At 36.9% G+C, this 72089-nt stretch overlaps 3 protein-coding genes and 1 non-coding gene across 9 annotated transcripts; 2 read left to right on the forward strand and 2 right to left on the reverse strand.

Moving 5' to 3' along the window:
- Positions 1 to 11206: 11206 nt before the first annotated feature.
- On the reverse strand, positions 11207 to 17019 carry LOC130471695 (uncharacterized). The gene is made up of 5 exons (XM_056841960.1): positions 16839 to 17019; positions 16689 to 16747; positions 16322 to 16414; positions 12107 to 12280; positions 11207 to 11713 (listed from the first exon to the last, which is right to left on the reverse strand). Exons 1-5 carry the CDS (start codon positions 17017 to 17019, stop codon positions 11207 to 11209), a joined length of 1014 nt encoding a protein of 337 aa, XP_056697938.1.
- Positions 17020 to 29987: 12968 nt separating this feature from the next.
- On the forward strand, positions 29988 to 34368 carry LOC110801528 (syntaxin-22-like). Of its 6 annotated transcripts, none has more exons than XR_002536941.2 (7): positions 29988 to 30301; positions 30948 to 31065; positions 31240 to 31293; positions 32161 to 32254; positions 32364 to 32503; positions 33687 to 33925; positions 34026 to 34368. XR_002536941.2 is itself a non-coding variant. In XM_022006888.2 (5 exons), exons 2-5 carry the CDS (start codon positions 31013 to 31015, stop codon positions 33727 to 33729), a joined length of 330 nt encoding a protein of 109 aa, XP_021862580.1. In that variant the 5' UTR covers positions 29994 to 30301; positions 30948 to 31012; the 3' UTR covers positions 33730 to 34368. The 6 variants fall into 6 exon arrangements, 1 of the variants encoding a protein (XP_021862580.1); XR_008932859.1 differs by having other exon boundaries at positions 31244 to 31293; XR_002536940.2 differs by lacking the exon at positions 31240 to 31293 and having other exon boundaries at positions 29991 to 30301; positions 30965 to 31065.
- Positions 34369 to 38166: 3798 nt separating this feature from the next.
- LOC130460388 (small nucleolar RNA R71) lies at positions 38167 to 38269 on the reverse strand. The gene has a single exon (XR_008920265.1). It is a non-coding gene; the product is annotated as a small nucleolar RNA R71 (small nucleolar RNA).
- Positions 38270 to 39441: 1172 nt separating this feature from the next.
- Positions 39442 to 40638, forward strand: LOC130471696 (uncharacterized). Its single transcript, XM_056841961.1, has one exon. The coding sequence runs from the start codon at positions 39442 to 39444 to the stop codon at positions 40636 to 40638; it is 1197 nt and encodes a 398-aa protein (XP_056697939.1).
- The last annotated feature ends 31451 nt before the right edge of the window (positions 40639 to 72089 follow it).

Here is a 72089-nt window from a genome sequence, read left to right on the forward strand (position 1 = left end):
TTTTTTTGAATAATAAATAATAAGAAAAATAAAAATGTCAAAAGTATCACTTTAACTTGAATAATAATTTGATTTCGAACTTAAATAAGAAATATCATATACTTTCAAACAAGATAAAAGGAAATCGGCCCCCCAAAAAAAAGTACCAATTTTGAACACTATAATCCGTAGAAGCTCGATTTTTAAGAAATTTATTTTAAATAACTAACTAGTTAGGCGCCTAAAATTTATTAAAATAAAACCTTAGCTTCTAGATACCACTTTGTAACACCCCGACAATTCTCTCTTTTCTAAAATAATCTTTTAATATAAAACGTAGAGAATTATCAAGGCATTATCGCCCGTGTGAAAACGTAACGGCTTATTCAGAATTTTGCAGCGGAAAACATAAAACTAACTTTAGGTTTATAAATAATCGATTACAGGTTTAATCCCCAAAAATCAACCAACGAAAATAAGGAAATATAAATAGTACGACAAGTTTAAAGTCCCAATTAACAAACCCAAGTCAACTTAGCAAATCAAAACTAAATACAAGCTCTCTATTCCCGATCCCAATGATGCAACATCTTCAAACCTGCAGATGGACAATGCTTATTGATCCTTAGAGACTGCTCACCAAAGATTGGGTCATCACAGGATCAATAAGGCATAGCCATGATCAACATGCACAAGCAAAAGCACGTAATCAGCAAAGCTGAGTACTACATACTAAAACAATAATAATCCTAACATAATTCTATTAAACGAACAATCCTAACATGATGCTAATGAAACAAAGGTAAGGGTAAACAATACATTAATTTGAATGCCACACTTGACCAGACTAAGCTAGACTGGACTAGACTTTTATAACAATAGTATTATTTTAATTGAAATAGGCAATGGACTGAGCTGTCTACTAGAAACTTCTTCTTCTTCATTAAGGAAGACGAGGTACGGGCGCGACTCCGTAAACCCCAATGACCTGCGATATCGAGGGACTTTTAAATAAAATAGAACCGGTGATCAATCCGGCCCCAGAAAAAGCCATAGGCGACCCATGACCCCAACTCCTGATTGTCCGTCACTTTAGACGTGCACAGTCTAAAGCTATTGCTACTCAGTTTCACTTTACATGACTTAACTTTTAATACTTGGTTATGACTCATCAAACATAAATATTATATTCAACAAGTAAACACAACTTCTTTTATCTTTGAATTAAGCAAGTGATCACAAAGATGTCACACAAGACTTATTCCAATTAATTCAACCTTTCCTTTAATACTGATCAACCCCTCTATATGGGTATAAAGTTTCAACTTACTAAACAAGGTCCTCGTCCCTTATAAAGTAGTGAAAAGCTAAAAGGGAACAATAAACAATCGATCTGAATCAATATATATAATAATCTAATGTTCCCAACCAACATGTTCGTATCAATCATCCATACTAACATGTTACGATTCTCATAATGCAATATAAGTTCAATATGTCCGTCCAACAGTATTAAACATGCAATTTCAACCTAACCAAGTTCGTCAATAATATCAACATAACTAAGTTCAACAACAATCTCAACACAACCAAGTTCACCAACAAGTTCAACATGGTTTCAACAATTAGCACACATTCCAAGCACACAGGTATGTACGTACCTTGTGTAAACAAATTGATAGGCCACTTTAACGAATTCAAAAGTCGCCCACAAAGAATTCTCCGCCTAAAATAATCAAGAAACGTACCCAAATCAATTCCTAATAATTTACAGCAACACTAACGTATTCTAAATACATCCTAAACCTATTTAGAACATTCCCCAATATCGAAACTTAATTAAATAATCTCCAAGCATAATAACTATTAAACTAATGATCCCAAAACGTTCTAAACTCCAATAAAACATCCCTTTTAAAATTTCCAGCAATATAGAATAATTTCAAACGTCCACAAAACATAATCAACGTTCTTAAAATCGTAAAAATAATAGCTTTAATAATATATAGTCATTCTATTATGATTTAATCATTAAAAACCTTAAAAATTCACACTTTAATAATTAAAAACTCTTACTTCAATTCAATTATGTAATCTGAAAATTAAATTATTAATTAAGCATAGTATATAATCTGAAAATCTAACTTAATCATAAAAGCTTATAATTTATATTCAAGAAACATGAATTAAATTATTAAAACTCCATTAAAACCCTAACTTAACGTAATTAACAAATCTGAAAATAATTAAATTAGTTTCAACAACATATAATCTGAAATTTCATAACTTAATCATAAAAATCATAAATTTAATTCAAGAAACATAAATTAATTTAATAAACAAAATTAAAATAATTAGCTACTTAGGGTTTAAGAAATAACCAAAAAGAGAAGAGAGAGAGAGCTGGCCGGCGGCAGGGGCGGCGGCAGCGAGGGAGTTGAGCGGCGGAGGGAGCTGGGCGGTCGCGGAGCTAGGCGACGCAGCAGGTGGCTGCAGGTGGTCGCGGTGGTGGTTGCACGTGGCTGAGCAAGAAACAGAGAAGCAACAAGTGGAGAGATGAAGGAGGGCGGTGGCTGGTCCTTTCGGCGGCGGCGATACAGAGGGTACTGGTCGACGTCGGCGGCGGAGGTGTTGTTCATGTAACAAGAACACAAGGCTTAAGGAGAAGTGAAAAACAACAAAATAAAGAAAGGAAGAAAGAGCAAGACGGAAGAGAGTACCGACCGGCGAAGGGCGGTGGCGCAGGGGCGGAGGTCCGACGGTGGTTGGCGGCGACGGCTACAAAGAGTACGGTGGTGCGAAATCAAGAGGAGTAGGGTGGTTCACGTGAAGGAGAAGGATGAGGGTTTTTTTTTTTTTTTTTTTCTTTTGTTTTCACGTGAAGTTAAGGAGGAAGGGAGTATGGGGTTTATTGGTTTATATTATTGGGCTTTACCCATTTGGGCTAGACTTAGGATATTAGTTTTAGGATTTGAATCTAAAACCGAATAGGATCGTTTTCTAAATTCAATCGATTTTCGTAATTCGAATTCTTTTCAACTTAAAATTCAAACATCATTTTTGATTGCACAACCCGTTAAAATATTTAGAATATATTTAAATAAAATTAAATATACATTTGATATATAAATATAATAAAGTTCAAAAATCGTTAAATATTTAGAACGTACTTAAAATAAAATAAATATACGTTAATTATATATTTATTACTTAAAATTCATAAATTCTATTTAAATATAAATAATATACGTTAAAATATATTAATAAAATTTATAAATTTACGGGGATTACACCCATTTCCAGCTTGGAATCTCTAAAGGTTGGACCTTTCCTTGAGGTCTCCTGTGCTCTATCTTGACCTTCTGACAAGTCAGACATCTAGCCACAAATTCAGCCACTTCATTCTTCATTCTTGGCCACCAATCGATCTTTTTCAAGTCCTTATACGACTTGTCACCACCTGGGTGCACAGAATATGGCATATTATGCCCTTCCTTCATCAACTTTTCTTTCAATTCTCCACACTTTTGAGGCACGCACCACCTGCCTTTGTACCTCAAACTTCCATCACTTATGGATTCGGAAATCTAACTCCTTGCCTTGCGAAATCTTTTCCTTGATTCGCTCCAACTTTACATCACCAGCTTGATTCTCCCTAATCTCATCAAATATTGACGACTAGATGGTTATGGCATTCATCATTCCCTCAAGGCTTTCACCACTTACTATTTCAAGGTTCAAACGCTGCATGTCCTTACACAACTCGTTAGCAACTACTAACGCATTAACACCATGACTTGATTTCCTACTCAAGGCATCCGCTACTACATTGGCTTTTCCTTCATGGTACTGAATATCAAAATCATAGTCCTTGATTAACTCCAACCACCTTTGTTGGTGCATATTCAGATCCTTCTGTGTGAAGATGTACTTTAAACTCTTATGATCCATAAATATCCTACACTTCACACCATACAGATAGTATCTCCATATCTTCAATGCAAACACTATAGCAGCTAGCTCTAAATCATGGGTAGGGTAATTGGATTCATATGGCTTCGACTGCCTCGACGCATACGCAATAACCTTCCCGTTCTGCATCAATACACACCCTAAACCATTCTTAGAGGCATCACTATACACATCATAGGTACCACTCTCATCTGGCAAGGTTAACACTGGCGCGGTTGTCAATCGCGTCTTCAAGGCTTGGAATGCTTCCTCACACTGGTTATTTCATTCAAACTTTGCTTCCTTTTTCATCAAGGTTGTCACTGGTTTGGGTATCCTAGACAAGTCTTGCACAAAGAGTCTATAATATCCAGCTAACTAAGAAAACTTCAAATTTCAGTGACACTCTGGTGTAGGCCATTCCCTAACAGCTTTAATCTTGCAAGGTTCACTACAACTTCTTCTTTCGACACTACATACCCCAAAATGTGACATTCTCCATCCAGAACTCACACATTGATAATTTGGCATAGAATTGGTCATCCCTAAGTGTACTTAACATAGCCCCAAAATGTTCAACATGCTCTTTATTGCTCTTCGAATACACCAAGATATCATCTATAAAAACACTAAAAACTTATCCATAAATGCATGGAACACTCGATTCTTCAAGTCAATGAATATTGTAGATGCACTGGCCAACCCAAATGGCAAAGCAGTGAACTCGAAATGACTATATCTTGTCCTAAATGCAGTCTTTGGTATATCGTTATCCGCAATTCTCAATTGATGATAACCTGATCACAATTCGATCTTCAAGAAAATTCCTTCTTCTTTAAATTGGTCAAAATAGGTGTCTATCCTAGGCAAAATGGTACTTTTCTCTTAATTATGACCTCATTGGGTTCCTTGTAGTCTATACAGTGTCTCATACTTTTATCCTTCTCTTTCATAAACACAATTGGTACTCCCCGTAGTGATGCACTTGGTCTAATATAAAATTTCTCCAACAAATCTTTCAATTTACCCTTCAACTCACTCACTTCTTCTGGAGTTATTCTATATGGAGCTTTCGAAATAGGTGCATTTTTCAGGTTCTAAGTTTATACTAAAGTCAATAGGTCGATTAGGAGGTATTCCCGGGTTCTCTTCTGGAAGCACATCTAGAAATTCATTCGTAACTGTAATGTTCTCAGGTTTATCCTTAACTTCCTTATCGAGGTTTTTTCACATTGCATAGAATACTGGATTTCCTTTATGGAGTAACTTCACGAGTTCCATTTCCGTGATGGTTCCTATGTTCCTAAGCTTACCAAAACGACGGTAGGATACTAATTTACCTAAGATAGATCTCAAATGAACTTTTTCGCTCCTGACGGTCAGTCTTGGCTTTGAACATGGCCAATCTATCCATCACTAAAATCACCTCCAATCTCCTAATTTAATCTCAATCAGGTTAGGCAGGAAAACGGTTTTGGCTATGGTCAAAGGCACATTCTTATGAATCTTGGTATTTGCTATACAACACGTTGGTATAATTATGGGCACCTCAATGAATCTGGTTTCCAACATCCTTTCTCTTTATGCCAGTTTCACTTTCAATCTTGTTCCTCCTGACTTGTAGTCCATACAGATGAGCAACCTTTCCATATATATAGGGTATCTAGAGAATTAGAGGTCTCTCCAGATAGTAACAACTATAAATCCATTTGACAATCCATTTTCAAACCTTTGAGCCCTAAGGTCCTCCGTTGCCACCACTTCAGGTGCAAATCTAGACAATTCTATCACTTAAAATAGTATTCCGTCATAACCATCCCATCCATCCTTAGCTCAATGTACTCTTGGGCTTTCTGCTTTTTCAAGTACGGTTAGTAAAATTTGGTTCTTAAGGCATCATTGAATGATTCCCATCCAAATCCAGGTGTAGCTCTCAAAGCGTTCTCACACCTTTGCCACCAAAAATCAGTTTCTCCCATAAGGTAATACACAACATTATTAACCCTAAGGTTCTCTGGACAGTTTACAACAACCATCAATTTATCAAACTTTCTAAGCCAGTTCTCCAGTACACTTGAGTCAAACTCCCCTTGGTACAGTGGAATATTACTCTGGACTACCATCTTGAACATTTCCCTAGCAGGGTCATTAATTGAATTTTGCCTAGTCTCTGCTAGGTTCTGAAGTACTGCGGCTAGTTGCCTAACAATATTGGATGTTCCTTGATCATCCACGACTCACTTTAATGACTGGGTTTGACATGGACAACGCTAAGGTTACAGACCAACAAACCAATCAAATTACTTTGCAACAATGCATAAAATTTCGAACATGATGGGGAAAGTGGAGCCACGTACTAGCCACCCCCTTGACTTGTTCGAACCACATAGCTAAGTGGAAACTAACCACAATGCACTTAGTTAATAATTAATTCGAGAAATAAAAACACATAATCCCTTTGCGATACCCACGAAACTTTTAATCGAGATTTGAACTCAAGAGATAACAAAAAGAATTCGATGCTTTTATTAATACTTCAATGAAAAGGCCTTACATCCATCAATAACATTGCTTTTACTTCTCCAAACCATAATTGAGCTAATAACCATAAATAGTAACTTTGCTACTTTATTAATCAACAAAATAAATAACTAAGGATTACAGTTCTTTAAAGACTGATCATCACGACGATCATCTATTTCTTTGTATTGTTCTGGAGTAAATTCTTGATTATTAGGATCATCCATGTTGTCTTCCCGATCAGAATATTTATCTATAACTTCATCATCCTGTTGTGACACTCTATTAACCTCATTATTAGCTTTCGGTTCTATGTCAAAGCCACTAGACAACTAAATAGTAGTTTCATGAACCACTGGATTCGGATTTTCAACCTCAACAACTTCACCTTCATCATTCAATTTCTCATTTTCTTCCATTTCATACTCATCATCATCGTCATCACTATCTCATACTCATCATCATCTATGTCACCTAGACCTAATCCAATAGCAAGCATACCATCTTCATAGCACCTTTCTGCTAATTCAATGATAGTATCATAACCTCAGTATCATACCTTCATCTACCATCTACAATACAATACTTCCTCCAACTAGGTGTATCATTCTCAAAATGCATATCACTGAACTTATGCTTAAGCTCTATATAAGGTGTACTATGGGGTAAATAATATACAATCATCTCAGGCACAACATCAATTTTCCTCAAATGTGGCAATCCTTAAGCGTCCCAAAATAGTTGTATGCAAGCTCAATCTTCTTCACATACACATATGGAGTCTCACTATCAAGGTTCTCTAACTGTCCTAAATTGGAAAACTTTGAAGGCAACATTCTTAAGTCCTAAAAACACACACTTAAGAGTCTCACTAATCGTGTTCCCAACAAAATTCAACCCCCAAGGATACAATAAATAGTTCGTGGAGCCAGACAATTTTAATGCACAAGTATATGCTAAACATGAAATATGATGCAAATAATCACATAAAGCAAGATAAAACATTGTCAGAACATATACATGGCAATTAATAAATCACATTATCATATAAAATGCATACTTAAACTAATATGCCCTTCTTAATCTACCCATTCCTCACTTGGAAGTAATATTAATTTTCAAAATTAATTAAGAAATAACTCCTAACTTAGTTGAAATTATTAAAATTAAAATCGAAAATTAATAAGAATTATTAATTAATTAAATAAACTAATTTCGGAAAATTTAAAAATAAAGAATCCGAAAATAAAATAAAATAAAAAAATATAAATTCGAAAAAGATTCGAATAAATAAATAAATAAATAAAATAAATTCGGATATTTAAATAAGAGAAAATCCGAAGATAATAAAAATAATTCGAATTTAATTCGAAAATTTCGAATAAAAAAATAATTCGGAAAAATTAATTAAATTAAATAATAATCCAAACTTTTTAACTCATTTCAACGACACAAAATAATTGGTATTTGACCTTTAAAATATGGAGTACTCAAAATAATACGTTTTGACTTTAGGAAAATAATATTTCAAAATCCTAAAGTTCCATAAATACCACTTTGTAGTATGAATTACTACAAAGAAGCATTAGTCTCTGATTACCACTTTGTAATATTGCTTACTACAAAGAAGGAATGAAACTAAGCTCTAGTATACCACTTTGTAACACCCTAATAATTCCTTGCTTTTATAAAACCATTTTCCAACTTAAAATAAAGGAATTACTAAAGTATTACCGCCACCGTGATAACGGTTAAGGCTACTACCAGAATTACGCAGCGGAATTTAATGTCAACTAACTTTTCAAAACATAATTAATGAAATATCGAGGCCTCCTACAAATTGGAACCATGACGGCCCAAAAGTCAAAGTATAAAAGTTCAACGAATTCAAACATAATTAAAGTATTAAATAAAGTAGTTTCAAAGAACGAAAGCATGCAACTCTCTCAATCATCCCAAGCCACATGATTTCGATCTTACTTTGATTTACCAACCTGCTATATTATTCTACTCCCCAACAATGCAAGTGCAAATGATGGATCATCATAGGGTCATTAAGGAAAAGGCCATGACCAGAAACACACAAAGCACGTAGTCAGCAAAAGCTGAGTACCTACAAGAATAGAGTGAAACAAAACTAAAACATGCATCACTCACTAAGTACTAATCATCAAGAAAAAGCCATTTAAGAATCAACAAACCAACCATGAATACAAGACTCGACTCTTGACTCGACCCTTGACTCACAATTTAATTAGAATAAGCTTCGAACGGGCCAAAAGAAAGTTCCATAAAGGAAAGGTGATGGGAGCCAACCATACACCAAGTAATAAATAAATAAATCGGGCCATACCGAGTGTCGGGCCATACCGACGGAATTGATGCGCATAATATAAATGAAACAACGTCTTGTATCATTAGTAGGAGTACGAGCTTTCCGGCAAGACTCCCCCCATTGTTCATACTCAAGGTATATACGTTCCAAGAGTTTTGAAGCTTGTTCTGGTTGCACTTTACGTTTATTAATATTTTATTAAAGGTGAAATCAAGACTCAACAACGTACACATACAATTAATAAACAACAACCAAAACAATCTTATTTTAATGTCTTAGGACTTGTGATCAACCAAGGAAGACTCTTATGAAATTACTATCATGTTCCTCCTCACAAAAGTGAGATTCCACATCATGCACATTAACATGAGGGTTGTGCCCTTGCACGACAAGTCCTAATTCATTTCATACAAAACATTCCCAACTGAACCCTACATGTGCGGTGGCTTACGTGAGCTAACCCTTCACATGTGGTAAAATAAATAGTACAATGAAGTACGAATAATTGGCTCAAAGTATGCTAGACATCCCGTACAATAGCATACAAATAAATAATTCATCCCTTGCATATGAAACAAACCATACATGCATAAATATTGAACAACATGATTGACAATGAAATCCATACTCATAATAATCTCAACATGCTTGTTCAATCAACAATTCAATAATTCCAATAATATTAATCCACATGATCGTTCACCAAAACATATATGAATCCACATAATATAATTCACATCATCAACAATCATGTAATGTCCTTGACAAAAGTGTGGTCGCCCTAGACTTGTACGTACCTGGAATACCTAAGTACGGGGGCCACTGTGCGAATCACGACTCAAAGCTAGAAATCAACTCCTATATTTAAAATAATGAAACTTAATTATTATACATGCTTACTAAATTTCCAGCAACTTTGTTTAGTTTTAAAACACTTGAATTAATTAGAACTTAACCGTTCATTAATAAAATAATAGTTTCAATCAATCGTTTAAAACCCTAGCATGAAATTAATTTATTTTCATGTATAAAACCATTAAAAGTCGACGTTTTAAGTCTTTACAATATTTTGAAAAATATAATTGATTATCATAATTAAATTCATCATCTAATTATGCTAATCAATCTCCCATAAGGCTTAGATTAAAACTCCAATCATAGTTTGTAATTAAAACCATTAAAACTAATAAAAATTGAAGCTTTAATATATACTTCAAATCTGAAAATTATAATATTTCAATTCAAAACATTCTTCAATAATTCAAACATACAAATCCTCAAAATTCGGTGTTCATAACCGATCCCAGCATTTTAATTAATCAAAACCAATAATAATAATATAATTTAAATACGGACTTGAAACAGAATAGGCAAGGAAGAAGAGAATTATACCAATCCGGCCTATAGCACGGAACAACCACGAATTAAATGTGATTGGGCGCAAAAAGTTCAAAGGAATACGGAATATAACACACGACAACACACACGACTTGTGTGTGTGCGTGTTGTGCGACGGGACAGCAACGAAGGCACGGGCAAGGCTCGTGGCTGGGCGTCGAGCAAGAGAGAGCACCGAGTGTGCGAGGTGGAATGGCGTCGAGGGCAACAAACAACAGCAGCAGCAACTACACTCGGTAAAGGCACGAGTATTGAGCGGGGATGCAACGACGAAGCTAGACAACAACATGGGCGAGGGCCACGAGTGTTGTGCAACGAGGGGCAAGGCACACGCAAGAAGTGCTCGTCTGGGCACGAGTGAGGGTGAAGGCAGCAGCGAAGAGCAAGGCTCGGGGCTGGGCTGTGCACGGACGAGAGCAAAAGAGAGAGGAGAGAAAAGTGAGGTACTGCAGCAGGAATTTACAATGCTCATAACTTTTAATCAACAACTCGGAATGGATCAATTCGTGAGGCAAAGTTCAAGAACTTTTCGAGATTTACAACTTTGAAGAAGGAAACGTTTTCTGAAAACGAACGGAAGTAGGAGAAAAACGGCCAAACATAAATTCGACGAAAGAAAGAAGAATTTAGGGTTAGGGTTTTATTTTTAGGTTTAATGAATAATAGGGAGCGATTTTGAGGGTGAGCACCTATATTTATACGCTTAGGAAAACTCAGAGATGGGCTAGGATTTAGGATTCCTTTCGGGCTTCATTAAACATAGGATGGGCTTGTTTAATTTGTTTGGACTTGAACTTGGAATTGAATTGGGCTAGATTCATTTAAAATCGTTTTACTTTTGAAACCCAATTAAATTTCAACATTAAATAATAAATTCGTTTGGTAATAATTAAATTAATAAATATTCTAATTAAATAAAATACATTTAAATAACATTTAAATGCGTTTTAAATTCTAAAAATCATAAAAATACTTTATAAATATAATAAAATATATTTATAAAATACAGAAAAATACGAGGTATTACAATGTGCTATGAGAAACACTCATAGTTCGAAATGGATTAAACCCATCGCTAGCAAGAGCTAGTCGAACATTTCTTGGTTCCTTTTTAAAGTCAGGATACGTCTCATCAAAGTCCTTCCAAGATTGTGCATCTGCTGGATGTCTAATTTTATCATCTTTTGTTCTCTCTTTATCATGCCAAACCATTGACTCGGGTGTTTTAGAACACATGAAAACTCTTTGGAGTCTAGGCTTCAAAGGAAAATGCCTCAAAACCTTTGCAGGGATGTTCTTAGACTTCCACCTTGATGTTTCACACTTGGGACAAACATCAGCTCCTTCATACTCCTTCCTGTAAAGAATGCAATCGTTGGGACAAGCATGTATCTTTTTATAATCAAGACCCAAATCCTTGATTATATTCTTAGATTCGTTATAGGATTTTGGAAGTTGAGCCATAGGAAACTTCTCTCTTAATAACTCTAAGAGATCCTCAAAGGTCGTATTGCTTAAGCCATTAAGGACCTGGAAGAGAAATAAACGGATTATGAAGGATAACATTGAGAAAGTTTTACAACCCGGATAAAGCTCTTGTTTCCCTTCTTCTACTACCTTATACTCCCTCCGTCCCAAATTAGTTGTTACACTTTCCTTTTTCGTCCGTCCCAGATTAGTTGTTACACTTCTAAATTAGGAATGACCCCACAATTATTATATTGTCTCTCTCTTCCCACTATTTTTTTTTGTCCCCACACCCTCTCTCATTCAATTAAAAAAATACCCCACTAACTACTATCACATCTACTTTTTCAATAAAATAACAATTGATAACCACACTACTACTTATCGCATTAAACTGTGTGCCCATGAGAGTGTAACAACTATTCTGGGACGGAGGGAGTAAAACTTTCTAGCCACCTCATTTGGCTTACTTGGAACACCTTGATCTCCATTTAAACCTTCTTCCACCTCAATAAAAGTATCATGTAATAAACCATCGATATCATCATATGTATTTTGATCATTAATTCTAGACATATTGTTACTTGTAGATGAAGATGCTTCCCTTTGAACGACCCACTCCCTTAATCCCTTTACGAATCCGTCAACAATCAAATGATCATAAACAACGTCTCTAGAATGGCAAAAAACGCCTAGAACACTTTTTACAAGGGAAAAAAGTTTGTCCTCCAATAGCATCCTTTGCAAAATAACCATCAATAAAAATACTCAAAGAAGCTTTAAAACCTTCTAACCCTCTAGGGAAGTTCATCCCATTTTGATCCATTGTTAAATATATTCCAGAACGACAATGCCTAAATTACACACAAAAAATGAGTCTATAGATCACAAATATTTTGCAACGAATAATAGATTTGTTGGATATAGACATAATTAACTAATAAGGGACTTAAGCAGACCGTTCAGTAAATAATCAATCAAAATATAGACATCAACTTAAAATTTGCAGCCCCTAATTGGTAATGTACAATGTAAAAGCAATTGGAAAAAGTTAAATATATAAATTGTCGATCTAGAGAATACAATAAAATGAACATAAGCATAAAGAAGTAGAATAGGGAACCAATTCAACTAACCTACATCAACTTCAACATAGCTAAGACACTAATTATGGGCTAAATAACTAGTCATTTCATTTACAACTAATTAAGTTCGGAAAATGAAATGCGGAAATTTAAACCTTCGGGCATTCTGACAGTACTTGTAATCTTAATATGCCCATGCGCAAAACAACATTTAGCTATAAGATTGGACATGAAATACAACTAATAGCTATAGATTTTACTTTAAGTTAAAATACTACTAATGGAACCAGAAATGGGCTTAAGAAGTTAGAAACTAAAGTAAACACAACAATTGGTCAAATTTACTTTCCTTTAGCAAACTAACAGATTATTACATCAGAAGAAAATATACAGTAGTTGTTTTTTTTTTTTAGTTTATCACGTCAGTGTCCCAATTATGTGTTACAGAAAGAGATAAGACATTCAGGCATCTGCTCAGCAACAGTATAGATCACATCAGCAAATTACAACTCAACGTTATCACCAAATAAGCAACTGATCAAGACAACAAAAGAACGAAACAAAACTGCAGCACAACAACTGAATATATACTAAATAACCTATTGAGTCCGTGAGTCTGTGACCACTAAATCGCAAAAAAAATTCAGGAACACTATTATTCTTTCTAGATCAGACAGCTGTTTGTTTAGAGAACTCACAAACAGTAGAAGGAAATCATCTTTTAGTAGCAAATCTGATCAGTATTCACCCTCAAATCCCATCCAAACAACACATAATGTCCCTGTGGATGTGATAGAATCCAACTCCTCGAAAAGGACATGATAGAAGCTATAGTCATTTTCGCTACAAACGCCTAGAAAGACTCCAAATGAAAATTACCAGCCAACATCTTCAATTTAACGTAAACAAAATATTAATAATCGGGAGCAATATAAGATCTCAATAGCTTTCACATTTTTCTAATTTTCAGAGGAACTTTTAATCCTTTGTATTTTGTGAACTTTTTCAGGGTAGAAGTTGTAGATAAAATGCTTAGTGCCTTTGCTTTATAAGAGACAATGACATATCGAATATCTTACATAATAACAAGGACTACGTATGTAATTTTGATTATCAAAATTCAGAATTGTATCATGATTTGTGTAATTCAGAGATGGTGTTATGCTTCTTCATATTTCCATACCTCATATATTATTCAATCTTTTATAAAAGTTATTTTTTCTTGGGAGAGAATCGTGAATGATCATGTTTGGTGTTCTAGAATGGTTTTATAGGTTATGGTTTAAAGAATTCAGAGGAGTGGACATGGAAGTTTAAGCTTTCAGAGGAGGATTTTGTTGTTGTTTGATGGAGGAGTTTGTCCACTCTTCTACTATTTAATAACAGGGAAGTTCAAGAGAATTTGTTGTTGTTTAATGGAGGAATTTTGATTGGATTCATTAATATAGTTAGCAGTAGGTTTGGACGAGGTACATATGAAGTATTTTGTTTTATAGATGTATGAAACTTGGGTTTTTATTTTACACTTAATTGAAGTTCCATTTAATAAATCTCCATATTTAGAGTATTTGTTTTTCATACTTCTCCAGATTTATCGTTATCTTCATCTGATGCTTACAATACTGGATGGGATTTTTTCTTAATTAATGTCCTCCTCTCAGGTAATTCTGCTATGTTTCCCCTCCACAATTTTTGATGGATTTTCTCTAAGCTTAGTCCTGATTTTGCTGTCCTTCAATTGTTAAAGAACCCTTTTGTTTGTATTTTTCCTAGGGAAGTGGCTAAATATTCATGATTAGATTCCTAACCACCCTGAAGGCATGAAATGATTTTGGAGCTATATTCCACTCCCTTCTGTTTGTTTAACTCTTCTTCGGAGAATCTTGGCATGTATCACTATTAGAAAATGCGTGTTTAACGACAACGTATTGCATACAACTTAAATATTATTTCGTTAACATAAGTAATGCGCTAATTTTCATTCATCTGTTTTTGCTTGAAACTTCCCGCTTCTACATGTTTTCATCTCCCCCCTATTTCTCTCCTTTTCTGCACCATTTTTAAATAGTCAGCAGTAAGGTACGATATGGTGGAGGAACATTGCATGCCAGTATGAGGGGCTATACAATCATTTCTGCTGGTTATGTTATTGTTAACCAGCAATAAAATGTTTAAGCATTTTATTTTAATGTGTTTGTATTGAGTTTAGGCAACTTTTCTTGCAGTGTGTTCAAAGAAATTTATATTCATGCTTTTTAGAGATGAGAAGAAACTGTTATTGTTTTGTGAAAAGAAAAAAAGAGAAATTTTTTAAAAAAAATTGTTCGTTGTTATTTCCAGTCTATGCACCGCAACTTTATATTTAGAATCCGCTTCATATTTCAAGCACCGCTAACCTAAAAGTCCAAAACCCTCTAATGAACTCACCTAAGTTTCAAATTTCTGTAAGTACGTAATTTGCAATATATGCCTTGTACTGTTGAACGGCTGCTAAAGTTTGATGGTTTAAACTTTTAGCTATAGAATCTTGAAAAGTAATTTGGTTTATGAACCTGCAGTTAACCCCTGAGGTGGAGCAAAAATTGCTTTAGCAAGTCATGAGTCTCACACCAGAGCAGATCAATTTGTTGCCTCCAGAGCAGAGGCATCAAGTCCTTCAGTTGCAACAGATGCTTCGTCAATGATGTAGGCTCATTAACTCATTTCAGTTATATGCGTGTGGGTTATTTAGTTTCCCCCCTTACGAGTAAGACAAAAATAGATGGCTAAGTTTCAAATTCAAAACCCTCTAAATGTATGGCTATAAAACTTTGTGAGTGAAATTAGTGTTAATGTTACTCCACTAGTTTTTCTTGAGGACTAGGTGAGCTTTGACAGTTGGTTGTAATTAGATCTTTTCCGTTCCCAGGTGAGTTTGAAAAATAATGGAAGAAGAACCAACACTTTTCTGTGCCCAAGTGAGTTTCTCTAGGTGACTATGGAAGCACTTACCAAAAATGCTACAGATGTAATTTTCATGTTAATTAAGTTATGACTCATAATTCTAAGAATGTGGTTGCTTATGGCTCAACCATGTTGAAATTGAGTATTCGGTACTAAGTTTTGTAATTCTTATTCATTACAAATGAGGCATCACATTTACAGAGCAAGAGCAAAGCCTAGGCACAAAGCCACCTCAAACGAACCCTATTTAACATATGGGTAGAAACTAGAAAGAGAGAAAACAAGGCCTCAATACAAAAGACTCAAAACACACTCGTGACCTCATCCAAAAAGTTGGGGAACAGTGATGCTCCGAAGGCAGTCTCCTCAAATGCTACATGAGTGAATTCCTAATCTTAATTGTCATCAAGTCTTCACTGTCATAAAAATATAAGAACCCTCCAAGAATCTCAACCAGATTCAAGTGACTTTAAGTTTAATACCCTTAAATTAAAGTAAGCAGTACTATGGATGAAAAAGAAACTCAGAAAACCACACCAGCCCAAAAAAATTAGGAATCTCAAGAAGAGCATCATTAATAACTCTCATTAACAAAATTTATAATAACCTTCCAATCCAAAACCAAGAAAAAATTAGAACTTACTAGTTTGCGGAACTCAAGTGGGACCATTTCCTTTGAACCACAGAACTTCGCCGGAGTCATTTTGCAGAAATCCGCTTGGTGAATATCATCAACCTGCAGAACATCAAATAACAACTTCCTTATTAATAGATGATCCCCCTCCACATCTCAACATAGTACGCACAATAACTTCTAGGTATGTGGCTTCTAGGAGAGAAACATGCTTTCAGGATTTAGAAAACAACCACTCATATGCAATTTTAATATATTCACCACCAAGAATAAAATCTTATTCATATTTATACTCACATAGCTTGTTAGCCAGCGGTGTTATTTTCTGGAATTTTCATGTTTATAGAAGCAGGCAAGCAACAATAAATAGAGAAACCTGGTTACTCCTTGTCACCCCCCAATCCCCAAAAAAGGGAAAGAAAATAAAAGGTGCAACTGATAATAGCAGAGTAACAGATAATAAACTGAGCTGAAAATAAATTGTTTTGGAGCAGCAGAGTAAATGGAGGTTACTGCTATGAATTACATAGTGTAGACATCAAATAAGCAGATTGCAAGGAACAAGATGAGTGATTTTGATTAATAATCTGGAATATACAGAAAGTGTAACCAGTATTCAAGCTTTCGTTGTTCTTGATTCTCTCACAAGTGAACACTCCAAAACTCAATACAACTTTATACATATATCCAACATCACATTCCCTCATGCTCTCTACATGGGTCAAATTTACAAAACACTTTACCATATATTTCCTTGTATATTATAAAATTGAAAACGAGTAGCAGTAGTATAATAGTAGCAATACAGAACAGGGTAGTAGAATAGCGCAGAGCAGAACGAGAAAAACACTAACAGTATAGCAACATAACCGAGCAACCAACTGATCCAAACCTAATAAATAAGCCAAAATAACCATTGAAATCAATAAATACACCATGAATAAAATCAACCAAATTCCCCAATCAACCAAATTCCCCAATTAACCGAATTCCCTAATTAAGAACCCTAATTTAGAACTAAAAACAACACAACAAAATTCCATTATAATCGGTTGCAAACTTAAACATCAAAATTATGAAATTTAAGAGCAAATTCGAAGAGATACATACAGAGTAACGTGATTCTTCGCGCAAATTCAGAACTGGATTTCGTCACTTTCTATATCTCCAATCTAGAGCCGCAATCTGTTGCTTCAAAGGAACGATGATGGACGATAAAATCTGTTGCTATCAAGGAACGATAAGGAGGAAGTACAAAGAGAACAAAGAACGCAGAGGCCTCTACTGAAGAAGAACGCAAAGCCCTAACAAAACCATGAAAAGCAGTGAGAGGGAAACCCAAAAAAGAACGCGCCATGATTAAATATTTTTAATAAACCTATTTTTATTTTATTTTATTTTTATTTTATTTTATTTTATTTTTTAACATGTTTTAGACGTTTGACAAAAAAACCGTTGCATTATCTCATTAAAATATTAAAAAACTAAAAACTGTTGCAATAAAATAGTCATGATTTATAAGTGTTGCAATAGCTTTTCTATAGCAACGTTTTTCCAAAGTCAAAGTCTACTAAAATTAATAATTATTTAACTGTTGCCATAGCTATGATATAGCAACGCCAAGAAAACTGTTATCTAAAAAGGCATTGCTATAGCCCTATTTCGTAGTAGTGTAATTTGTCGCTTGATGCCTAATCATGAACAGAAGGTAAGAGTAGTCATCCTTATTATGTCCAGAGGTATTTCTCGGTGTTCAACTGATCCAATAAATAAATAGATAGTCATAGCCAATGATTCATCTGAGCATGGCCATGCATTTTACAGTTTCTAGCTCTCCGAGTGGCCTTGTACAACTTTCTGCATCTCATCCCGATTTATGGGAGGACAATCCCAATCTTGTGATCTTGAGGTTAGACTTCGTTTGATAGGTGATTACCTAAGTGTTTCCGTTATAGTCTTCTTTTACTATGCGACGCTTGACAACATCAAAGTAACCAGTTCTCAAACAAGTAATCTCAAATCACTCAGGTATTGAGGATTAGTGTCTAATAATAAAATGAAATTTACTTATGACAAATTTTCATCTCTTACAGTAAAGTTTCATAGGTCTATTCGATACTAATCTTATCAAGTATCTATGCAAATGATTGCGACATTGCCATGTCCACATATTTCAAGACACATAACTACTAGTCATCTTGCATTTTAGTCGTATAGTGTTTTCTATGCGCCCACCTTTACAGAAAACTTCCCACCAGGGACCATTTTCAACTTTTGACATTTAAGTTCACTTGATAGACATTTCTTAGTCACAGGACTGGTCCTGACAGTCTATCTTGAATATATTGTCAAATTGAAATGACTCATCATTTAATAATAAACCAAGATTAAATGGAATATGAAAATACATATCATATATGATAAATGTTCAACTCGAATGTTTTACAACCATGGGCCTCCAACCCATCTTTAAAACAACTAATGAAATTCAAAGCTATGCTTGATTTCCAGTGCCACAATGTGAGTGTTTCTTCTTGCTTGTTGCATAGGTTTAGTTATCATGCTTTGCAAATCTTAATATCCTTTTCATCGAATACTTTTCGAGATAGGATGATAAGATCTTTTGAGTATGTTTATTTTGTGATCTAGTCTTTCTTGCTTCAATAGTGGTTCTACGCATTTTGCAATGAAGAACCATCAAGTCAACAAACATGTGATCCACCCAAGTTCAGTGAAGAGATTTTAAACGTAAACAACTTTGTTTCATTGCTTCTTAGACAATAAGTACTTTACTTCAACTGTATAGGTTTCTAGTGATGCTTTGTTTGGATTTTACTTATCCAAGAAGTTCACAAATATGTGGATGACTTTCCATCTGTACTTTAGAACATAGAAATTAATATTTTAATTTCCTACACAACAAGTCATGGCCTTCAATCCATGTTGCCATTTCAAACACAATGCATTGTAGCTCGTCCTTGCCAATGGTTAACTCCAAAGAGATCTTGCTTGATCCTTTTCCATTATTTATGCGTGTAGCATCAATATTTAGCCTATCTTCATTTCCTTGAATCGAGAACTATTCCTATTTATCTTTTCAAGTACCATATGATCTTCTTTATCTCATTCTAGTTGATCTTTACCTAGATCAATAGAGATTGGTATATGTTCATCATGCCTAAAGTCATACGATACATTTTTGGCAATCCTCATACTATATCACACCTGATAAATTCTTTTGCAAAATAATTTATGTGACTTTTTCTCATCTAGTTTCAGTAGATATTGAATCCAGCTAAATCCTATAATATAGGTTAAGAATCTCATTTAGGCTCTTTGATGTTTAACTTAGTAAATGCTTATACATAGTTCAAACATCCATTACTTAGATTTATTCACATGGGTCGAATATCTCTAATGGAGTCCTTCGTGTTTGATTTAGTAAATGCCATTAATTAATCCAAAACAATATTCTAAAATCTTTGTAAATAGATCTTAATACCCAATATGTACTAAGTTTCGCCTTGGTCCATCATTGATGAATAATTTCAAATCTAAGTCATTAGCATTTGAATTTTATTTCACAATAGAGAGATATGTGTGATACACATAGGACCAATTAAGCTTTACTCCCACTAAACTTCTGATATATCTATAAGATTCATGTATATATTTTGTGAAACTAAAATACTTATTAGCTTCACTAAAATACAGTTCCAATTCCCAATTGCTTGCTTAAATCCATACTCGAATTTCATAAGTTAGCATTCATTCTAAGCATTATTTGGATCCACAAATCCTATGACATGCCATGTACGTAGTTTCTTCAAACATTTGATTGAGGAATACGTTTTGTCATCCAATTGCCATATGTACCAATATGAATTATTGCTTGATTTATAGACTTGAGCATTACGATTTTGCATGAGGTTTCAACACCATCCACGCCGTGAATTTGCTTGTAACCTTTAGGAACTAATCTATATTTGTGTGTGAACACAATTCCATGTTTTATGGGTTTTATCCTTAAAACCGATTTTCAACCAATAGGTGTAAACCATTCTTGCAAATCAACAAAATTTCAATTTCACTACTACAGAAAATCAATTTAACAGCGCTTGTTTTAGCGTTTAATAGCGCACCTACAAGCGCTGTTACAAGCACCGCTGTTAAAATATAAAAGGCCATTTAACAGCGCTTGCTACAAGCGCTGTAAAATGTATATGTAGAAAAATTCAAATGATTCTTTTACAGCACATTGTAAGCGCTGTTAAAGGTATGCTGTTGAAGATTTTCCCGGCATATTTAAATTATTATATAATAGCGGATGTCTTAGAAACGCTGTTAAAGTTATTTTTTTTGTTTTTAAAAAAAAAATATATTTCGTTGGCCTGTACAATATATTTCGTTGACCTATACAATATATTTCGTTGACCTGTACAATAATACATATGAATAATTACAGTATTTCATTGGCCTGTACAATATATTTCGTTGACCTGTACAATATATTTCGTTGACCTGTACAATAATACATATGAATAATTACAATAAACAGTTAAGTATTAATTCCAAACCTCCAATAATTTTTTTTTTACAATTATCACTATAATATAACTGATTACATAAATATGTATGTTCTAAAATAATCCCACGAACATTAAACTACGCAAAACACATTAATTAATAAAGTTGTATGTTTTTTAATTCCTTCAGTAATCTATCTTCTATACATTTGTTGAACAACATAACGGACCCAATGAGTTCTTACTTCGTCAATCTGCTCTGTATTGTAACTTGAAAACTGGCAATCTGAAAAATACTGCGAAACAACAAAGTATAAGATATTCGCATTTCTTCAAGGTGGGAAGAATGGTCAAAACAAAATAGTGTTTAATCTTCAACATCTGTACAACTAAACATATTATCCAGATATTAACACAATGCAGTTTTATCAGGTTTATTCCGGGGCATAAGCTTGCATATTAACTGGTTTAGTCGTTTCAAACTATTCAGATTAGGTTAATTTCATAGTCGAGTCATAAATTGTGTTTGAAACCCAATTTCTCTTGCACAAGAAACAATAAGTTCTATGAATTGGATCATCCTTTGCCAGTTGTATATTTGACGAATCAGTGTAGCTGAGAGTTTTAGTAAACTACTAGTAGCATTTAACAGTAACCAGCATGGATATACTTGCCCCTGAAAACAGTAACTACTAGTAGCATTTTAATTGTTTACTATCCTATTAAGTTAACTACGCAAAATTTACAGATCACAGGAACATGCTAAGAAATAATTAACATTTATCCATAGATTAAGATTAGAAGACTTACAACTTCAGGAATTTGAAGTCGCCTGTGTGAGATTATCTCCTTCATGTATCTCATCACATAATATCCACAATCAATGTAATTTTCTTGGCAAGGACACTACAAAAAAGTAAAAATACCAAGCTAATCAGCACTATATACTATACATTTTAGTATTTTTGTTGATTCTTGAAGTTTGAGGAAACCCTTCCTAGAAGGTGGACATTGACAAATATAGTCTCTTCCTCTTGCTTATAAAAAAGATTAATATGAAAATACTTACTTCTATTTTTAGCCATTTTGTGTTCATCTTCAACTTTGTGGCAATCTCTCTTTCACTTCGGAATTGGAAAAGTGCTCTAAAGAGAAACAAAAATTAAAACAAGAGTCACAAGACCATTAATTAATTATCGTATAAAATTTAATTAAATTCAAGCAATAATAGTTAATTATATTTACTTACGTGTTAACGATTTCATGTAAATCCCCAATGATGCCTTTTTCGTTTCCTGTAAATTCAAGAGTACGTAAAGAATCCAAGTACAATACCGTGTTATTGTAAGGATCAATGACGCATAGTACCCAATGAAACCTACATAACATCATATCAAATTTTAAGTAATAAGAAGAATATTTCCAATAGGTAAACATATAAACAGAAGTGAGTGAAAGATATTATACGCAGCATTATATGGAGCAATGAAGACTTTTCCTTTAGCCGCCGTTTCTTTTAGTGTGTCCACAATATACTGTGTTCGGTTTCTTTTGCACTCTTTTACCTTCTTCGACTCTCCTTTTTTAAATTCAGTCACAAGGGATATCCCGGATGGGCATAAAAAACCAAACAAAGAAGAGCATCCAGTTATACAACACTTATCATATAAACACCTGTAAATTTTCATTAAAAAAATTGTTTTAGCCATGTTGACGTCAGGATCGTAAAAAAAGAGATGTAACAATTCCCTAAGTTCAACTAAAAATGGTAAAGTTAATTTAAAGGAAGGGAAAAAAAGAAATATATACTTACGACATAAATGTCAATATATGGGACAGTTCAAGTTGTTCCCCTGCAAGGAAACGGAAGATTTCTTTCCTACCAAGAAAGATGTCCTTGCTTTGAGTTGTTACTCCAATATCAATAGGAATTTTAATTTGTTCGCTACGTTCCATCTTCAAAACACACATATGAAACATATAAAGGCATTCCGGAAGAGTTTCCACATTTACAATATCATCACAACCTTCGTCTGCCTTGTGAGATTCTCCTGTTGATGATGTTGGTGTTTTCATAGATCCAACTTGTTTGTCATTATCTTTTGAAGAAATTTCCGTCTATAAGTAATACAAAATCGTCATGTATAAACAATGTTATAAACCATAAATAATGCAAGTATAACAATAAATTTTACCGTCGTATCTAGAACAATAAGTTCTATAGGCCAGAAAACAAGGGCTCCTATTGCTTCTTTGATGGTTTCAGCTTCTCCTTCAAGCCACATGGGTAAAAGAGTGTCCATCTCCATAGCATAGTTGATACCAACTCGTGCATATCCTGGTGGTATTGGTTGATGATGCATCACTGTGCTAAAATTTCAAATTGGCATTTTAGGTAAAGCAGTTAGGTAACATATGCTTAAATTTCACACGAAAATATCTGTTGTAGACGTAACATTACCGCATCAACATATATAATTCACTACTAAGGCTGCTCTACATACAAATATCACTGAAATCACATATAGAAGAACTTCATCGTTAAGTATCCAACCTTCACCGAGTTAAGCCGTTCATTTCTTAATTGCAACCCCGAGTATATGGCTGTCTGCAACAAGCTAATGGCTAATCTATCAACATTCACTAAAACTGTTGATGATCCGACGAAGAAGGATATGTGTATTAAAGGCATTGGGGTAGTGGAAATTGGGCATTTGAGAAAGTTCAAAGATATTTTGCAGCCAGCCTTTGAGTTGAAGATGAGGGCGACTGCTTATTGGAAGATCGTGCTAGGAAGATTAGTGGACTTTATGGCACTGCATTTGCTACTGAGTATTCATAATCTGGTGGACGAGGAGCTCGAAAGCGAGGTTATCAGTGAGCTAATGGGTGATCCTGCTCGTGGTGGCGGAATTGAGAGGTTACTGGGGGAGTCACCCGCTGTGGCGCGAAAAAGAGAGAAGCTCAACAGGAGTATTAACTGCTCAAGGAATCCAAGGATGTTCTGGCTACAATCATGGACAGAATTGCTACAACTACTAGTACACAAATGATGGAAGTAATTAGCTAGTCTTTGATGCTCTGAAGAATCTTATCTTTGTTTATGCAGAAAATTAGAGACTAAGCTGTTAAATAACCGCGTATAGTGGCAGACTATCCTGCCAAATGATCCTTTTAGTGACCTAATTTATTCTTAATGAGTTCATTATAATATGGTATGCTGCAGACCAGCCAAAAAGTAGGCCACCAGAAGCTTTTTATGCAGATCAGACAAAGAGCTAGTTTTAATCAACCCCACATCACTTTTTCATCTCTAGGTTTCCCAGAATTTGGGATTGTGGTAGGGAGAGAGGGGGGAGGGGGGGGGTTTGGGGTGGGGGAGGAGCTTTTGCTCTGCCTTTACAGGAATACAAGTAATATGGTAAAGGCAAATCAAGAGCTTTAAGGAACCGCTACCTGATTATCGAACATGATCTAAATAACTGGCTAAAACCAGAAATTAACTCGATTACTTGGAAGGAGCAGCATGAATTGGAAGCTAAATGTTTTTTGTTGCTGGAACTCCACTATGTCAAAACTGGTTCAGTTTGTTTTAAGGTGGTGGTGTTCGTTATTGTACAATGCTAAGCAGTGACTAAATCACACTCCTAAACATGAGATCAGAATGCAGAATACAACAGATCACAATACAGCAGATCAGAATGCACAATGTAATGAAACATCATCGACATATATCTAATTCCCAGGTCAGTAAGCAGTCAGAAAGAATCACTAAAAAAAAGCAGTCAGAACACTGTAAGATAGGCAGTATGAAAAATCGGGTATATAAAGTATAAATACCTTCCAGGCTTCTGTAAGTCGACTTTTAACAAAGTCCTTCCAGTCATTTGGCTTGATGAAATTGTATTTATCTGGTGGGGCTGTACGAATTTCCATGTTCGGTGTCCATATCCAATTTCGTGATAGATCAGATTTGAAGTTCCTCCAAGCAGTGTTAGCTTTCTTCAACATCCATATTTTTCTACTTGGGTCGATCTTATATGTTAACTAAGAGGTAGAAAACAACATTAATCATCATCAAATAAGTAATATAATTTGACAACAGTCAAAAGAAATATTATTACCGCAACATCTTCAAATAGAGAATCTAGCAAACGTTGAGGAACTTTATCCCATGTGTTAATAGTGATTGGGACATTGGTGCGAATGTAAACTACTGAGATTTTCTTATAATTTTTCCTGGGTTTCCTTATTTTTTAGGGTTTATAGTGCATTTTCTTTTTCTATTTTTGTTTAAAGTTAAGTACGTTATCAATAAGATTTATTAGCTTATTTTTTGTATTTTTTATTGCTTCTTAATTTTCAGATGCAGAAATTGAAGGCTATATTTTTAAGTCTTGAGCTCAAAAAGGTATTAACTAATTTATTTAATTTGTCACTTCTGTTTTTGGACGAAAGTTGGGAATGTATGTGTTAATTTCATCTGGTTTTTTTGTTGCAGCTTTAGTACTATGTTGAACTAGTCATATCTAGCTGGATTTTTTGACATTATTTGCAACTAAGCTTTCTTGTTTAACCCTAGCTTCCCATTGTAATTGGGTTGATTCAGTAGCTTTGTTTACGTGTAGTTTGAGTTATATCTAATACACTGGAAAAATAGTGTTTAATCTTATAACTAATGAATACCTTATAGGTCCAAAAAAAATGAACACCTTATAGAGTCGCAAGATTCAAGATATAATTGACAAAAACCCGGAACTAACACTTTGCGGGCATCTAGCAAATGATAAAATGGAATCATGTGTTTCTTCACAAAAGTAGATATCATGTGTTTCTTACTAATAATGTATACCCTCATTTCTTTTCATTCACTACTTTATTTATGGTCATCATGTATCTCATCCATTGTTATTTAGGTATGTATTATTTCTTCAATTTAGGTATATTAGAATATAAACATTGTTAAAGTACATCCCTTTTCTAAAGTAGTTGAATCTAGAATATAATTCAAACACAGTAAAACTATAAGGCCATGCCAGAAACTGTCATCTGATGGAATAACACATTATAAGTCCTATAACGCTATAACCACATAGAAAAAATCCCCCCCCCAACCAAAAGAACCCCCAAAGGACAATATGCACAGTTTCTCTCTTCTCCCTTAGCTGAGGCATCATTCATTCAACTTTCTTTGAAACTTCTACAACTCTCAACAATAAAAGATTCAAATGAAAAATATTGTCGGAAAATCCTAATAAATGCATAAAAAATAAAATATCTACTTACAACAGCTTTATCATTTATCAGCATCAAAAGTTTCAAGTAATCCACATTTTTCTGGAATAATTTTTACAAATTCTAACGTTCCAAACACACAACACATGTGGAAATGCAATTATATTTTAGAATATCCTATAATCATCATCCTAATCCCGACATCTCAAAAACCCTCATAAAATCCAACCTTTCCGATCATCAACAAAAATAAAATTTATGCACTGCTTTTTTTACATTTGCAATTCATGAAAAAACAGGGTTTTTTTTTTCATAATCCCTGTGACTGTCATCTGATGGAATAACACATTATAAGTCCTGTAAGGCTATAACCACATAGTAAACCACCCCCCCCCCCCCCCCCCAAAAAAAACCAAACAAACCCCCAAAGGACAATATGCACAGTTTCTCTCTTCTCCCTTAGCTGAGGCATCATGGTTGCTATTGTAAACTTCTCATCAAGTTTTAGTCCCTGAATTCTCCCTCAATTGCGCACTGGCAGGATCAGGTAAACAAGAAAGAAACCCGGAGGGTTTATCATTGTGATTTCGCTGCAACCCGGAACTATTGTCCTAATTATAATGTTAATTTCTTATCTGCAAAATAATTCCTAGACGCTCTTTAAGTATCAACAATAAAAATCGTATAAAACCCTAACATCAATATAACAGAAATCTGAATAATTTAGAAACGCAATAATGAAATCACATAATACTCACAACCTACATATACAAATTTAGAGGATCAAAACCCCCAAAACACATAATTAAACCCATTGTAATTGGATTGAAACCGAATTACCCACAAAAATCAAATTAAGATAGTTAATTACCTATAACCGCACACATAAAACGCAAAATTAAGAACAATCTTAAACATAAATTAGCAAAATTCCTTAATTATATAGAGTATACCTTGAATCACGATTATTCACTCTCGAAAAATTCTTGGGAAGAGCGTCGCCGTGGGTTTCTCCGTGAGAAGGCAAATCGCCTGCGTGCCGCCGTGCCGCCGTTCTCACCGCTCCGGTGGTGATGGATTGTGATTTGAGAGTTTTGACAGTAGAAGGGTTTAGCAGAGCAACGTGGAGCGAGGGAAGACAAAACTCTAGGCGGTTCTTTCCTTTTTTTTGAGCTGTTTAATTTTTAATAATTTTTTCGTATATTATTTGATAGCATTTTTGTTGGAGGCGCTGTAGTATTATATGTTTATGACAGCGTACAGTGGGTAAGCGCTGTAGTATTAGGTACTTATGACAGCGCTTCAAGAATACGCGCTATCATATACTATATTCGACGTCTTTGACAACGTAAAGGTCAAAAGCGCTGTTAAAATAACGATGTTAAATGATATTTCTGTAGTAGTGTTTTTTCATCAAAATATTGATTATGTTTTATGGCCTCTAACCATCTAAAACATTTGAGTCTATATATGGCCTCTAACCATTTTAGGGAATCTATTTTCGTATTAGCTTTCTCACAAGTCACAAACTCATTATCATTCTTGATAATAGTTTGGCTGCATGTTTTAGGTTTCTTCACTATCGAATAGAATATTCTCATAGTTTCGTTGATCTGAACTCTATTCCTACAAAGGTATAGAACATCAAACAATAAAATATCAACAGACACTTGAAAGTCCTTTGAAGATTTTGTTCTCCTTGAAGCACTTGTAAAGTCTTCTTAGAGATGTCTATTATTTAAAGCCACTTCTAAAGTCCTTAAAGAATAAGTGTTCGGATTTTCTAAAGAACTTAGAAAATCCTCCGGAATGTCCGTTTATGTTTCTTGTTCGCCTCGAAGACCTTTCGAGGTCCATTTTCTCCCACTTGTCATTTTGGAAACGAATCTCCAAAAGGACACTATTTTGAGCAAACAAACATTATGTTCTCAAATATTATGGCAGAAATAATACCCTTTTGTCTCATTTGATCACAATGAAACATATATCTATACTTGGGCCTTTGTTTGTTGGATAACAAACACTAAGCTCCAACTGAGTTTAGGAACTCTTAGATATATATTATTGAAAAAGTATTCTGAAATTACTTTTCAATAGTTTTAACTAATTTTGTTTAGTTTGGTGGTAGTTGAGAAATTTATTTAGAGATTATAGGAAAGTTCTTTATGATTTATCATTGATCGAATCAAGTACCAATTGACTTCGATCATTCTAACTTAGGTATGCCATATCTTATGGAGCTAGATCGTAAAATTACAACACACAATCATTGATGATCATTCTTGGTCTTAAGTAATCATTGTCATGATCTATCCTAGTGTTAGGTTATGACAAATATAAAACATATATTTCATGCGGAAAAACCATAAAGCCAAGAATCCAAATTAATTTCCACATAGTCAATTAGCATAATTTAGGATACATACATGTGACAGGTGCCTTCCCTAGCTGCTCTCGAACCGAACAAGAACAAGTTTAGGACTCTAAGTGTCGTCCCTCCGTAGATAGTCCACAACACGTTCGGATCCGCCTTAGATTCAATTAACTAGAATATTATCTAAGGTTTTAAGTTATTCGAAAGCTTAATTATTTTTGGCAAATTATTAATTTAGTTTAAACTTAAACTATATGAATAATTATTTATTGTGATGTATAAATTGTGATTATGAATCACCTATTTATAGGGAGGAAATATCGGTCTTAGATTTTTCGATTAGAATTCTAGTTAAATTAATCCATTAAAATTTAGTGTTTAATCAAACATTTAATTCTTGTGGAATTACGAAAACAATTAATCGAGAAATCCTAAACGACCAAGGATTCGTAGCATTGCACAAGCACACACACACACAGCCCACGAGGGGCGCTGTGCGCGGCTCGGTCCAAACAGCGCCGGCAGCACGCGGCCCAGCTTTAGGCGCTGCTGCTGGCCTTGCTCGCTTTGCTCGGCTGGGCCTGCCTTGCTTCGTGCTCGGCTGGGCCTGCCTTGTTCGGCTGGGCCTGCAGCCCTTGCTTACTCGCTGCGCGGGATTCGCTAGGCGCGGGACTGGCTTCGTGCTGGGCCTTGCGTCTAGCAAGCTCGTCCGATGATTATTTCGTACATCGCGCTTCCGATTCGTTTTCCAATTCCGGAGTTCATTTCCGATTCGAGCAATATTTAATATTTCCGATTCCGGGATTTATTTCCGATTCGAAAAAATATTTAATATTTTTGATTCCGGAATTTATTTCCGGTCCGACAATATTTCTGATTCCGACAATATTTCTGATTTCGGTAATATTTCCGTTTCCGGCAATATTTCCGATTCCAGCAATGTTTCTATTTCCAATAATATTTTCCGATATGTACCATGTTTCCGTTTCAGGCAACATCTACGACTTGGATAATATTTATATTTCCGTTACAATCCATATTTCCGTTTCCGACAATATCATCGTTTCTGGAGTATTCATATTTTGCCTTTTGACGATTTCAGCTCCCCCTAGAACCGAGATCCGTCGATTTCGAATATTCATAAATAGAGTATTTAATTCGCTTAAATACTTGATCCGTTCACGTACTATTTGTGTGACCCTACGGGTTCAGTCAAGAGTAAGTTATGGATTAACATTATTAATTCCACTTGAACTGAAGCGGCCTCTAACTAGGCATTCAGCTCACTTGATCTCACTGAATTATGAACTTGCATAATTACACTAGTAGAAAAAAGTACATTTGCAACCCCACATTTGCAGTGCACCTGATACATAAAAGTTGTAATAAGTACTTGGTCAACGCGGGTCAAGAAGTTAATGAACATTTCGCAGCCTATTCAAGCCGTAAACGTTATTAAAAGCTGGAAAAAAAATTAAAAAATTAATCGTAGCGTTGAGAGGTGGTTGTGCGGTGCGATTAAATCTTTAATTGCAACTTTTGGTTTGACTAGGCGCTAAGAAAAAGTGGATCCTAACATTTCTCTCGAATCCTCCGCCTGTTTCTCAAACCCTACCTGTTTTCTCTCTCTCTCTCTCTCTCTCTCTCTCTCCTAAATCTCTATGGAAATTCCCTCAAAAACACTCGTAAATCTCTTATTCATACATTATTCCTCTAAATCTGGGTTCACGCATCAAGGATACCTCAAAATCTTTCGATTTTGCGTCAAGTATTCAACCAGGAGAGAGATGAAGAGAGGGAGGAAGAGAGAGAAAGACGCTTAACCTAGCTTCAATTTCCGTCGTTTACTTCGCGGTAAGGGTTCAAATTATCTCTTTTTTAATCGAATTTTGTTTGATTTATGGTATTTGGGTGATTTGATTATTTTGTGTTTGATTTATTGTTCTTCGTTTGATTTGATACTTAAATAAAACTTTGATTGACTGATTCATGTTATTTTAGGCTTAGTTTTGTTGTTTTTTTAACGTTATTTGGGTCGATTAATCAAAGGCCAAATTGATTCGAGATTTTTGGTATTCACTCGAGTTTTTTGGGTTAGTTCTGTATATTTGAATCCATTGCAATTTGGATCTCATTTCTCCCTGTGCAATTATTATCTAATTTATCCCGTGTAATTAGGTTGTTTCGTTCTCGAAGTTTTGGTTCTTGGTTTGACTTGTTTATTTGATGTACAATTTTGGGGTTTTTTTGATTGAGCGACTAACTCAGGTTATTTAGGGTTAAATTTTTAGGTATTTTTAAGTTATTTCGATTGATTTTGTTGAGTTTTGGGTCAAATTGTGTCTGTTTATTTGGAATTCATAAAGTTCCTATTTGTTTGAATTTCGTATTTTCGAATTACCTGCGATGAGATTTGCTTTGTCCCGTGCAATTGGGTAATGTCGTTCTTAAAGTTTTGGTTCTTTGATATCTGGATTTTTTATTGTCAATTTCTGTAAAGCTAGGAATTTGCTTCAGATTTGTAAGCATTGAAGGGCAGTTTTGATGTTGATGGTGATAAATTGAATGTGGTTAGCTGTGGTGGTGCTGCTGACAAGGCCCACATGGTTATCGAACAGGTACCTCTCTTCACCTGTTCTTTCTGTGTAGTTTAGAACTAAGCTAAAATGTTTAATTTTCCCTATTTGTTTAATGCACTGAATTTCCACCCATCCCCCAAACTAGGGTTCTACTAGTGGAATAACATCGTTTTTAATATTCGCACTATTTCCTGTGTCTGGAACATTGCAAAGGTAGAGCCTGGGTCCAACGTTGATATTTTTGGTCTTGGAACTGTAGGCCTTGCTGTAAGTTTCCAGTGAACCTATTTATGTTAATTTAAGTGGATTTTATTCTCTTTTATCAATCAAATTTGTTGCGTGAATTAGAGACTTACGAGTTAGATCTAAGTGAAGACGGATATAAAATCTGTAATTTTCGTTAGATTTAATGTAGTATTGAATTTTTTGTTGTATGATAGATGTTGACTCATCAAATTGAATGTCTGTTCTGTTTTTTCATCTTGTTATATTTGGAATTGAAATTGTTTATTGCATGTATTTGAAGATGGTGTTAATTTGAAGATGGGGTGATTAGAAGATAAGAATATTGCTATCACTTATTGGTATTTTTGATTCACATTGAAACACTTTAAAGATTGTGTAAGAGTTCTATGTTTTCTATATATTTGGGTTTTGTATTGTGATTAGCCCAAAGTGTAAAGGATTATGATTCTAGTTTGCTAGTTGACAATGTGAAAATCAGAGTCCTTACAATTTTCTTGGCAACTCCTTACAATATTAGGCCGTCTCCTTGACCCTATTAGATGGTAGGGTTGTTAGATGGAGGTCTCTGGCATAATGATGATATCGTGTATTGCTTTCAATGTTGTATTGTTGGCTGGTTTTCAAAGTATTTTGGCTAGTAAAAAAACTATACAGTTTTATCTTCATGCTACCTGAACTTATCATTTGTCCTCGAATACATCATTAGGCATCAGCATGTGGTAACTGGTAAGTAATGGTGTTACTGCTAGCCAGTTGAATCGCATTCTGTGGGATCTGTTTTACTGCTTCTCCAGTGCTTCTCCAGTGCTTCTTGTTTTGCAATGTGTGTTTACTGTTTATTCCATTTTGAACTAATATCCTCTCATACTTGTTTCATCCTGTTAATAGCCACAAGACAAGGTTACATATTGGGCGATTAGTAAAGGATACTTCAGATAAACTCAAACAAGCAAGTGACGCAGATCATGGCAATAATGTCAGTGTAAGTATATTTTCAACACTTCAGATTTATAGACTGCATACCTTCCTCAATTGGGTATTAATGCGTTCCCGAGCCAAAATTTGATTTCATCTTCCTTCCATTTATCCAGGCAAACAAGAAGATTGCTGACGCAAAACTTGTAAAATATTTCCAAGCAGTTTTGAAGGAATTCCAGAAGGCTCAACGTCTTGCGACAGAACGGGAAACATCATATACCCCTTTTATTCCTCAGGCTGTCCTTCCTTCTAGGTACTTAGTTGTTTCAGAAAATTGTGTATTTAGTACTCATGTAGTGACATGTTATCCAGATGTTACTCCTAAATGATACATTCGATTATTCAGGATCATCTTTGCATGGCTTTTAGTCAAACATTGAGCGTCTTTGTTCATGAGTCACAAGTAAAGTAGCTATTGTTATCATTTTTCCATCATCGAAGTTTTCTAGTCTACTGTGAAAAAAAGACAAGAACTTTCACTAATGTGCAATCATCTTATATTCTACTTTTGGTTTCACTCTTTTGTGAAGAAAATCTGAGAGTGTGTACTCTTCTAATGTTTGAGTGTGCATGTGTGTCTGTGTGTCTTGTGCTTGTGTGCGTGCATATTTTTAGGAGTTATAATAAATTTTACTCTACCTTCTGTATTGTATAAGAACTTTAAATTCTTATGACCTTATCCATTTTTGTTTGGAATCAAAGTCAAAATTCCAAAGTTTATCTAGAACTTTAAACTTACTACAGTTTCAATTGTAGTTATAAATTACCGACCGCCAATTTTTGTGTAATTGAATCTCGTGCAACTCCATCTTCTTTACTTTATTAGCTTGGATGGAAATCCTGATGTTGTTAGCATCAAACATCAGAAGTCCCTCTGGAGCCGTGATCCTTTCTAACCCCATACAACTCCCATACAACTAGTGCGTCATTACAGTTAGTAAGGAATCATTTGATTTGTTGCTCTGATTTGTTGCTCTATTGTTCTGCGTTCTGAACTGATTTGCTATTCTGCTAGCTTTACCTAACCTGATAAAATTGTCGATTTGAAAAAGAGTTCCATGATTTATATGCTCTGCTCTAATCCGCCTTGGTTGTACCATGAGCAGAATAAAATTGCAGATAGCCCCGTTTCATTTTCCCGTTTGTCTCTTTATGTTTGCTTCATACCATAAGTCTATAAATGAGAACGAGGACACCTCATTATTTCCACATGCACCACTTTTTGAGGCAATCTTGAAGCCTAGGAGGGACGGAGGGAGTAATTTATACGGGGTATTATTATTTGCATGTCTCGAGATTAACTACTAATCGTATACATGTTCAGTTGAAATTTGTTTTCTTTCTTTCATTTTTAACGGGCGTTCTAACTCTATTCTGGTTGCTTTTGGATGTTCAAATTTAGTATGATGTCATGATCGCTGTGATCTTTGGAACAGGAACCAATGTGTGTTATGTGGAGAGGACGGATGCCATTCCTAAGCTGTCTCGCCAAATATCAAAGTCGGGAACAACTGTAAGCCAGAATCACTTCACTTGAAGATTTCTCACTAACTTTTTTTTTCACTACGTAATCTGTAATTTCTATATCAATGAATGGGGAGCATTTTCTACTGGACTTCTGTTGACTGGATATGATAGGGGAATGGATGCTGCTAGCATCAATCCTGGTGAGCAGGTATTTAGTGGCTTAGCATCAGAACTTATGCTTTTAAATCTCTGGACTCTAGTAAATATTTGCATGCTGTTGTTACCGACATTTGAGAAAACAATATCAGGTATGTACCTCGGCGAGATTGTGAGGAGGGTGGCATGGGAAGATTTCTCACTAATATCGAGCAAGCAGTTAGCTGCAGGGTTGATTAATCTTGGTGACATGAGCTACAGAACATTCTTTAAGTATTGTAATTAACATGTTTCTGATAGGTCAAGTTAATTCACCAATGTATTTCAAATTTATCACATTGGCACTACTTTTTGTGGATGTTATCTATGTATTTATGGATGTTAGAACATAATTATGGAGCCTAGTACCGAGTAGTAGTACCAATGTATTACTTTAGGAATTTATTTTTTTTGTAAAATAAATGCACTATTTGCAGCGCGCACTGTTAAACCAAAGTTGCAAATTGTAGAAGAAAATTCCCTTTGAAAATCTCTTTTTACAATGCCTATGTACATCAAAGCGCTGCAAATAGACACTAATTGCAGCGCGTGTGAGACACCATGCGCTGCAATTAATGGTTTTTTGCAGCGTTTATGTTCGCTGCAAATAAAAGTCCACTATTTGCAGCCATCACAATTGCAGCGCTCAAAAACGCTGTAAAAAGCCCCTTTTATGCGCGCTGCAAATGACATTTTTTCTACTAGTGTTAATCAATACTGAACCGCATTTATTAGACTTAGCATTGAATGAATACTTGGGCCAAGGGCATTATTTCCTTCAGTCTCCCACTTGTCCTTAGGGACAACTGTGCATTGCCTAATTCCTTTGTCGCTTGATGCTTGCTCATGAACATAAGGTAAGAGTAGTCATCCTTATTATGTCTAGAGGTATTTCTCGGTTTCAAAGTTCAACTGATCAAATAAACAGATAATCATAGCCTATGATTAATCTGAGCACGACCATACATTTTTTAGTTTCCAACTCTCCGAATGGCCTTGTACAACTTTCAGCATCTCATCCCGATTTATGGGAGGACAATCCCAATCTTGTGATCTTGAGGTTAGACTTTGTTTGATAGGTGATTACCTGAGCATTGCCGTTATATCCTTCTTTTACGGTGCGACGGTTGACAACGTCAAAGTAACCAGTTCTCAAACAAGTAATCTCAAATCACTCAGGTATTGAGGATCAGTGTCTAATAATGTAATGAAATTTACTTATGACAGATTTTTCATCTCTTAAAGGAAAGTTTCATAGGTCTGTCTGATACTAGTCTTCTCAAAGTAAGTATCTATGCAAATGATTGCGACATTGCCATGTCCACATAGTTCAAGATACAAAACTACTAGTCCTCTTGCATTCTAGTCGTCTAGCGTTTTCTATGCATCCACCTTTATAGAAAACTTCCGACCAGGGACCTTTTTTCCTTTTGACATTCAAGTTCACTTCATAGACATTTCTTAGTCACAAGACTGGTCCTGATAGTTTATCTTGAATATATCGTCAAATTGAAGGGACTCATTATTTAATAAACCACAAATTAAATGGAAAATGAATCTATTCATTTATATGAATGGTTAACCAAAAATGTTTTACAAAGTATTAAACTCTAAAACTTTAAAACATTAATTAAAGACATAAAAGCCATTCTCCAACATGCTTGATTCCCATAGCTGCAGTGTGCGAGTTGCGCTTCACCTGCGGCAGAGGTTTAGTTTATGGATCTGAGATGTTGTCGCCAGTTTCAATCTTGATTATCTCGACTTCTTTTCTTTCAACGAACTCTCGTAGAAGGTGAAATCTACGAAGTACATGCTTGACTCTCTGGTGGTGTCTAGGCTCCTTTGCCTGTGCAATAGCTCCGTTATTGTCACAATAGAGATATTGGTCCTTTAATGGAGGGGACTGATGAGCGACATTTCTGTCGCTCTTAGCTTAGGATTTTATGTTAGTTTGTTATGCTTTTTTATATAGTTTTTACACCTTTTTGTGTGATTTTTATAAGTTTCGTTCCATCTTGTGCTTTATAAGTGATTATGATGAAAAGTGATGGAAAGGAAGTAGAATTGAGCCAAAACAGGGCTTGTGCGATCGAGTGGTTACTTATGCGCCCGAACAGAGGAGTGCAAATGGACATCAAGGAATATCCAGTCTTGTGCGACCAAACGTCTCTCTTTATTCGGTCGCACAAATTGGATTTTGGAGACAGAATGCCTCAAAATTGGTAAACGACCGCACAGGTTATTGTGTTCGACTGCACAAGAGTTGTGCGCCCACACAAGTTTTTTTGTTCAACCAAATCAAAGCTCAAAGGAGACAAAGGCCAAAGAAACACCATTCGACCGAACAGGATTTCTCATTCGGTCGCACAGGACGAAGGAATTTTTCTTCGCTTCCTTCGCTCGCACAGGATTAAATTTGGTCGAACAGGTTCTCTTTTGTTCGGTCGCACAGAGGGTATGTGCGACCGAACGGCTGCGCGGGCTGCATATTTTCGAATTTCGGCTTCTATTTGGGGAAACTTATAAATAGATTTTTCATTTATTTTATTTGGTGTAGAATTTTAGCTTACATTTTTAGAATCCAAAAATAGATTTTCAGCATTTCTAGAGAGAGAAACTCTCCTCCATTGAAGCATCAAGTTGTAATTTCCTAAACTCTTCTTCTAATTTCTTGCAATTCAATTCAATTTCTTACTTCTTGCTTTTGTTGTGATTGTTGATTGCTCTTTAATTCCTTTAATTCTTGAATTCTTCTTACTTTTATTTTAGTTACTTTGATTCTTAATTCTCTAGTTGATTGTTTAATTGATTGTTCTACTCTTTGATGCTCTCTTCCTAATCTTTCGATTTCATGCTTGGTAGTCTAGAATTAATGGATTTCTTGACTTTTAGAATTATTAGTGAGTAGAATTAGGTTAGGGAAAGGGGAGAATCTAGGGGCTTAATTAGGGGAAATTGATGATTGATTGTTGATTGATTAATGTGATTAAATATGATTTGGTGATAGGATATCCATGCTTAATTGAGTTGTAGTTGCAAATGCTATTCGATTAGATTCAATTAGAGGCATAGGGTAGGTTTGGCAAGAGATTGTGAGCCTATCTTGTGTAAGCAAGTAGTTGTGCCTATTATATGCAAGTTAGTTTAGTCTATTATTAGGCGAAAGCTCTTCCGTAGACTAGACGCTTAGCGTACCCCATCCGAGAGGTGGCGGGTTCGTCATTTGATGCTATTTGCCTATTTGCCAAGTCGTTGCATGATCGTCATTGCTAGATAGTTTAGTTCATTTCCCCCTATTTCCCTAGCCTATCCCCGACTCCCTAACGTTTCCTTTTCTTGATTTAACTTCGCATAATTGTTAGTTTTATTTTCTTAGTGATAATTCAAACCAAACTTCTTGTTCGAACTAGCTTGACATCTAAACTCGATAACCACCGTTTCTATGGGACGTTCCCTATACTTGCCGCTATAGTTCATATAGCCGGTTAGTCTAGCGCTTTTATAAATTTTGTTTGGTGAGGTGTTGATCTTTCAACGACGGAAAAACACCCTATCAAAATGGCGTCGTTGTCGGGGAACGGTCGTTGTTATTGAGTTTAAGTTGAGACTAGTTTATCATTAGAAAATACAAAGAAACATTGCATTTTAGAATTCTTGCTTATCTTTCTTTTCCTTGGCATTACTCACGGTTTTCTTGAGTTTGTATGCTTGATAGGGGTCGTGCTCGTCAAAGGACCCTCCATCCTCTTGACCTTGAATTGGAGAGGACACTAAGGAGACTTAGGCGTGTTCGAACTAGCTCATCGAGTCACAACTGGTTTGGATCGTTGAGTGTTGGTGAGGAACAAGAAGAGAGTGAGCAAGCTATTGAGACTATGGCACTCCCGGTTAAGAATTTGGGAATACCGGGGGCATTCGAAGCAACATGCGGTATCCAAGAACCCACAACTAGTGCTAACAACTTCGAGATCAAACCCGCTTTGATCAACTTGGTTCAAAGCCATCCTTTTTGTGGGAAGAGCAACGAGTCACCTCACGAGCACCTCAAACAATTCGAGCACTATTGTGACACAATCAAACACAATGATGTGACATCGGACTATGTGAGGTTGACCTTGTTTCGTTTCTCTCTACTTGGGCGAGCTAGTGATTGGCTTGACAAGGAGGTCAATCCCAACTCACTTCGCACTTGGAAAGAGGTGACTAGTGCTTTCTTGAGCAAGTTTTACTCGCATGGAAAGACGGCAGAATATCGCCACAAAATCCAATCCTTTGAGCAAAGGTAATACGAGTCACTTTTCGAAGCTTGGGATCGTTTTAAGGAGTACCAAAGGGAATGCCCTCATCATGGGATCCCTAAGTGGTTGTTACTTCAAACCTTCTACTTAGGGTTGAGCCCAAGTTCAAAGACAAGTCTAGATGCGGGCGCGGGAGGCCCCATCATGAACAAGACCGAAGATCAAATTGAAGAGATAATTGAGGACGTGGTCCAAAATTATCAAGCTTGGCACGTTGGTGCAAGGGACTATGATGGCAAGGGAAGGAATGATGATGGTAAAGGATCGGTTTATGCTATGGAGCAAGCTAGGATCATTGAGAAGCTTAGCTCGAGGTTGGAGAAACTTGAAAGCACGCCAAGCCAACCACCATCTCCATTTGCGGGAAGAGCAACTAGCCAACCACCATCACCATCTACAATTCCACCTCCTTCGGCCACTCCATTCACTAAGGGGAAAAGCAAGGTGAGTTCCTATGACACTATGCCTCCGGGCACTTCTTTTTGTGATAATTGCCAAGATTATGGTCACTTCCCCAATGCATGTCCCGTGGTTCATAATGTGTCTTTTGTGGATTATGGCCTTTCGTAAGAAGGTGATTTTAATATGGAGTATGCTCATGCCTTGAATGAGAGGTCTAGGAATGATAACCCCAACAATCAAAATTTTTCTAGGCAACCTAGAGGACCCCCCATGTATGGTTCCCACCAAGGCTATGGCCAAGGAAGTGGGTATGATAGCCAAAACCGGGGTGGCTATAGAGCACAAGGCTATCAAAGCCAAGCGCCTTATGGTCAACCTCAAGGTTTTGGCAATCAAGGCCAATACAATCAAGGTAGTTATAATCCCAACCATCAAAGGTGGAGGGGGTTATAACTACGCTTATGGGCAATTTAGGGGTGCCTCTAGTGGGGGTTATCCTTTGAACTCGAGAGGTCCATATGGTGCGTCTCAAATTCCACCTCCTGGATTCAATGGACCGAGGACCTTTGGCAACCAATATCAATCAAACCTTAGTGGTTATGACATTGCACCTCCACCACTCCCGCCTCTCAAGTCTAATCTTGAGGCTCTCATGGAGTCATTTGTGTGAGCGCAAGCCAAGAAGAATGTCGAGTTTGAGGATGGATTCAAGAAATCCAACACTCACTTGAAGATGATTGAGACCCAGCTAGCACAACTAGCTAGCACCATTAAAGAGCAACAAGTGCATACTAGTCTCCCACCCCAAGGTCAAGCACCTAAACAAATGTACTCGGTTGCGACTCGGAGTGGGATGACTCTAGATGATGGTGCTAGGCTAGTTGATGCTCCTTGCTCTATGGGCGAGGATTCTAAGGGGAATGAGTCTCCGGACTGTGATATTGCGGAAGAGGAGTCTCATGTCGATGGTGTGATTGATTGTGTTAAGTCGACGGGGACTACTCTTCCTCCTCTTCCAATTCCTCCTCTCCCCTACCCTCAAAGATTTGCCGGAAAAAGGCTTGATGATCAATTTCACAAGTTTTGGGAAACCATTAGCAAGCTTTATGTGTCATTATCTTTCACCGAGGCACTCAAGCAAATGCCTCACTATTCTAGATTCATGAGAGATATTCTTAGTGGCAAGAGAAGTTGTGAAGCAAAGGAGACCGTGCAACTCACGGAGAGTTGTAGCGCTCTAATTCAACACTCCTTTCCCCCAAAACTCAATGATCTCGGGAGTTTTTCAATCCCTTGTAGCATTCAAAAGCTCAAATTTGATAATGCTCTTTGTGATTTGGGGGCAAGTGTTAACATCATGCCATATAAGACTTATGAGAAGCTCAATCTAGGTGATCTCTCTCCTACCACTATGTCATTGCAACTAGCCGATCGACCGGTTATGTTGCCATTGGGCAGGATTGAGGATGTTCCCCTCGTTGTTGGCAAGCTCACCTTCCTTGTTGACTTCGTCGTCTTGGACATCGATGAGGATGCCCATACCCCCATTATCTTGGGGAGGCCATTTTTGGCCACCGCGGGTGCTCTTATGGATGTGCAAGGGGGACTAATCACCTTAAAAGCGGGGGATTCAAAATCTAGCTTCAAGCTTCCCCTTGGTGAAGGATGTTTTGCAACAATGAAAAGTTGTATGAAGGTAGAAACTATTGCTTGTATTGAGAGATTTGGCTCACGTGCTAACCCTTCTAACAATTTTCGTGTTTCTAAGTGTGATAATGAGCTTGCTAGGTCTTCTCTTGACGATAAGCTTGTCCATGGAATCCCAAAGGTGTTTGGGGATGAGTTTGATGATGTCGTGACCATCTCCGAGATATTCGAAATGCGTGATGACGGTGATAGTGGAGCTAACACCTCCGAAGTGATTCATGAATCGGCAAAGAAAGCCAACGACCGAAGAAAGCCAAGAGTCCAAAGATTTCCAAGGAGGAGCTTGGTGGTGGATTATTTGGTTTTCGCCTCTTGAATAGTGATTTTGGTAAGGTGTTCGTGCGCAAAGGGGCAAAGAAATGCATGTTGACTAGCGATGACCCAAGGTTGGTTGTGTTCGACCCCCCTTGACCTTTTGGGGGGGTCCGTCAAGCTAATGACGTTAAACGAGCGCTACCGGGAGGCAACCCGTGTATTCATTTCCTCTCTTGTCCCCCCCCCATGATCTTTGGGGGGATTCGTCAAGCTAATGACGTTAAACGAGCGCTACCCGGGAGGCAACCCGGTTGTCTAACTCCTAGTTTTAGTTTTTATTTGATTTTATGCATTAATTTTCCATTAATTAGCTTAATTTTAGATTTAAAGGGGAAGCTTGTGAAAAAGTTGCAAAATCATGTTTTGTGCGACTGAACTGCTCTGCACGTTCGATCGCACAAAACTGATTTTTGAGGCAGAATGTCCATTTTTTGGAAAACCATCGCACAGATTTTAATGTTCGATCGCACAGGTCTGTGCGATCGAACATCTTTTTCTGTTCGGTCGCACAGCTAGGCGGGGCTGACTCTGACCTCATTTATTCGAAAATTCGCGATTCCCCCTCCCCATTTCTTCATTTGCTCGACATTTTGCTCTCATTTCTCAACTCCATTGCTCTCTTCTCTCACTTCATACTACTACTCCTCATCAATTTCATTCACTTCCCTTCACAAATTTCACTCCCCATACATCAAACTCACTCAATCTCATTCATCCCACCCCTTAAATCCCCAAAATTTCAGATTTTTGCAAAACCCCAAATTTCTAGTGTTTTTGGTGAATTTTGTCAAAATTGTGTGTGTGGTGAATTGGAACTCTAGAGGCTACTTGGGATCGATCCTAAACCACTTTCTTTTCTTGTGGTGATGATTTCTTTCCCTTAATTCTTATATTTCATTCCAATTGTGCCATGTTCATGTTATTTTTGGATTTTCTGAAATTTTTGGTTTTTGGGTGTTTGTTGATGCATGTTTTTTATGAGATTGATCTTTAATTGTCTAGATGAGCTATGCATGTTTGATTCCTTGTTCCTTTTAAGCTCTAGACTTTTTGAGATGATTATGCTTGTTTGTGGAAGTGATGGTTGATTGATTGTGGTTATTAATGAGGAGTAATGTGGTTAGTTTATACTTGTTGAGGAGTTGGTGTAATGTTTGGAACTTGTTGAAGAGTTGATGGAGACAGTTTAACCTTAGCCTTTGTAGTTGTTTGTTTGTCCTAGATTGTGAACTAACTTAGTTTTTTCCTTCTTTGTGTGTCTTGGTTTGTTTTTCTTTTGCTTTTGTAGATTTTTCTTTGCTCAACCTCATCATTCCATGGCACCCAAGAGCTCCAAGAAGAACCCCACCGCCTCTACATCAAAGAGAAAGGCACCGGCTCCGCCGGGCATGGAAACCTATGGCATTGAGTTCACCGAACAAAGATCTTGGGATTTCTTTGAGCTACTTTCCAAGAGAACCATTAAGCCAACCAAGTTCTTTCATCGGGAGAGCGTTCGTGCCTTGGGGGTCGAGGCCGAGGTTGACAAGTTGATCAAGGGGCTAGGGTGGGAAAAGTTCGCAAAGTTGAGTGCCCCAACCTACAAAAGGTTGACATTGGAGTTCCTCTCCTCGGCCCGCAAGAATATTATAGAGGATGAGGACGGTGATCGTGTGATGGAATTGAGCTTCCAAGTCTTCGGCCGCTAACACAAATTGACTAACAATCAAATCAATGCCATCTTCTCCATCGACTCGGAGTACGGGCTCATCATGAACCCAAGGTCCGAATGTGCTAACGACTATGATGAAAATAGTTGGTGGAGGGCGCTCACTGGAGACGACGGGGATTTCTTCTCCGCCTCGGCCAAATCTTCCTCATTACATCATCCGGCCATCCGCATCATGAGCCGCCTCCTCATCTACGGCCTTTTCTCTAAGGGTGCTACCGGTGCCTTGTCAGGCACTGAACTTGGTGGTTTGTGGTTGGCCACACAAGAGAAGCAAGGGGTCCTTGATTTTGGGAAAATTCTCATTTCTCGGATCATCGAGGTTCGGGATTGCCACTTGAACAAATCCGACATCCTCCTTGGTGGAATGCTTACTCTTCTTGTTCGGTTTCTACCGAACAACCCTCATGCCAAGGAGATGGAAGCTTTGACTCCCGCTCCCGGTGGTGAGTTTTTGAACATCCGGGCGATGTACCATGCCACTTGACTCCATTACACGGTCAATGAGGCGCAATTTATTTGGCAAGTAAAGAAAGCCGATTGGTGCTATCTTCCGCCCCCGTTCATTTCTTCGTGGTCCTCTCGTGTCCGTTTCTTGCTTCCGCGGCATCAGAAATTTGTCACCGCCGCCACCACCACCGCCACTACCGAGCCTACCGGTACTTCCACTCAAGCTCCTCCTCGGTCTCCTAGTCCACCTCCCCCGAATGCGGGTAATATACCTCTCTCCTCTCCTTTTGACTTGACGGGTTTGCAATCCACCCTTTCAACTATCTTGGAAGGGCAAAAGGACCAAGCTCGTACCTTGGCTTCTCTTGCTCCTCAAGGGAGCCGCACGCGAGATTCTTTTTCCGATTTTGACTCGTCCTACTACGGTAGGCGGGTGTACGACTACCATGTTGACAAAGGGGACTTTTCCCCCTATGTCAACTATCCTTACCATCCTCCCCAACAAGGGCCCATCCCGAGTTGGAACGAGGAGCGTACACCCACTTACCCGTATTGGACGGGACCTTCCCATCCCGGTGTCACTCCCCCCTCTTTTCCGCCTTACGATTATACTATGATGGGCGGGAGTGACTACCGTGGTGACCCTATGTATCCCACACCCCCACCGGTTGATCGGCCAGATGGTTGGCCCAAGGATTTCACCGGGTTGCCTAGGGGATATATGGGTGGTTGGGATGGTCCCCGAGGAGAGCCTCCCCATGTCAACTACCCCCTTTGGCCCGAATATGGTTGGCCGCCCTATACCGACGCTTCGGGTCCCGATGTGGACCCCACCTACAATTTCACCCCGTTCACCGACGACGCGGCTCCTGCTCATCGTCTCGAGCGGGATGAATATTGGAGGATTCATGATGCGAGGGGTAAAGGGCATGCCCCGGGCCCTTCTTCTTAGGGTTCAATCCATTTCTCCCCCATCTTGATGTGATGGTATGCTTGTGATTAGCTCGGGGGGGGAAATGCGGAGTGGGGGTTTTCTATAAGGACCCTTGATGATGGTTGGTTTCGTTGTTCTTCTTGCCACTTAGTGTGGTTGTATATATGATGATGCGTTTTTGCTTGTTTTGAGTGTGTTTTGGCCATTTGGCCTTGTCTACTAACATTTTTCTTGATTGTTTTTGAGTGTTCCTTGTGGTACGGTTTTATTGATGTGAGTTCATGCTTTCCACCAATGCCTTGTTCGTCGATATTTTGGTGAGTTTGGTTCGGCTTTTACCAGTTCTTTGCGGGACTTGCTCCCACGGCATTTCCGGTAACATCCTTCTATCTCCCTTGCATTCTTTGGGACGGGCATCTTGCATTTGGGGCATTTGGTTGGAAGGGTAGCTGTGCCCCTCCTTGTTTAGTTTTAGGCCTTGAGGACATGGCCTAATTCTAGCTTGGGGGGAGTTTTGTTGTGTAGTTGCCTATTTGTGATGCTCATGTTTTGGAAACCTACCATTATGTGCACTTGTATATATTAGTTTCTTTGTTTTTAGTTTGATTTAGTTTGATTTTAGTTTCTTTTCTTTTCGTTTGTTTTGTTTGTTTCTTTTCGTTTTGCTTTTTGGTGTGTTTTCTTATTTTCTTCCTTTTTCTTTCTTTTTCTTTCTTTTTCCTTCTTTTTCCTTTCCTTTTGTCAAGGCAAGTTTTTCTAGGTTTTCTTAGGCAATATTCTTGATTTGAGCAAATAAAATTGGAACTTGTAGACTAGAATGCTTTTATTCCTAATTGGTAGATGTTTACACGATTTTTAATGTCTTGGGTCGAATCTAGGATTTGGTGTCAAGAAAGTTGGTTAGAACTTTGGGTAGCATGCGTCTTGAACCCTTGGCTTGTGGTAAGATGGTGTCGATCTCTCTAATGACTTGAAACCGGAGAGAGTGGTATTTGCTCCAATGTGAGGTTCATGTTCAAAATATCCCAACACACATATACATATATTGAGTGGCATGGATCCTTGGCATTGACTTTCTTATCTCCCGAATTTGACTATTTCCTTCCCGAGACCGCGACCGAACTACTTTAGGGGACGATAGACGCATTTCTTTCGGTGACTATTTTTCTTTTTAGTTTAGGGCTTTATTTTCTATTTTTCTCATATGTTTTTGTTTGCATTTACCCCCTTGCTAGCCATTTGAGCCTTACCCTTCATTTCTTATGAGCACATTACAAGCCTAATAGCCTTTGTTTTGTTTTCACCCTTAGACGATAGTGAAGCTTTGTGTTATGATGCTTGTTGGTTTTGAATGAATATGCAAAGTTGAGGAATGATTGTTATTGGTATGAATGGAAAAGTTTGGGAAATATGTTGTATATAATGAATAAGTGATGCATAAGCAAAAAAATGAGAAATGAATGTTTAGAAAAAGCCAAAAATATAGAAAAACAAGGCATGAGAAAAGTTTCAATTGAAACACAAAAAAAAAGGAGAAAATCAAATCAAGAAAAGTGCAAAAAGAGTTTTAGTTTAGAATGGTTGTTGAATAAGCTTGGGGGTACCCCAAATAAGTGGTATGAGTTTGTTTTTGGTTCGATTTTCTTGAGTTGAGTTCTATCATTACGCTTCACTTTAGGTATGAGCACCAAATTACCAAATTTGTTCCACACCTTACCCCTAGCCTACGTTACACCCTAAAAAGTCATCTTGACCCTTTTGAGTTGAGTCATTGTCGGTGGAGGGAGGATTTGGTCAAGTTTATGGAATGAGATTGTCATGCTAAGATTTCGGGTAGCCTAATCTTGTTTTCTCCGGCGCCTTCGCGGTGTCTCGAGACGCTATTCTCAAGGGTGGAAAGGATCTAGAGATTTGACGTGGTATGCTCGGTTGAAGGGGAACTGATTAGTGTTCACCCTTTGTTCGCTTTGCTTGGCACTTGAATCTTTCACTCGACTTAGGACATTAGTTAGCGTGTACTGATTTATTTGATTGGTAATATTAATGTTCTTTTATACTCGTTCCATAATAAAGGCCCTATCTTGGATTTTGTAGTTTAATTTTGCTTTCTTCTCTTTTCTTTTCTTTTTCTTTTCTTTCCTTCTTTTCTTGGTTTGTTTTTCATTTTTTAGGTCTTGCCTTGATTAGGTTTGTTAGATTTTTTGTTTTTGTCGGTTTTTAGAATTCGAATAGTTGCTCATTCTTCCCTAATTGAGTTTAGTTTGCTAGGGACTAGCAAACCCTTAGCTCGGGGGAGTTTGATGAGCGACATTTATGTCGCTCTTAGCTTAGGATTTTATGTTAGTTTGTTATGCTTTTTATAGTTTTTACAGCTGTTTGTGTGATTTTTATAAGTTTCGTTCCATCTTGTGCTTTATAGGTGATTATGATGAAAAGTGATGGAAAACAAGTAGAATTGAGCCAAAACAGGGCTTGTGCGATCGAGTGGTTACTTGTGCGCCCGAACAGAGGAGTGCAAATGGACATCAAGGAATATCCAATTCTGTGCGACCGAACGTCTCTTTTTATTCGGTCGCACAGGTTTTTCTGTTCGACCAAATCAAAGCTCAAAGGAGATATAGGCAAAAGAAACACCATTCGACCGAATAGGATTTCTCGTTCGGTCGCACATGACGAAGAAATTGTTCTTCGCTGCCTTCGCTCGCACAGGATTAAATTTGGTCGAACAGGTTCTCTTTTGTTCGGTCGCACAGAGGGTATGTGCGACCGAACAGCTGCGCGGGCTACATATTTTCGAATTTCGGCTTCTATTTGGGGAAACTTATAAATAGATTTTTCATTTATTTTATTTGGTGTAGAATTTTAGTTTACATTTTTAGAATCTCAAAATAGATTTTCAGCATTTCTAGAGAGAGAAACTCTCCTTCATTGAAGCATCAAGTTGTAATTTCCTAAACAATTCTTCTAATTTCTTGCAATTCAATTCAATTTCTTACTTCTTGCTTTTGTTGTGATTGTTGATTGCTCTTTAATTCCTTTAATTCTTGAATTCTTCTACTTTTACTTTAGTTACTTTGATTCTTAATTCTCTAGTTGATTGTTCAATTGATTGTTCTACTCTTTGATTCTCTCTTCCTAATCTTTCAATTTCATGCTTGCTAGTCTAGAATGAATGGATTTCTTGAATTTTAGAATGAATAGTGAGTAGAATTAGGTTAGGGAAATGGGATAATCTAGGGGCTTAATTAGGGGAAATTGTTGATTGGTTGTTGATTGATTAATGTGATTAAATATGATTTGGTGATAGGATATCCATGCTTAATTGAGTGGTAGTTGCAAATGCTATTCGATTAGATTCAATTAGAAGCATAGGTTAGGTATGGAAAGAGATTGTGAGCCTATCTTGCGTAAGCAAGTAGTTGTGCCTATTATATGCAAGTTAGTTTAGTCTAGGATTAGGCGAAAGCTCTTCCGTAGACTAGACGCTTAGCGTACCCCATCCGAGAGGTGGCGGGTTCGTCATTTGATGCTATTTGCCTATTTACCAAGACGTTGCATGATCGTCATTGCTAGATAGTTTAGTTCATTTCCCCCGATTTCCCTAGCCTATCCCCAACTCCCTAACGTTTCCTTTTCTTGATTCAAATTCGCATAATTGTTAGTTTTAGTTTCTTAGTGATAATTCAAACCAAATTCTTGTTCGAACTAGCTTGACATCTAAACTCGATAACCACCGTTTCTATGGAACGATCCCTATACTTGCCGCTATAGTTCATATAGCTGGTTAGTCTAGCGGTTTTATAAATTTTGTTTGGTGAGGTGTTGATCTTTCAACGATGGAAAAACACCTTATCAGGGACTACGCCAAGTTCACCTATGAACTTCCTTAGCCAAATAGCTTCCTTTGCTGCTTTATGTGCATCAATGTACTCTGCTTCAGTTGTAGAATCCGCAATGGTGCTCTGTTTAGCACTTTTCCAGCTTACTGCACCTCCGTTGAGGCAGAAGACAAACCCAGACTGTGATCTGAAATCATCCTTGTCGGTTTGGAAACTTGCGTCCGTATAGCCTATAACAATTAATTCATCATCTCCACCATAGACCGGGAAATCATTTTTCTGCCTTTCAGGTACTTTAGAATATTCTTGGCAGCAGTCCAATGTGCCTCTCCTGGGTCTGACTGGTATCTGCTCGTATCATTGAGTGCGTACGCAACATCCGGGTGTGTACATATCATAGCATACATTATTGAACCAATCAATGATGCATATGGAATCCCATTCATTCGTCTACGCTCATCCAGTGTTTTTAGGCACTGAGTCTTTCTTAGAGTCATTCCATGAGACATGGGTAGGTAGCCTCGCATGGAGTCTGCCATATTGAACCTTTCAAGCACCTTATTGATATAAGTGCGTTGACTAAGTCCAATAATCTTTTTAGATCTATCTCTGTATATCTTGATGCCCAATATGTACTATGCTTCTCCTAGATCCTTCATCGAAAAAAAATTCCCAAGCTAAATCTTGACAGAGTTCAACATAGGAATGTCATTTCCGATAAGTAATATGTCGCCGACATATAATACTAGAAAAGCAATTTTGCTCCCACTGACCTTCTTGTATACATAAGATTCGTCTGCGTTCTTGACGTAGCCAAAGTCACTGACTGCTTCATCAAAACGTATATTCCAGATCCTTGATGCTTCCTTCAATCCATAAATGGATTTCTTAAGCTTGCATACCTTTTTAGCATTCTTTGGATCCTCAAAACCCTCAGGCTGTGTCATAAACACAGTTTCTGATAAAACGTCGTTTAAGAAAGCGGTTTTGACATCCATCTGCCATATTTCGTAATCGTAATATGCAGCGATTGCTAACATTATCCGAATAGACTTCAGCATTGTCACTGGTGAAAAGATTTCATCGTAATCCACACCGTGGACTTGCCTGTAACCTTTTGCAACCAATCTAGCTTTGAAAACTTCTAGTTTCCCATCCTTGTCCTTTTTCAGTTTGAAAACCCATTTGCTTCCTATGGCTTGGTAGCCATCTGGCAAATCGACCAAATCCCAAACTTAGTTTTCAGACATGGAGTCTAATTCAGATTGCATGGCTTCTTGCCATATATTGCTTGGAGCTAGGGATTGTCATAGCTTGTTTGTAAGTCGCAGGTTCATCGCTTTCCAGCAATAGAACTTCATGGCTCTCGTTCGACAAAATACCTAAGTACCTTTCCGGTTGAGACCTATATCTCTGCGATCTACGCGGGGTTACATTTCTAGATGGTTCTTGATTCTCACCAGATACTTCTAAAGATCTCTGAGTTTCAACCTCAATGTCATCTTCAGCATTCTCCAGAGTTTGTTGTTCGACTCGAATTTCTTCGAGGTCTACTTTTCTCCCACTCCTCATTTTGGAAATGTGATCTCTTTCCAAAAAGATACCATCTCGAGCAACAAACACCTTGTTCTCAGATGTATTGTAGAAGTAATATCCCTTTGTTTCCTTTGGATAGCCCACAAGGATACATTTGTCAGATTTCGGTTGAAGTTTGTCTGAAATTAATCGTTTGACGTATACATCACAACCCCAAATCTTAAGAAAAGACACATTTGGAGGCTTTCCAAACCATAACTCATATGGAGTCTTTTCGAGAGCTTTATACGGAGCTCTATTTAGTGTGAGTGTAGTTGTGTTTAGTGCATGTCCCCAAAATTCTTTTGGAAGTTCGGCATGACCCATCATTGATCTAACCATGTCTAGCAAGGTTCAATTCCCCTATTCGGACACACCGTTCCATTGAGGTGTTCCGGGAGGAGTCAATTCTGATAAAGTTGCACATTCTTTCAGATGGTCATCAAATTCATAGCTCAGATATTCACCGCCTCTATCAGACCGTAGTGCCTTAATCTTCTTGCCTAACTGATTCTCTACTTCACTCTGAAATTCCTTGAATTTGTCAAAGGATTCAGACTTATGCTTCATTAGGTAGACATAACCATATCTACTGAAGTCATCAGTGAAAGTGATAAAGTAGTTGAAACTACCTCTAGCATTTGTACTCATTGGTCCCAATACATCTGTATGGATAAAACGCAATAGTTCAGTTGCTCTTTCTCCAACTTTAGAGAAAGGTTTCTTTGTCATTTTGCCAAGTAAACATGATTCGCACTTACCATAATCCTCTAAGTCAAATGGTTCTAGAATGCCTTCCTTTTGAAGTCTTTCTATGCGCTTCATGTTAATATGGCCTAATCGACAATGCCATAGATAGGTGAGATCTGAATCATTCTTTTTGGCCTTTTTGGTATTTATGTTATTAACTTGTTTGTCGTGAGCTAGTAAATAAAGTCCATTTACGAATCTAGCAGATCCATAAAACATCTCTTTAAAATAAAACGAACAACTATTGTCTTTTATTAAAACGGAAAATCCCTTAGCATCTAAGCAAGAAACAGAAATGATGTTTTTAGTAGAACTTGGAACATGGAAACATTTTTCCAGTTCCAAAACTAGCCCAGAGGGCAACGACAAATAATAAGTTCCTACAGCTAATGCAGCAATCCGTGCTCCATTTCCCACTCGTAGGTCGACTTCACCCTTGCTTAATCTTCTATTTCTTCTTAGTCCTTGTGAATTGGAACATAAGTGTGAGCCACAACTTGTATCTAATACCCAAGAAGTTGAATTTCCATGTATACAGTCTATAACTAAAATACCTGAAGATGGAATCACTGTTCCGTTCTTCTGATCTTCCTTAAGCTTTGGACATTCTCTCTTGTAATGGTCAATTCCATCACAATAAAGACAGCTTGATGTGGACTTGTCCTGCTTTGTCTTCTTTCTGGGAACTGGCTCAGCATTGCCCTTAGACTTTCCACCTTTCTTGAAGGGTCTCCCTTTAGCCTTGAGTAAATCCTTGGCTTCACAGTCCAGTATTATCTCAACCTTTTTTACTAGGTGAACAAACTCTTCAACTGTTTCTTCTCTTGGTTCACTCATGTATAGTTGCTTAAAGCAACCAAACCCACTGTGGAGTGAATTGAGTAAGATTGAGACTGCCATCCTTTTGCTTATTGGTGAACCTAGCAGACTTATGCAATAAAATAATGAAAGCATAAAGTCTACATGAAACCTTAGTGGAACACCAACCCTTTGTTTAGTGCGAAGGACCTGAACATGTGTTTCTTGGACCCCCATCCTAAAACATCTGTTATGAGAACTAACCTTCAGGCCTGACATTGACACAATCAACTCATGGACATTTAGGTCTCTGTCCTCCGTGTTTCCACGACAGATATCCCTCAGATTCTTGATGAGCATAAAAGGTACGTAAGCTACAAACCTCCTAGCCCAATCATCAGGGATGTTGTTCAGCATGAGACTCATAACCTTCTTGAGATCCGCATCCCAGGCGGCATGTCTTTCAGAGGTCATGTCTCTGGCATAGTAGTTTGGCATGGGATTGAACAGTACATACTCAAATCCATTGAGTCTCACTACTTCAACCAGCTTAGCTTCCCATTCAAGAAAATTTGTTAGGTTCAACTTGATCATAAGCTCAGAACTCATGATGATGTTTTGATTGTTGTTTGCCATAGTTAAAACTACAATTGAAAAGAATAAACAAATAAATAACCATTCACAGTTCTCTTAATAAACTGAAATTCTAGCTTTCATGCATAATTCAATATTTATTAAGCATTTTATTCAAGTTATGTGTTCCGGCAAGTGTGAATAAAATGATTCCAAGACCCTTAAATCATTGAAGAATTAAGCACATTATGTATTTAGGCTCAATTCTAAAATATTTTAGGTAAGCAAATCCTTTGCTAATAGTCTAGAAACTACTCTTGGTTGATAGGTACGTCTAAGGACTTATTAGGTAAACATATCTTATTTGCCACGGCATAAAATGACTCCTTACTTATATCGTTGACTTTCACCAAAACTAACATGTACTCACAATTATTTGTGTACCTTACCCCTTTAGGATCAATAAGTAACACCTCGCTATGGCGGAAAACTATTACTAAGATTGATGTAAAGGTTATCCAAGTAAGTGTTACTTTGGCATGGCACCTTTTAACTCAATTTTTTAAAAAGTTTGGAACTTAAGGCTCTTACTATGTTGGTTAGATTTTAAGTGAACTAAAATCCTTAATCATGCAACATAATCAAGCCACAATCTCATGCATAATTAAGACATATTTAAAGCAATAAATAACTTAAAGCATGCATAAGATATAAATGTGATCTAGTATGGCCCGACTTCATCTTGAAGCTTCAACTTCAAACTCCGTCTAGAAAATGGATTGGAAACTCCGTCTTGAATTTCACCATGGGAGGAGCCAATTTCTTCAAATAAGATAAGCTATAATTGAAAGTAATTACAACTATTTGATGGTACGCAGACCATATTTAAAATTAAAAACTTTGGTGCATTAGACCAAATTTACATTCAAATTAATGGTACGCAGACCATATTTTCTATCCTATTTGGGCCATACTAGTCACTTTCCATAACCTGCAAAACAGTACATTTATTAATGAATGGCCCACATAGCAAGTTAGTAGAACATATTATGCATCACATAAATATTTGCAACAATTAATCAAGGCTTCCAATAATCTACAAATTATTCAATCCTTATTAATTCTAATCGAGTTGTTTTAACCTTAAAGGAATGTAGACCTAATCAAGAGTTTAATGACTAAAAGCTCCCATAAAAACTAAGAAATTTACATGCTTTACAAATTTTAAACATAAAATTGTATTTCCTAGTCCAACCGGAAACTTACAAATTTAATTAAAATTTAAAGCTCATATAAAATATTATTTAAATCCTTTATTTTATTTTCAGTTGATTAAAATTAATTAATTTAAATTTTATCAAGGTTTTAATTTTAGTAAAATAATTAGTATAAATAAATTTATAATAATTAAATTATTCAAAAGAAAAAATTAAATTACGAAATTAAATTAATTAATATCGTTTTCAATCGAAAAATTAAAACAACCAACGGGCCAAGACAAAGCCATAGGCTTGCGCCCATGCCTCGTCGAGGCCTTGTTGTAGCAGCGCCTATGGGCCGCGTGCACGAATGCAGCGCCCATGGCCTGCCACTCGCATTGGTCGTAGCACAAGCACGAGCAGCCACGCGTAGCACACAGCAAGCCGAGCAAGCCACGCCTACGCGCAGCAGGCTCCCTCGCTGGGGCGGGGCAACGCTCGCTGGGCAAGCCAGCACTCATAGCCCGCGCGCGCGGCCTAGGTGCTCGATGCCTTCGTCTCGCCTCTCTCCCACGTGCACACAACACACACCGCACAGCAGGGCAGCCCCCCGCGCACGTGTGCCATGCCTTGTTCACTGCATCGTACCGCATGGGCGACGAGCTCCCTTGCTCGTCGTCGCATGCCCGCACTATGCAACACCCTTAAGGGTAACACTTAGGTTCCATTGCTTCGTGCGTGCAAGATTCGTGAACGATTTTCATAAAAAACAAAACTTTTATAATTTAAATTTATTGACAAATTAATAACTCATATTAATTTCATAAATTTAATCGAAAAATCGAAAATTTATTATTCAAATTAATTTCCGATTATATTTATTTTCATGGATTCAAATCTAGGTCATAAAATTTAAAAACTTTTCAATTTTAACAAATTTTATGGTGGGTTTTTAATCATAGGATTCTAATTAAATTTCTAATTAGTTATGTAAATCAAATCAAATTCTAAATTATTCAAATTTCAACAAATTAATTACAATTACAAATTAGGTTGTATAATTAACAAGATTAGACTTTAAAATTGTTAAACATATACAGTAGGTCAATCATAGATTCAAGATTTACATACAAGATTCGAAAATATTTAATTTAACATCATAAAAATTAAAAATTTTGCGTTCGAAAAACTAAAACCTCCGAAAAGTCATAGTTAGGCTTCGAATTTGGGAATTCTGGCTTCGGCATCAAATCTTTGATTTTAGTCAAAATTTTAAAACGTCGTTTACATGCGAAATTCACTATAAAATTATACGACTCCGACCATTATTGACTAAACTGCAGAAAATCCTGCGAACATATAATTAAATAACCGCACGAATTTGCAATTAATTACATACAACGAAATTAATCACCCCTTTAATTCATTGCAAATTTATAAAATTTAACCATGTTAACTATAATTGATTATGGAATTAATTAGAGGCTTGTGATACCACTGTTAGGTTATGACAAATATAAAACATATATTTCATGCGGAAAGACCATAAAGCCAGGAATACAAATTAATTGCCACATAATCAATTAGCATAATTTAGGATACATACATGTGACGCGTGCCTTCCCTAGGTGCTCCCGAACCGAACAAGATCAAGTTTAGGACTCCAAGTGTCGTCCCTCCGTAGATAGTCCACAACACGTTTATATCCGCCTTAGATTCAATTAACTTGAATATTATCTAAGGTTTTATGTTATTCGAAAGCTTAATTATTTTTGGCAAATTATTAATTAAGTTAGTTTAAACTTAAACTATATGAATACTTATTGATTGTGATGTATAAATTGTGATTATGAATCACCTATTTATAGGGAGGAAATATCGGTCTTAGATTTCCACTAGGATTTAATTTACTAATTCGATTAGAATTCTAGTTAAATTAATCCATTAGAATTTAGTGTTTAATCAAACATTTAATTATTGCGGAATTAGGAAAACAATTAATCGAGAAATCCTAAACGACCAAGGATTCGTAGCATTGCACAAACACACACACACGCAGCCCACGAGGGGCGCTGTGCGCGGCTCGGCCCAAGCAGCGCTGGCAGCACGCGGCCCAGCTTTGGGCGCTGCTGCTGGCCTTGCTCGCTTTGCTCGGCTGGGCCTGCCTTGCTATAGCAACGACCTAAATGTGTTGGCAAAGATCCATTAAATTAAATGTTGCCATAGACCTATAGCAACAGTTTATATGGCGTTGCCAATAGGTGGCGCTGCTATAACTCTATGGCAACATTTGTGATGTCTTAGGCAACAACTTTATAAAACTGCTGCCATAGTTATCATTAGCAACGCTTTTCTTAGGCAACAACTTTTAACTTTTGCCAACAGTTTTATTATATCTAAGGCGACGGTTATTACGTTTTAGTTACAATTATTTCGGATTTCTAGCAACAATTATAGTTTTTAGGCTAACACTTTTATTATCTATAGCAACACTATCTCCGATTTATGACAACATTTATTGCTCTAGTATTGCAACATTTCTTTAGTCTATAGCAACATTTCTTAATAATGCTATTGCGACACTTTTACATGAGTCTATAGCAACGTTTCTTGATACCTCTATTGCAACACTTTTACATGAGTCTACAACAACGTTTCTTGCTACACTATTGCGACATTTTTACGTGAGTATATAGCAACATTTCTTGCTACAACTATTGCTACACATTAATGTGAGCTTATAGCAACATTTTCATACGCGTTTATTTAGTAGATTATTAAAATGAAAATATTATACCAAATTATCCAACTACTACAAAAAGAAAACATTTATTTCAAATTTTTGTTTTACTTACTATTAAAATAAAATATCCATAACAATCATTCTAATAACAATCCTTATAAAAAAAAACCATTCTCATAACAAAAATCATTAAATACACCAATTAAGAAAACTAATGAATCTCCAAAAAGCACTAATAGTTCAAGCAATCTAGAACCTATCTAGTATTTAATTTATATGTCCAAAATAACTTCAATATATGCCCTTTCTGCCATCCTTTTATCTACCATTCTCCTTCTATCTACCATCCTGTAAACAGAAAAATAATAGTCAATACAATAGAAAAATTAATGCATGCAATTAAAATGAAATATTATGATTAATTCGAACAAACAGATCTTGGTGATGTCTAAAACCATACATGAACAAAAAAAATATGAACACATAATTCAGAATAAAGAACTCGTGATCCCAACTTACGAACATTGAAGAAAGAATATTGGACTATGAATGAACAAATGGTTTTCAAGTTGGCTGTGATTTGGTACGCCAACATTTGAAAATGAGAAATTACAGAGAAAATTTATGAACTACATATTTTCATAAACTAGTCTATGAAGCCTAAAGTGTTCCTGTAGTATAGGAGAGGAAAATAATGTACCAGTAGCTTTATCATTCCTCATATTTCTTTCCTAGTAATCCTGTAATTCATGAGCACCGGAAAAGGTTAGGACTGCTACTAGATTTAACATAGTTGGGGTTATGCTTCAGTTGCAATAAATTGAAACATCATAAAAACCAGAGCCTAAAAAGAAGAAATCAGATTAATTCAGGTATATTGCAGTAATGGAATGGCCAAGGCTACCCTAAAATATTCCTATATTCCATAATCTCTTACTCCGTACTATCTTACCACCATGGAATCAATCGGATGATTGATAGGTCGAATCCCACTATAATGTAACTGCACTAGCATTAGGTTTTCCAATACTGTTTGTTTGCTTTAGTTTAAGGACCTGATTATAAACAATATGGGACTGGAAACTTGCTGTTTTTTGTAATTTTTTTTGTTAACACTTGTTATACTTTACGAAGTGAAATAACGCGGGGGATAACAAAAAACCAGCACTCAAATCCCTTTGATGAAATATTATGCAACAAGGGTCAAGTGCCCGATAGGCTGGTGATTGTTATGCAATGCCTCCTTTTAACCTTCACATGAAATTGCAGGTACCAGGGATTGAAAAGCAAAATTGTAACACTGATGTACCAGAGATTAATCCATTTTAAACAGAGATTAAAACAAGCAAGGGTACAGATAATGAAACTTCAGTTGATTTTTCAGAGGATCTGAAGGTGTGTAACTCTTGGAGATGGATTTAACAGATTATATATTAAAAATAAGTCACCTGAAGCAGGAGATTCCCAATGCCATCGTGATTTCATGAATGACTGATGTTGCAAAGTGCATGTACACAAAAGCTGGGAAAGGCCAGTAAGATCCATCAGGAAAATCAAAGTAACACCAAAATGGACAGCGAAGTATTAAATGCATGCCCACCTTACTCCAAATCTAGTTACAGGAGTTTTTTTTCTAAATATTGTTTCAGAAAATTAAAACATTTCAAATCGATTTTGAAATTAATCCCATGATACCATCCAAGCAGGATAAGAGTGGGATAGAGTAAAACCTCTCATTAGAAAATTCGCTCACACTATTAACGGTTTTCCTTAATTGGAGCTGAGAAGGTACGAGCACTGTTTCATTTTACTGCAAATAATATTAGCACCAATAGCTCATCGACTAATGGAACTCTACAAACATGTTAAAAGATGAAAATTCAATTAGGCGGAGCAATGAATTTCTTCAATAGACATGAGAAAAATGGCAAAACCTGACAACCAAAACCTTACCCGTCATTTAGCCTAGCAGTTAAAGCATTTGCAATGGCCAGTGGTAGATACAAAAGACACTGAAGCAAAATAATCAAAGAGATAGTCAATGAAATGAACAGAAGGATCACAGTCATTATTATATTACATGAAAAAGATAATCTTTTAATTTGATTTGTCCAAACTCCAAAGGCTCACATCGTGGTTGACTATCTTATTTTAAGTAATGCAGTGGATGCACACGAACGTGACAAACCAACTTAGTATTATTGTAGAAAGATAATTAAAGATTGAAAAAGAACAAATCAAGGAAACAACCAGCAAATTCACATGTTTTCATGAAATCCTGAAGATAATGTGCCAAAACTAGATCATCAACCAGAATCGTACCATACACATGCTCGTTTTGAGACCCTTTGGCTCATCACAGGAGGCCTTTTGCTATGCCAGACAAGATGCTCACACCACCGGTCACTCTAACTTTATTAACCAGCCATGACTCCAAGTTTTGCATCCATTTGAAACAACATTTATTTCTACTTGTTACAAATATCCATGTAGACAATGATAAATTTTCTATCACAAATATCTATGCAGATATCTTTTTAATCACTATGAGCTGATCAGAATAAGTCACACTAATTATTTGTCACTTGAATTGTAAAGTTACTAAAGCTTATGGTAATATTTAATGTGAATTCACCTCTCTATATTTGAAGGCAGTTTCATGCCTTCCATTGACAGTCATGTGAAATCCTTCCAAACCGGCCCATAGTGTAGCAGGGAATGGGATCCCTTCATTGAAAGGGAAATTAGCTCTCATATGTGGATGTACCCAGTAACACAGTGACAGAATACGGAATAGGAAGAACCCAGTAACATCACCTGGTCAGATTTTTCATGCATATACCTAAAAGAAAACAAAAGGGGAAGATCAACCATCTACAGATTAGCCACTTCTTCCATAGTGATAGAATACGGAATCACTGTGGACCAGCAAACTCATGACCAAGATCTAACATTTCACACATAAAACATGTGTTTCTGATGTTGATTACAGTCTGCATCCAACCATTTTTACTGGGTATGGGGCTGCAAAAAAGTTACAGTACCTGTGAGAAAACTGATCCAACTTGTACAATCATCAGTGTTTATGAAAATTTACTTTCATTCAAATTTAATGCATCCTTCATCTAGAACTGCAAAGGAGGTTATCCAAAAGTCAATTTTTTTTCCAGCAGTACCCTCAAACAACAGGATTGAACATGAAAAGCTACTCGTATTGAGAAATTAAAGCCAATGTTCAGTGCTCCAGCGAAGCAAAATAAGTGCATGTACAATTCAAACCAAAAGTTCGCCAAGTTTTGTCGTCTGATTGGAAGTCCCTTATAGACTAGCATTTCTTAGTCATTGTTTGATTTGTTATTAAAGAGAAATATTTCTCTGGCAATCAAGTAGCAAGACAACAAGCTGAAGGAAATATGTCCTTCACCCAAGGTGCATTAAGTCTAATACCAAGGTTCAAATTAATTGCGAACAATTAATTCAGTGAGATCAAGTGATCGGAACAGCTAGCTGGAGCAATGCTTCCGATCAGTGAGTTCTAATGGGTATTGAACTCACAACTTACTCTTGACTGAACCTACAAGGTCACACCAATGACACGTAACAGATCACCGGATTAAATGAATCGGAAATTCATTTAATAGCTTTTCGGGAATTAAGTTGGAAACGTATTATACGATACGACCTTGCATCGGAATCGTATATCGTATCGCGAATATTCGTAAGCTAGGCGAGATGAATAAATCGTATCGTACGACGGTGAATCGTCGTATACGAAACGATAAATAATATATCGGAAATATATTAAATCGCAAATACGAGGAGCGGCCCACGAGCCGAGTGCACGAAGCACTCAAGGCCCATGGGCGCGCGCGCGCTAGGCAAGCAAGCAACACAACGCAGTAGCGAGGCCCATGGCCGAGGAGCTGTGCGCGTGTGGGCCAAGACCACGACACAGCAGCAGCAGCGCGGCCCACGGCCCAGCTTGTTGTGCGTGTCCGTGTGATGGCGCGCGGGGCTTGCTAGCCGGCCTTGCCTCAAGGCTTGGTCGGTTAGTAAGGTTATGAAAATAACCTTCTAACCTTTTTCCAACTAGAAACAACACAATACACACAACCCAAGGAGAAAAACAGAGAACCCTAATTCTCTCTGTGCCTCCAAAGTGTGTTAATCCCAAAAGAAAAGTATCTTGATCGATTGTCTAAGCTACGATAATCAAGACGGATCTGAACGTGTCGGTGAACCAAGTAGAGGAACGACAAGTGGAGTTCTTTGTTCGTGTTCGTTGACATACTATTGTGGAAAACACGCTTCGAATGTAAGTTTGCTTAATCTGTGCTTTATACATGTTTCCGCACATGTTATTATGTTTAACTGTATTCCCCAACAGTGGTATCATGAGCCTTATGTATTCAAATCATGAATTAGCATGATTTTATTGTTTTTGCATCTGTCGAAAATTTTGAATTTTTTGTTGAATTTTCGGAATTTTTACGAATTATTGGATGAATTGCGTAATAATCAGGTCCGAAATCAAAAATATTTGTTTTTCGAGTTTTAAAACACTAATCTGATTGAAAAGGATTTTCTAAGATCAACTCATGAGAACGGAATTGCAAAAACAGGCCTCGAAGTGTCGTTTTTTGGGCGTTTTTGTTAATTTTTCATTAAAAATTAAAAGTGTCGGACAGTAATTCAATTAAAAGGTCGACCTAAACTACTCGAAATTGCTTGAAATTTTGAAACAATGTTGCTGGGTATATTCTTGATCTATGGTAAAAGTTCAGATTTTTCCGATAAGTATAAACCCTAATTTTGCCTTTCCCCAATTCGTAAAATTTGAAACCCTAATTGAATTTTAATTAATTTTGGTTTTATAATTCGGTTAATTGGTAAAGGGGATATAATTTCATGGGTCAGTGGCTAATTTTAAAAATTATTGGATTAAAATTTTGAATGGTCTCGTTAATTTTAATCGCACTTAAACCAAATTATTAAAAATCTGAAATTTAAATGTTAATGAACAATTTAAAGCTTCGGATTTTATTAATTAAAAGTTCAAACTTCAATGTTGATTCGTTCGTTCTTAAAAGTTTGAATATTGTTAGCCCTTGATTTAATAATTTTACGAAATTGGATTGTCGTTGGAATTTATTAAATCGTTAAAAATCGTTGTTTTTCGGAAAAAAAAATCGTAACTTTTTGAAAAATAACATTAATGCAAGTTCGTGAAATTAAATTTATTTTTAATTGAGTTGGTTCGTATCACGAACCAAAGGCACGAACACAAGTATAGTGGACGTATGGCTCGTCGAGCCATACGGGGCTGCTGTGGTTTGGCCAAGCCGCAGCGACACGGGCAGCAGCAAGCGTGCTGCGTGCCTCGTGTGCGTTGAGCGAGGAAGGGGCTGGCATTGCTTGCGGGGGCTGCGACGAAGCAAGGCACCAGGCCATGCGACGTCAAGCGCACGAAGGCACAACGACGCAGCGCAGGGGCAGCGACAGCTGCGGGCACGCGCGCGTGCGAAGGCCTGGGGGTGTGCGAGCTTGCTCGTGCGCCTCATGGGCCACACGCAAGGAATTGGGCTGGGCGCAAGCCAAGTCCAAGTACGTAATCGGACTTTTTTCGTTGAAATTTGTTTATTTCGTTGGGCTTCGTATATTTGCATTAATTTGGGCTAACGGGATATTTAATTTAATATTTTATTTGCTTGGGCCGGGCCGCGAGTTTTAATTTAATATTTCATAATTAATTATCCGGAATAATTATTGGTTTGAGTGGGAGCCACTAAATGAAATTAAAATGAAATAATTATTTTTAATTATATTCGTAGGTCGCATTATTTTAATTAAATTCATTTTTAATTAGAATAAAGTCTAAGGATTAATAATTTGGAAATTGATTAATTTTTTAGGACCCGTTTATGTGAACGTGAATTTTAATTAATTCACGTAAATACTTGCATATTTACATGGGCCATTCGTTTTAACACACGAATGGGTGAATGCATAGAATATATATTTTATGTAATGCAGGTACTCCAAGTGACTAGTATGGCCAATTTAGGATAGTTAAATACGGTCTGCTTACTGTTCTATCTTTGAATGTAAAGTTTTAAATATGGTCTGCGTACCATGTAAATTTTGATGTAATTTTATTATTTTCAAGCATTTCTAAGTTTAGAACTTTAAGTTAGCATTTGAACGAAGATTCAAGACGGTGCCAAGCTAACAAGGAGGTGATGAAGATTGGATGCTTCAAGACAAGAAGTTTTGGGCCATACTAGATCACCATTATTTATGCACTTCTATATATATATATTATGCGTGAATGTATGAATGTATGTATGCTTTGCATGAACAGGTTGTTTCCTATGAATCGATTAGATTAAGTTCAATAAATAATCGAACCAACATAGAAACAACTAGGTCCAAAGTAATATTGAGTTTAAAAATTGCCTTCCAAATCAAGCACTTACAAAAATCTAGGGATCTAAGATAGTAGGTTTACGCTAAAGAGAGTTGCTATTTTAGTTGACTTAGGTGGTAAGGCGTCCTAAAGGAGCACGTTAATTGTGGTTACAACTCAAACAACAATGACATTAAGTTGTGGCAATGGGATAAATTATGGCATTAATTTATTAACCAAGATTAATTTGGAGATTACTAGCAATAGGTTTTGCTTACCTAAAATCTTAAACTACTTAAGACATGCTAAAGCTGCTTAAGGATTTAGGACTTTTGGGGTCTTGGAATCGTTTCATTCATTTTGGACCATGTTTTTGCTGTTGCATGAATGAAATGTTTTAATAGCTTTAATGATTGCATGTTTTTGCTTTTATTTCAAAGTTATTAAATGGTATGAATGGTTATTTATTGCAAATTATTTTCGATTGTAGTAATAAAAATGGCCGCGATCAAAACAAAACTCAAAGTAACTGAAATTCTGGATGTAAAATTGAACCTATCAAACTTTCTTGATTGGGAGAGGAAGCTTCGGCAAGTCCTCAGGTGGAACAACATTGAATATGTGGTTGACCATCCCATCCCCAGCTATTACTCAAAGGATATGACTCCAGAAAAGCACTGTGCGTGGGCGAACCACATGTCGCTAGTGATGGATCTTATTCTTGGCTCTATCCCCAATGATTGGAGTGCAAGGTTCGTTGCATACGAGCCAAGGGCACTCCTAAGGCATCTCAGGGATATATGTCGTGGTAGATTCCAACATGGTGGTCAACATGTCGACCAAAATGTTTTTGAATTGGTAAATTCATTTTAGGATCTAAAGCTTAATGCTCCACTGGGTTGTTGCTTTGACGTCGAAAGACCAAAATCAAGGGAAAGGGGCATTGATCTTCAAATGACAGAGCGAACGCCAATAAGAACTCATGCAAAGAAAATGGTTGGGCTTCTCAACCGGCTTGAGTTACTTGGTGATCTATTCCCAGATTCTGCAGCTGCGGGAATACTTTTGAATTCTCTTCACCCTGGATATAAGAAATTCAAACTACTCTATTTTTCCAAGAAAAGGGAAAACACTCTTAGTGAACTAATATACTTGCTTCATCAGTATGAATTGGACTTTGTAAGTGATAAGCAAGCATCACTAAAAGTAAAGAGTAAGAAAATCAAGAAAAAGGTTCCGGGGAAGATCCAAAGCAAGGGTGCATCTCCATCTACTTCAGGAGGGCAAGTGGCCCCATCCAAGAAGAAGATGAAGAAGGATCGTTCTCCATCTACATCGCAATGCTTCAATTGTAATGAGATTGGTCATTACAAGCGAGATTGCCCCAAACTAAAGGAAGAGAAGAAGAACGGAAACATTGCTTCTCCTTCAGGTATATATGTTATACATTGTAATCTTGGTAATTCTACTTCTTGGGTATTAGATACTGGTTGTGGCTCACACTTATGTTCCAATTCGCAGGGACTAAGGAGAAGTAGAAAGCTTGATAAAGGCGAGATGGATCTACGCGTGGGAAATGGAGCACGGATTGCTGCATTAGCCGTAGGATCTTATTTTATTTCTTTGCCTAGTTGGTTTGTTTTAGAACTAGAAAACTGTTACTATGTTCCTAGTATCACCAAAAACATTATTACCGTTTCAAGTTTGGATTCTAAAGGTTTTAGTTTTCAATTTAAAGACAATAGTTTTTCTTTTTCTTTGAATGGAATGTTTTATGGTTCAGCACAACAAGAAAACGGTATTTATGTGCTAGATACGAGAAAACACATTTATAACATAAATACCAAAAAGGCTAAAACTGGTGATTCGGATCTCACATTTCTGTGGCATTGTGGATTAGGCCATATAAACATAAAGCGCATGGAATTACTTCAACGGAAAGGAATTCTAGAATCATTCGACTTAGAGAAGATTGATCAATGCGAATCTTGTTTACTTGGCAAAATGACAAAGAAACCTTTCTTAAAGGTGGGAGAAAGAGCAAGCGAACTACTAGGGCTAATACATACGGACGTATGTGGGCCTATGAGTACGAAAGCTAGAGGTGAGTTCAGCTATTTCATAACGTTTACGGACGACTTTAGTAGATATGGCTATATTTACTTAATGAAGCACAAGTCTTAATCGTTTGAGAAATTCAGATAATTTCAAAATAAAGTAGAGAATCAACATGGCAAGAAAATCAAAGCTCTAAGATCGGATCGAGAAGGTGAATATCTTAGCCACGAGTTTGATGACCATCTAAAAGAATGCGGTATTCTTTCTGAATTGACTGCCACGGGGACACCTCAATGGAATGGAGTGTCGGAACGGAGAAACAGGACCTTACTCGATATGCTCAGGTCAATGATGGGTCAGGCCGAACTTCCTTTACAGTTCGGGGACATGTGTTGCAAACTGCAGCACTCACACTGAATCGTGCTCCGTCAAAAGCTGTTGAAAAGACTCCATACGAATTATGGACTAGGAAACTTCCAAAGTTGTCTTTTCTGAAGATTTGGGGTTGCGAAGCATATGTCAAGCGATTAATTTCGGACAAGCTACAACCTAAATCTGACAAATGTTTCTTCGTTGGGTATCCAAAATAAACTATGGGGTAATATTTCTACAACAAGTCAGACAACAAGGTTTTCGTTGCTCGTGACGGTGTCTTTCCAAATTGACAAGTGGGAGAATAATAGACCTCGAAGAGATTCGAGACGAACAACGAACTCAGAACTCTTTAGAAGAAGTTCAGGTTGATGAACCTCCAAGGTCTTTAGAAGAGCCAGTGGGAGTAGTTCCTCAAAACGTTGTTGCCCCTCGTAGGACAAATAGAACTATTTTTCAGTCGGACAGATGGACAAGCGTCCTCTTGACTGAAAACTTAGACGTTCTCATATTGGATAGTGATGAACCTATGACTTACAAGCAAGCTATGACGAGCCCAAGCTCCACTAAATGGTTAGAGGCCATGCAATCTGAAATAGACTCCATGTCTGAAAATCAAGTCTGGGATTTGGTTGATTTGCCGGATGGGTTCACACCTATCGGATGCAAATGGGTCTTCAAGTTGAAGAAAGACAAAGATGGAATTGTATATATATACAAGGCTAGATTGGTAGCAAAAGGTTACAGGCAAGTTCACGGCGTTGACTACGATGAAACCTTTTCTCCAGTCGCGATGCTTAAGTCTATTCGGATGATCCTTGCGATTGCCGCTTTTCATGACTATGAAATATGGCAAATGGATGTCAAAACTGCCTTCTTGAACGGTGTTCTTGAAGAGACTGTGTTTATGACACAGCCGGAGGGTTTTGTCGATCAAAAGAACCAAGGAACGGTATGCAAGCTTAAGAAGTCCATCTACGGAAAGCAGGCATCAAAGAGTTGGAATAAACGATTTGATGAAGCAGTCAATAAGTTTGGCTTCATCAAGAATCAGGACGAATCTTGTGTATACAAGAAGGTCAGTGGGAGTAAAATTGCATTCCTAGTCTTGTATGTTGATCACATACTGCTTATTGGAAACGACATTCCTATGTTGGAGTCTGTAAAGACTTGGCTCGGGAAGTGTTTCTCAATGAAAGACTTAGGAGAGGCATAGTACATATTGGGCATCAAGATCTATAGGGATAGATCTAAGAGGATGATTGGACTAAGCCAAAGCACTTACATTGACAAAGTGCTAGCTAGGTTCAATATGATGGAAGCCAAGAGAGGCCATCTACCCATGTCACATGGCATATATCTAAGCAAGAATCAGTGTCCCAAAACATCTGATGAGCGTAGAAAGATGAGTGGAATTCCATACGCTTTGGCTATATGATCCATCATGTATGCTATGATTTGTACAAGGCCGGATGTTTTATTCGCACTCAGTGCAACGAGCAGGTACCAGTCAGAACCAGGTGAGGCGCATTGGACTGCTGCCAAGAACATCTTAAAGTACCTGAAAAGGACCAAGGATCAGTTTCTGGTTTATGGTGGTACAGATGAGTTGATTGTTAAGGGCTATACGGACGCAAGCTTTCAAACCGACAGAGATGATTTCAGATCACAGTCTAGGTTTGTGTTCTGCCTCAACGGCGGAGCAGTAAGCTGGAAAAGTGCTAAGCAAAGCACTATTGCGGATTCTACAAATGAAGCCGAGTACATTGCTGCCTCAGAAGCAGCAAAGGAAGCTGTTTGGATTCGAAAGTTCATCGAAGAACTTGGTGTTGTCCCCTTCATTAAAGGACCAGTGGCTTTGTATTGCGACAATAGCGGAGCCATTGCCTAGGCAAAGGAGCCTAGGAGCCACCAGAAGTCCAAGCACGTACAGCGGCGATTTCACATACTTCGAGAGATCGTTGAAAGAAAAGAAATCGAGATTTGCAAGGTTGGAACTGACGACAACGTCGCGGATCCATTGACTAAACCGTTGCCACAAGTGAAACATAACTCACATGTAGCAACCATGGGAATCAAGCATGTTGGAGAATGGCTTTGATTTTTTAAGTATTATTTTATAACATCTGTTAGATCTATGTTTAAAACAATTGGTTTAACCATTTCATATTTATGAAATTTATTTATTTCATATTCATTTAATTTTGGTTTAGAATTAAATGATAAGTCCATGTGATTCAAATCATTCAAATGGGATGTCAAGATGGATTCTTCGGCAAAGAAACACCCATAAGTGAACTTGAATATTGAAGTCCCAAAGGATCCCTAATCCAGGTCATTGAAAGGTGGACGACCAATGACTAATGAAGATTAGATTGCAAGTAGATTACTTAGTTCTGTTTCTTGAACTAGAGTGACTGGATGTCAGAATCTTTTGCATAGATACTTATTGGATCTTGTATCGGATTGACCATGAGAACACTTTAAGAGATTAAAGTCATGTCATAGGTAGTTCTCATTAATGGTGATTAGAAACCGTTCCTCAGAACATGAGCGATTATGTCTGCTCGTTTGAGAATTAGTTCGCTTTGATACTAGCTAAACGTTGCACCGTAAAAGGAGGCTATAAAAGCAGTTATTGGGCGTACTATGAATCAAAGTGAGTGTTTATAGATTGCAAGAATGGATTGTCCTCCTATCTTTGATAGGATATGGTGTTGTTGTGTAACATGGCCTCTCGGAGAGTTAGATACTGTAAAATGCATGGCCGTGCTCAGAATGGTTAGGCTTAACCTTCAGCAAAAGTTTGACAGTTGAACTCTGTAATCCGAGAAACACTTCTGGAACTAATAAGGATGGCTTGGATCTTACCTTATGTTCAGTAAGTAAAACTAAGTGACAAAGGAATGTGGATGCACACTTGTCTGAATGACAAGTGGGAGATTGAAGGAAATATGTCCTTCACCCAAGGTGCATTAAGTCTAATACCAAGGTTCAGATTAATTGCGAACAATTAATTCAGTGAGATCAAGTGATCGGAACAGCTAGCTGGAGCAATGCTTCCGATCAGTGAGTTCTAATGGATATTGAACTCACAACTTACTCTTGACTGAACCTACAAGGTCACACCAATGACACGTAACAGATCACCGCATTAAATGAATCGGAAATTCATTTAATAGCTTTTCGGGAATTAAGTTGGAAACGTATTATGCGATACGACCTTGCATCGGAATCGTATATCGTATCGCGAATATTCGTAAGCTAGGCGAGACGAATAAATCGTATGGTACGACGGTGATTCGTCGTATACGAAACGATAAATAATATATCGGAAATATATTAAATCGCGAATACGAGGAGCGGCCCACGAGCCGAGTGTACGAAGCACTCAAGGCCCATGGGCGCGCGCACGCTAGGCAAGTAAGAAACAAAACACAGCAGCGAGGCCCATGGCCGAGGAGCTGTGCGCGTGCGGGCCGAGACCACGACACAGCAGCAGCAGCGCGGCCCACGGCCCAGCTTGCTGTGCGTGTCCGTGTGATGGCGCTGGGGGATTGCTAGCCGGCCTTGCCTCAAGGCTTGGTCGGTTAGTAAGGTTATGAAAATAACCTTCTAACCTTTTTCCAACTAGACACAACACAATACACACAACCCTAGGAGAAAAACAGAGAACCCTAATTCTCTCTGTGCCTCCAAAGTGTGTTCATCCCAAAAGAAAAGTATCTTGATCGATTGGCTAAGCTACGATAATCAAGACGGATCTGAACGTGTCGGTGAACCAAGTAGAGGAACGACAAGTGGAGTTCTTTGTTCGTGTTCGTTGACATATTATTGTGGAAAACACGCTTCGAATGTAAGTTTGCTTAATCTGTGCTTTATACATGTTTCCTGGCTTTGGGGACTGTTTCAGCACATGTTATTATGTTTAATTGTATTCCCTTACGCAAGCCTGCAGCATTTACCAAGGCAGCTAGTAGTAAGGATATCTTCATCAGATTTTTACTCTAATGAGTTCTTTTTGTGACTCAAATCATGAAGTCTCTAGTAAAATAGAAAGACATCTCACTTTCGTGCAATTTCCTAATATATTCAAGATTAACAGGGGGCGCTTAAAGTAGAATGGATGGAAGGAGTATTATTTTTGTGTCAATGTTACTGTATTCAGCTGTAATGAGCTGTATAAAACAGTCGAAGTCAGAATTAACAAACATCGCTTGTTCAATTTAGAAACGGTAAAAACAATAATTTACTAACATGACAACTATCTTTGCTACTGAAGAAACATACCAATAAGACACTGCTGATGCCAGACATGCCAAACTCATACAAGAAAGAAACCAGATAAATGCCCCTGGGTGTAGGTCTGGAACAAAAAGAATATCATCAAGATCAGCATCCAAGATTTATCAAATCGTTGTGAAAAATAAAGGGTAATTATATGTTGAATAATGTCCTTCACTTACAATGCCAAGATAAAAACAAGTTAACATCTACTCAACTAGAGAAATGCAGAACTTCGTCTTCTAAAAATACCATACCTGGTAAACACTATAGTAGCAGCATATCTAATAGAACTGTAACGCTCTCTGATGGACTTAAAAAAGATGGACCAGAGTGACTGCTTTGTCATAGGAGCCCGTCTAGCAGTCTCCAGCAGATAAGGGGAGATACAAAAAAGAGGGCAACAAATTTATCAATCCAGCAGAGAATGGAACTTGCCTGGATGCCTAAAGACAGAGGCCGGCCAAAAACATCAAAAGAAACTTGACAACTAGAACAAACTAGAAAACGAAAGAACAACAAGAAACAACACCCTAAAGTAAGAAGAATTTATTAGCTCAAGCAAACGTAAACAAGTTACAGTGGCAAGTGAGATAGAGAACCCTCCTAAAACAAAAAATAAACTGTTAGACAAGGCAAGAAACAAATTTGTGACCGAAAGAACACAATCGAATATTTACTTAATAACCCATTGTGTTTGTGAGTATGTGGCCACTGAATACTAGTGATCCTAATAGACCATTAAGTTCCTGTTTGATGTTAGTGTTCCTAATAGACCATTGAGTTCCTTTTTTATGTTAGTGATCCTAATACTATTACAGAGAATACTATTACAGAGAAAACTTGGTTTTTGCAACTGCATATCAATCACATTGTCATCATCAAGCCTCACAAGTCACTGCCAAAGTAGACAAGATTAAGGCACACTTTTTTCACAACAAATACTTACCCTAATTCTGCCTCTTTTTTTCATTTAAGGACCGCTCTGGATTGAAGATTCTAAGTTACATGACCTAGGCCAGTCCCATCTCCTCTAAAATATCAAAATCAAGCTAAGCTCTTTCACCCTAAGTACGTGGGTTTGTAAGTGTAGTTGGCATGGTATTTGATAGTGATATCACGAGGTACAAAGGGAATAAGGTTCTATGCTGCTCAACAACACCAACAAAGCAAGAAAGAACCTAATTCCAGTTGCAACCAACAAGAGCAGCATCAGTATACACCAGAGCACTTTACCATATATTTCCTTATATATTATGAAGTTGAAAACGAGTAGCAGTAGTACAACCATTGGCGGACCTACTTAGGGTAGGAAAAAAAAGAAAAAAAAAATTAAGTGAACATTATAGAAAAATAACAACTAATACCGTATATATGTTTAAACCTGCAAAATGAGTTCCTAAGTACAACATGCTGTAGTGGTCCGAGCGCATAGAAAATGACTTAAGGTCGCGAGTTAGAATACCAACTCAAATAAGATTTTTTTCTTCTCCCTTCCACCGTCTCTTTTTGTTCTAAATCGTTTTTCCTATTATGTCCATTTCTATTTTCGAAGCTCTTATTGTTAATTTTTTTCTTACAAATCAAACCACCAAAAAATTAGACCTTCATATTTTCAACTTGTACTAAGGTTTTTCTTTATAGAAAAAAAATCTCTTTAACAAGATTATAATAATTTCCTTCAACGATTGCTCTATTACAATAGTCGACATTTTCATTTTTATACATTCTTTTTAGACTTTTGGAGATTCAGTTAAAAAAAACCTCAATCAATTAAAATTTGTGGTGTATGGAATCAACTACAAAAATTTAAATCATGAAATAAATAATCTGTTACCAACTTATAATACCCAAAATTAACACATCGTATATACTAGCAATTATTATTTTCGTGCCACCCCTGACCTAAATTCGGTCCGCCACTCAGTACAGCAGTATAGAATAGAGCAGCCGTATAGAACAGAGCAGAAGTAACAATATAGAACAGAGAAGCAGAAAGCACATAGCAGCAGTATAGAAACAAGAAACAGAAAGAAACCAACAACAATATAGCAATAGTATAGAACAGAGTTGTGAATTAAAAATCAACATCACCACCAAACAACCACTTGATCTACACAACAAAAAAAAACAAAATTGCGGCAGAACAATTGAATGTTTAATAAATAACCCGAAATAACGCATTGGAATCAACAATACACACATGAATGAAAATCAACCAAATTCCCCAATTAACTAAATTCCCAAATTAACCGAATTCCCAAATCAAGAACCCTAATTTAGAACTCAAAACAACACAAATTTGTGAAATCGTGAAAATTAAACGTCAAATTTGAAGAGACGCATACAAGCTAACGTGGTTCTTCTCGCCAATTCAGAACTGGATTTCGCCACTTCAGAGCCGCAATAGCCAATTCAGAAACGTCAATCTACAATCGCCTGTTGCTTCCGATGATGGAAGATAAAATATAACGACGAAGAGGGCGGAAGAGAAAAAGAATGCAGAGGCCTCTAAGGGTTTTGGGTGAACAAAAGCAATGGGGACTGGGGAAGGAAACAAAAAAAACAAACGAGCTCTACTGAATTTTTTTCAATAAACCTATTTCTTATTTTATTTTATTTTTAACTTGTTTTGTTTTAAATGCTTAACAATAAAAACCGTTGCAATATCTCATTAAAATATTAAAAATCTAAAAACTGTTACAATAAAATAGTCACAATATAGAAGTGTTGCAATAGTTTTTCTAAAGCAACGTTTTTCCGAAGTCAAAGTCTACTCGAATTAATAATTATTTAACTGTTGCAATAGCTATGATATAGCAACGCCGGGAAAACTGTTGTCTAAAAGGGCGTTGCTATACCCCTATTTTGTAGTATATGGTCAGGTCAATGATGGGTCAAGTCGAACTTCCTTTACAATTTTTGGGACATGCATTGCAAATAACAACACTTACACTAAATCGTGCTTCGTCAAAAGATGTTGAAAAGACTTCATATGAATTATGGACTGGGAAACTTCCAAAGTTGTCTTTTCTTAAGATTTGGGGTTGCAAAGCATATGTCAAGAGATTAATTTCGGACAACCTAGCACCAAAATATGACAAATGTTTCTTTTTTGGGTATCCAAAAGAAACTAAGGGGTATTACTTCTACAACAAGTCAGAGAACAAAGTATTCGTTGCTCGGGAAGGTGTCTTTTTGGAAAGAAATCACATTTTCAAATTGACAAGTGGGAGAATAATAGACCTCGAAGAGATTCGAGACGAACAACGAATCGAGAACTCTTTAGAAGCAGTTCAAGATTAAGAAACTCCAAGGCCTTTGGAAGAGCCAGTGGGAATAGTTCCTCAAGACGTTGTTGCCCCTCGCAGATAACATAGAACTAAGTTTCAGCCGGACATATGGACTGGTGTCCTCTTGACTGAAAACTTAGAAGTTCTCATATTGGATAGTGATGAACCTATGTCCTACAAGCAAGCTATGACGAGCCCAAACTCAGCAAAATGGTTAGAGACCATGAAATCTGAAATAGACTCCAAGTCTGAAAATCAAGTATGGGATTTGGTCGATTTGCCGGATGTGTTTACACCTATCGGAAGAAAACGGGTCTTTAAATTGAAGAAATAAAAAGTTAGAAATGTATATATACAAATATAGATTGGTAGAAAAAGGTTAAAAACAAGTTCACGGCGTTGACTACGATGAAACTTTTTCTCCAGTTGGGATGCTTAAGTTTGTTCGGATAATCTTTGCAATTGCTGTA

Source organism: Spinacia oleracea, chromosome 4 (assembly GCF_020520425.1).
Source record: "Spinacia oleracea cultivar Varoflay chromosome 4, BTI_SOV_V1, whole genome shotgun sequence".
Classification (NCBI taxonomy): Eukaryota; Viridiplantae; Streptophyta; class Magnoliopsida; order Caryophyllales; family Amaranthaceae; genus Spinacia; species Spinacia oleracea.

What these genes read in the sequence shown, in the direction of transcription:
- LOC130471695 (XM_056841960.1), bottom strand. Translation starts at nt 17,019, where the DNA reads ATGAGGGAATGTGATGTTGGATATATGTATAAAGTTGTATTGAGTTTT. An exon ending in TTATTTGATGTCTACACTAT is followed by an intron (nt 16,748 to 16,838) that starts GTAATTCATAGC and finishes TGCTATTATCAG; the next exon opens with TTGCACCTTTTATTTTCTTT. An exon ending in CACTTGAGTTCCGCAAACTA is followed by an intron (nt 12,281 to 16,321) that starts GTAAGTTCTAAT and finishes GGATTCGTAAAG; the next exon opens with GGATTAAGGGAGTGGGTCGT.
- LOC110801528 (XM_022006888.2), top strand. Translation starts at nt 31,013, where the DNA reads ATGTGGTTAGCTGTGGTGGTGCTGCTGACAAGGCCCACATGGTTATCG. An exon ending in CCCACATGGTTATCGAACAG is followed by an intron (nt 31,066 to 32,160) that starts GTACCTCTCTTC and finishes TCCTGTTAATAG; the next exon opens with CCACAAGACAAGGTTACATA. An exon ending in CAGGCTGTCCTTCCTTCTAG is followed by an intron (nt 32,504 to 33,686) that starts GTACTTAGTTGT and finishes TCTTTGGAACAG; the next exon opens with GAACCAATGTGTGTTATGTG.
- LOC130471696 (XM_056841961.1), top strand. Translation starts at nt 39,442, where the DNA reads ATGTACTCGGTTGCGACTCGGAGTGGGATGACTCTAGATGATGGTGCT.